Here is a 61,654-nt window from a genome sequence, read left to right as displayed (position 1 = left end):
CGGTTGACGCTCTTCTTTTGCCGCAAGAAAGCTAATTTTATGAGAAAGATCTGGGCGAAAGATTCGCCCCAATCGGAGTTACGGATCTCCGGATATAGAAGAAACGGTGAAGGGGTAGAATCTGAGAACGCAGAAACAGAGAGATAGATCCAATCTCGGAGGGGCTCTCGCCCCTCCCAAGCCATGGGAGCCAAGGACTAGAGGGGAAACCCTTCTTCCATCTAGGGAGGAGGTCAAGGAAGAAGAAGAAGAAGGGGGGCTCTCTCCCCCTTGCTTCCAGTGGCGCCGGAACGCCGCCGAGGGTCATCATCATCATCACAATCTTCACCAACACCACCGTCATCTTCACCAACATCTCCATCACCTTCTCCCATCTATATCCAGCGGTCCACTCTCCCGCAACCCGCTGTGCCCTCTACTTGAACATGGTGCTTTATGCTTCGTATTATTATCCAATGATGTGTTGCCATCCTATGATGTCTGAGTAGATTTTCGTTGTCTTATCGGTGATTGATGAATTGCTATGATTGGTTTGAGTTGCATGTTTATTATTGGTGTTGTCCTATGCTGCCCTCCGTGTCGCGCAAGCATGAGGGATTCCCGTTGTAGGGTGTTGCAATATGTTTATGATTTGCTTATGGTGGGTGGCGTGTGTGACAGAAGCACAGACCCGAGTAAGTAGGTTGTTTGCGTATGGGATAAAGGGGACTTGATACTTTAATGCTATGGTTGGGTTTTACCTTAATGAATCTTCAGTATTTGTAGACGTTTGCTAGAGTTCCAATCATAAGTGCATATGATCCAAGAAGAGAAAGTAAGTTAGCTTATGCCTCTCCCTCAAATAGAATTGCAATAGTGATTACCGGTCTAGTAACCTAGTCAAATGCTTAGGGACAATTTCACAACTCCTACCACCACTTTTCCACACTCGCTATATTTACTTTATTGCATCTTTATCTAAACAACCCCTAGTTTATTTTTACGTGTTTTTTTATTATCTTGCCAACCTATCTTATCACACCTACAAAGTACCTCTAGTTTCATACTTGTTCTAGGTAAAGCGAACGTCAAGAGTGCGTAGAGTCGTATCAGTGGCCGATAGGACTTGAGAGAGTATTTGTTCTACCTTTAGCTCCTCGTTGGGTTCGACACTCATACTTATCGAAAGAGGCTACAACTATCCCATATACTTGTGGGTTATCACTGCACAAGAGAGGGGGAGAACATTGTATTGAGATCCGAAAAGAGAGAAGAAGCCATCTAGCTAATAACTATGGATCCGTAGGTCTGTGGTAAACTACTCACAACTCATTGGAGGGGCAAGGATGTTGATGTAGAAGCCCTCCGTGGTCGATTCCCCCTCCGGCGGAGCGCCAACGAAGGCTCCAAGATGGGATCTCGCGGATATAGAAGGTTACGGCGGTGGAAATTGTGTTTCGTCTACTCCCTGAATGTTTTCGGGGTATGTAGGCTTATATAGGAGGAAGAAGTACATCGGTGGACGTCCGAGGGGCCCACGAGACAGGGGGCGCGCCCTATAGGGGTGGGGCACCCTCCTATCTCGTGGGAGCCTCAGCTGCTTCTTTACTTGCACTCCAAGCCCACTGGATCAAGTTCGTTCCAAAAATAACGCTCCCAAAGGTTTTATTCCATTTGGACTCCGTTTGATATTCCTTTTCTTCGAAATACTGAAATAGGCAAAAAAACAGCAATACGGGCTGGGCCTCCGGTTAGTAGGTTAGTCCCAAAAATGATATAAATGTGTAAAATAAAGCCCATAAACATCCAAAAGGGGTAATATAATATCATGGAACAATCAAAAATTATAGATACGTCGGAGACGTATCAACGTGCCACCGTGGGTTGGTGCCCACGAGGAAGCCCGCGATGAACACCACAACGAGGGATCCACCAGCGGATGCCATAGGCCACAGTGTGGACTGTGGAGAGAGGGTGTAGGGCGGCTGCTGGTCTGCACGCAACTGCGAGGAGGAGCATAATTAATGAGAAACATGGCAAAATTGATGAAGAATAGAAAGCTTCAGGCTAAAGACAACATTTACAAAGGCACTGAATATGAAATCTTCTTCAATAGGACATAGCACAGATAGCTTAGTGGACGAGGATATAAAAAAACAGACTGATATATTTTAGGACAAACAACCACAACCTGAAATAAGCCTGCAAAAGGCAGCACGTACACTTGGATTTAGGTGTACACATGTATGTACAAATGCAGAACCAGTTAAAACAGTGTACAAGAGTTGATGATCCTAAGATCCTACCTACCCAACACTCAAATGCAAAACTTTTAGTAGTAACCGCTAAATATACATGTTACGAGGGGTGATAAACAATTGCACAGCAAAAGCATCATCCTCCATGTTTCCATAAAAAATTCTTCCCCGAGATTAACTACTGACAACAGGAAATAGGGGAGTTGACGATCCTATTATCCTACAGACCCAACACTCATATGCATAACTAACAGTCACACGACATTCAGAGGGAGTGATGCTACCAGCCGCGAAGGGAACATAACTTGACCCCGGGGTAATCAATTATAATTCTAGTAATAAAACATTGCTAAATAACAAAGCAACATCAGCTGATGGTACCTTGCAATGCTCTCTAAGCATATGTTCCTTGTTCCAGCACTCAAAAAAATAATACAAAGCAGGTCAAGCAAGCTGAAAATTTGATTAGGTGCTATAGCAGTGTTCCCAGCATGAATTCAACATTTTATTGATGTGTATCCCTTGGATAACTTATCGTACAATGGATAGAAATGTCTCTTGGCAAGCAAGATCTTCGTACAATGGATAGAAATGATAGTAATCATCCTCTTCTATCAGAGGAAACCTTGTATAGCAAACAAGTAAACTCATTCTCAAATCTTTGCACAACATTTACCTTGTGGTGAGCAAATTCTATATGCGACGGATCAGAGACGTTCTCCATCAACGTGTCATACCCATAGAAGAGGTCCCTCTGGATCGTCACGATGGAGAAGGCCGGGTCATCGAACTCCTTTGGCATCCTGAAACCAAGCGAAACAAAATGATGATGTTTCCTGTTTACTGAATTTTCCAGTGAAGAAGTCCCGCAGCATAGCTGCAGAGTTGACGCACATACATTGGAGGCTTGGTAGCCTTGGCTTTGTCCCAGCCCTTCCCGTCAGGCTAGACGAACAGCAGCCTATGGGAGAGGAGCGTGGGGAACTTGGTGGCGCAGGCCCTGGACGAGCGCAGCGCCCAGGCCTCGGGACCCTCGGGCACGGCCTGCGGGATCCTGGTGCAGGCGCCGGATCCGTCGAAGGACCAGCCGTGGTAGGAGCACTGCAGGTCACCCGTCTCGTCGATCCGCCCTTCCTACGTGCGCGCACGCACGCAGCATCCACTCATCAGTACTACAGGATTTGGCTCTTGAAACAAACAGAGGCGAGGGAGAGGAGATGAGATGAGAGGTACCGAGAGCGGGGCGAGGCGGTGCGGGCAGCGGTCATTGAGCGCGACCCACTTGCCGGAGTTGGGGTCGTTCCAGATGACGAGGTCGCGGTTGAGGAGCTGGAACGGGGTGGGCACGCGTGGGTCCAGGTCCTCCACGAGCGAGACCGGGTACCATCGTCCTGCTCTGCGCCTTGGTGTGAGGCGTCTGCCCCTCCGTTGCCGGCGTCGGGGCTCTGAGGCGCTCCGCCTCCATGTCGTACCGAAGCACCGCGAAGCACTCGACCCACTCCTCGAGGAAGAGCGCGTAAGTGCGCACCCGCGCAGAGTAGTCCTAGGCCAGGTGGCCAGAGTCGTCCTTGAAGTTGGACATCTGCAGCGCGTGGCCTCGGCACCGCCCGTGGCTCAGCAGCTCCTCCCTAAACGCGCTGCCGTCGCCCGCTCGTGGCTCAGTCCGAAGATGAGGTTGGGGCAGAGTCAAAGTCGACCGCGGAGGGCGACCTGTGGCGCGGGGGAGTGGAAGGCGAGGATGGGGCTTGAGGTGGAGGCCGCGCGGAGGCGGGCGAGGAGGATGGGGTGCGTGCTGAGGTGGACGATGGCGGATCCAGATCTGAGGGAGGGAGAGCGTGGCTTGGAGATGGGGATCGAGGGGAGGGTCGGGCATCGTCGGTGGCATTGGAGAGGAGATGGGGGGAGGAGGAGTGCGATGGGAGTTAGGGTTTGGGTCGGTGGCTGTGGGTGGGGTTTGGGTAGGTGGCTGCGGGTGGGGTTTTCTTTTTCATTTTTTCTTTTTTGTAGATGGATGCATGGATGGATGGATGTGGGATGAGGAGATGGATGGATGGATGGGCGCCATGTCATCGATCCGTGTGACAACGAATTCCACCAATGAGAATAGAGCACATATAATAGTGTTTTTGTTTTTGTTTTTCTTCTACTTTTTCACATGAATTTTTTTTAAAAATGATCTCATATTATGCACAAGGGTGCATATTGGAATGACAAACAATGTTGCCTAAGGAAGTTTTCATTTTCTTTGGACGAAAATTTATTTTTCCATTTTTCGAGTGCCCAAAATGTGTTTTTTTGTGAAGGACCTACCATATATTTGTTGCAAAATTGTACCAAATCAGTTTTCAAAAATACTAGGACATATTTAATACACAATTGACCAAATGGTTGGGTGTCAAAAGTTTTGATTCACCTCTCGTGAAAAAGACAAATTTGCGCCGATTTAGTTGTAAGCGGGTCAAATTTGAACTGTAGCTGCCTCGTAGTTTTCTCTTAATTTTTTTCAAAAATCATTTATAGGTACATAAGTATCTATTTAATCAGAGAAACACAAAAAAAATTCCAAGATTCAACCACTAGCTAGGAACGGTCATTCCCGCCGTTTTGACCGCGTCTTGAAACGGGCATAAAAAATTCAAAAAAAATCAAAAAATTGGAAAAGCTTCGCATTGTGTCGTTATATGTGACCAAGTTACCAGCAAAAATTATAAACTTGTAATACAACAATTATTTTAAAAAAGTGTTCTCAGAAATGAGCTATCAAGTGTGAAGATGAATGGCTTTCAACCCAAATGCTCAATCTTATGGCCACATTCATGGCATAGTTTGTTCAATTGATCTCATATTATGCACAAGGGTTCATATTGGAATGACAAACAATGTTTCCGAAGGAAGTTTTCATTTTTTTTGGACGAAAATTTCATTTTCCATTTTCCGAGTTCCCGAAATGAGTTTTTGTTGTGAAGGACCTACCATATATTTGTTGCAAAATTGGACCAAATCAATTTTCTAAAATACTAGGCCATATTTAATGCACAATTAACAAAATGGTTGGGTGTCAAAAGTTTTGATCCACCTCTGGTGAAAAAGACAAATTCCCACTGATTCAGTAGGAAGCGGGTCAAATTTGAAGTGCAGCTGCCTCATAGTTTGATCTTTATTTTTTCCAAAAATCATTTCCAGGTACATAAGTATATATTTAATCAGGGAAACATCAAAAGTTTTCCAAGATTCAACCACTAGCTAGGAACAGTCAAGCCCGCTGTTTTGACCGCATTTTGAAACGGGCATAAAAAATTCAAAAAAAAATCAAAAAATTGGAAAACCTTCACATTGTGTCATTATATGTGACCAAATTTCCAGGAAAAATAATGAACTTGTAATACGGCAATTATTTTTAAAAAGTGTTCTCAGAAATGACCTATCACGCGTGAAGATTCAGGGCTTTCAAGCCAAATGATCAATCTTATGGCCACATTCATGGCATAGTTTGTTCAAATGATCTCATATTGTGCACAAGGGTGCATCTTGGAATTCCAAACAATGTTGCCTAAGGGAGTTTTCATTTTCTTTGCACGGAAAATTCATTTTCCATTTTCCGAGTGCCTGAAATGAGTTTGTTTTGTGAAGGACCTACCATTTACTTGTTGCAAAATTGGACCAAATGAATTTTCTAAAATACTAGGCCATATTTAATGCATAATTGACAAAATGGTTGGGTGTCAAAAGTTTTGATCCACCTCTAGTGAAAAAGACAAATTCCCGCAGATTCAGCAGGAAGCGGGTCAAATTTGAACTGCAGCTACCTCATAGTTTGCTATTTTTTTTTCAAAAATCATTTCTAGTTACATAAGTACATATTTAACCACAAATACATGGTTCGGTGGCGATACGTCGAGGTTTGGACAGTGGCCGAGGGCCCCAACTCTAGAGCGCGCAAACTCGCATGCCCGCCGCGTGGTCACCACATGACCGTGGCGTTGCCAGGTATTCTGGGCGGCCTAGGCATGTCTAGTGGGTTGGGCACTCCCCCGGTAGGTGCTAGGAAGAAAATCACAACATAAGATTCTCACGAGGAGACCGATCGATGCTCAAACATGAATAAGAAGCCAAGTGTTTGATTAGCGGTACAGGAAATGCACATGGCTAATGGGCGTGAGTTTTGGCGGAGGATGATCAGTTACTAAGAAAACTGTCTTCACAAATTTTCAGCTCAAAAGGAGGAGCCTAGGTGGTACTCTCTTTGCAAAGTACCACATTGGACATAAATACGAATGTTGAAGCTGGTCTCAAAATAATGAATGGATTGAGCTGACATTTGGTGGAGGATGGTTATTTGGGCATAGGAAAGCACTGCAGAAAATGGATACCATTTGGACATGCCAAAGTGGTACTTCCTTCACAAAGTGTTTTTCTGAACAGAATAGGAAAATGAATAATTTTGAATTATTTTTGAACTAGGCAAGGAAGGTTTTTTACATATATGACGAACATATGACCCAAAGAATTTATGCATTTTTTTTTGGGAATTTTGGGAATGACAGAAATATAGGTTGCTTCACAACCTAGGGCAAAAACTGCCACATGGACATGACACATAGGCAAAACTGATGAGGTGGCGCCTAGTCATAGCAACCCACCACAAGTTACAAGGTTATGACCATCTATATTGGTCATGATTAGCTAGAAATAAGGCAGCGGACTAGTGCTATCTGCTTTTTGACCATTTCGTGTAAGGAAATTACGACCTTTCTGACCAAAATGGTCGTTATAGTTTAGGGTTTGGAGCACCCCGAACAATTTTTGACCAATTGGTATGAAATGGTCATAGATCTATGACCAATTCTTCCAGGATCACTGACATAAGGTCACTAGTTGACATATTTTTTGTAGTGGTCGTGCCGAGACACCACGTGATGATCGAGTGTGATAAGCTCTACATTCACATACAACAAGTGCAAGCCAGTTTTGCACACGCATAATACTCGGGTTAAACTTGACGAGCCTAGCATATGCAGATATGGCCTCGGAACACTGAGACCGAAAGGTCGAACGTGAATCATATAGTAGATATGATCAACATAGTGATGTTCACCATTGAAACTACTCCATCTCACGTGATGATCGGACATGGTTTGGTTGATTTGGATCACGTGATCACTTAGATGACTAGAGAGATGTCTGTCTAAGTGGGAGTTCTTAAGTAATATGATTAATTGAACTTAATTTATCATGAACTTAGTCCTGATAGTTATTTTCCATGTCTATGTTACTGTAGATCAATGGCCCGTGCTACCGCTCCTTTGAATTTTAATGCGTTCCTTGAGAAAGCTAAGTTGAAAGATGATGGCAGCAACTACACGGACTGGGTCCGTAACTTGAGGATTATCCTCATTGCTGCATAGAATAATTACGTCCTCGAAGCACCGCTGGGTGCCAGGCCTGCTGCAGATGCAACTGACGACGTTAAGAACGTCTGGCAGAGCAAAGCTGATGACTACTCGATAGTTCAGTGTGCCATGCTTTAAGGCTTAGAATCGGGACTTCAAAGATGTTTTGAACGTCATGGAGCATATGAGATGTTCCAAGAGTTGAAGTTAATATTTCAAGCAAATGCCCAAGTTGAGAGATATGAAGTCTCCAACAAGTTCTACAGCTGCAAAATGGAGGAGAATAGTTCTGTCAGTGTTGGGGATATAACTATTAGGTATGACCCGCCCAGGAGGGGCGGAGTTACACCTATGAAGACTCTTGAGGCCCAGGACAAGCTTGAAGATGGCGGTTCAGTTAAAGGCCCAAAGCCCAAAGGCGACTTAAGGCCCGTAGAGATAAACCGCCATATATACGTGACTTGTATTGTAAGGCAAGAATAGTTAGAGACTGAGCCGGACACTGTTTATGAGCCAGCCGGGACTCTATGAGCTGCTGGGTGTCGACCTCTGTATATAAAGGGACGACCCGGCGGCGGTTCAGGGCAAGTAAGATCAGATCGAGAGCTAGGTCAAGCGATTCTGCTCCCTAGTAATCGAGACATACGCAATCCCACTCAAACTGGATCGTAGGCTTTTACCTTCACCGTAAGGGGCCGAACCAGTATAAACCCTATGTCCTTTGTCCCAATTAACCCCTTTAAGCTTCCTAGTTGCGATGGCTCCACGACTATGTCCTTTCACTAGGACATCTGACGTGACAAATCCATGACAGTAGGCGCCCACCATGGTGCTAGCGCACGGTGGATTTGAATTCTTGAAGGGCAGCTTCAAAGGGCTCAAGGGATACGCTGTGGGTCGGATGACCAATAGTCGTCGCGGCAAGCTCTACATCGACGATGCAGGCTGGGGCCCCGACGCCGGCTCAATTGAGTATGGGTACCGGGTCCCCTTCGGCCAAATCCACGTCTTCATCCGCAAGATCGGTGAGTTGGACCCTGAGCCGGACATCTGCACCGACCTCGTCGAGACGGCTTAGCGTGCGAGACCCGCCCGGGCTTAGCCTGCTATGAAGCGTGCCTTTGTGGGATGCATCCATGGAGGAGAACTTCCTGAAGGATCTGTGATGGCCGGTGAGACAGCCATCTACTCTGATGTCGAGTCGTCCAAGGGTGAGATGGATTCGTTGTATCAATTACAAGACGGTGGGCTTGGGGGCTGTTCCGATGGCAGTAGTATTCCAGATCTCCTTGAACCACCGAGCAGAGTTGGGATCTTCATGGCTGGCACGCAACCCATTCAAAACTCCACAACTGCGGCAGCGGTAACCTCCGGGTCAGCGGCAGCCGGGGCAGGAAGCCCTGTGCGCCCGCCGGCTTAGGTGCTGATGGATCTCATGGATTAGATGGCAGCTCTGTTAACCGCCGCAGTCAACCCGGCGGATCAAGCTCAACATGATGCGGAAGTGGCACAGTTAAAACAAGATATAGTGCATGCTAGGGAAGACCTGGCGGCGGAAGATGTCAGGATGACCGCAGAGCGGGCGGCTTTGGACGCTCAGGCTCAACAGATTCAGTCGCAGGCTTTCCAACTCACGAAGGATCAGAACGCATCAAACGAGGTCATGATGAGAAGGTATCAGAAGAGTCAGTCCCGTCTGCCTCCGGTTTATGATCCTCGAAAGCTCTTCCGAACTCCCGGGGCAGGGCCCAGTAACCCACGGAAGTAAACCGGGTCGCAACACCCGGGGCTGGGACGCCGGTTCAGCCATGTACGATGGAGCCACCCCAGATAAATACTGCTTCGCCTCAGTATATATCAACGCCACAGGGTCATTATTCTAACCCTTTGGAGAACATGGTTGATGTGGCGGCATGGTTGGCGGCTCTCCCGGTAGAGGGCGACTCTCCGACGGCGGTTGAAACTCGTAGGATCAAAGAGCTTCTTCAGACGGCTTTTGCACAGCAGGAGGCATACCCATATAGCCGGGACAAGATTCATTCAACCCCTCGTCCAAGCCGGAGCACGAGTTATAGCTGGCACATGGACTTAGCAGCCATTTCAAGCAACGCCCGGCGCCATGACCAGCCGTGCGGGCATGACCCGGCGCATGATGAAGCTCTTAACTTTATTGATCAGGACAGACTATGTCAAGAGGCTGAGTGGGTGGCTCAGCAGGCGGCTCAGCGGGCGGCTTACCAGCCTTTTCCGGTTTATCCGACGACATCTACTGAGGCAGGTGTGACCACTAGGACCGGAGGTATCCCGTGTTTGGTGCCGGCTCTGCGTAACGAGCGTTTGCCCAAGGATTTCAAGGGGCCTTGAAAGGTTCCTAATTACACGGCTGATTTACAGCCTGGGGCGTGGATTGAAATCTATGAGATGGCTATGGAATTACTAGAAGTCAGTGATGCTGTGATGGCCAAGTATTTCACAATGATGTTGGATGGGACTGCCCGCACTTGGTTGAAGGGGCTGCTGCCTAATTCCACTGTTCATGGGCGTAGCTAAAAGTCCGGTTCATTCAGAACTTCAAAGATACATGCAAGTAGCCCATGTCAATTGTGGATTTGACTAATTGCAAGCAAGAGGAGGGCGAGTCCATGACCCATTGGGTGCGCTAGGTCAAGGCCATAATACATTCGTCTGATAAGATGGATGCCATGTCTGCAGTCTTAATGTTGGAGAAAAATTGCCGTTTTACGCCTCTAAAGATGAAGCTGGGGTGGCTCAAGCACGATTGTAATGACATGGGCCAGCTGATGGCGGCTCTAGTCAAATACGCCGATTCTGATAGTACCAAGGATCTCGAGTCTGATGATGAGAAGACAGGGAAGGAAAAGAAGAACGGCAACGCCAAGGATCCTTAGCATAACCCGGCAAATCAAGGAGGTAATAATAAACATAAGGCTGATGGTAGCTTGGAGTTTGAGGCTAACACCAATGCGCAGGGCAACGGTAAACGACGTAAGGGGAGGCCACCTCCTCGGTCTGGTGGGTCAAGCCCCATGCTTGAGTAGTTGCTGAATGAGCCCTGTCCGAGACACGACACCCCACAGAAGTCGGCCACTCACCTATAGAAGGACTGCACGATCATGAAGGCTTTCAAGAATTCCAACATGTTCGACAGTAATTGTCGGCGTTCTGGGAACAGGGGTCCCCAGACTTGCCTGCCTGTGGCCTGCGGCATGGGTCAAGCAGTGGCCCAGTATGGCCCGTCTCCATCAACCCAAGCTCAAGACCCTCGCGAGGGGCCAAGCCTCGCGGGGCGGACGATGCAAGGCTTCCTCAGGGGCGGCCTCATCAGGCGGGCTCACGAGGAGGCGGAGAGATCAAGGCAAGGAGTACCTCACGAGGTGCTTGTGATGCAAGCCATACGATCGAGACCAGGCGGGCGCCAGCCACAGCAGTGTCCTCTTTTCCTCTTTGGTGCAAAGGGGGCAAGCGCAGGCGCGGAGTACAGAGGCATCAAGCAAAGGTTTCCCTATCGGTGCAACGAGACCAACACCAGCAGGACGGCAGGACGGAGATCATCGTGGAGCCCAAGACGGCGTCATCACCAGTGCCTTTGGCAGTCGAAGACTAACTTTAGTCAGGTAACTTGTACTAGCTGTCCCCCTTCAAAATGGCCGTGTTTGGCTCCCTTCCCGCTCAATATTTGGGAAGAGGACCAGGGCCCCTATAAATAGAGATAGCCACCACCATAGAAAGAGGAGATTTCATCGAGAGCTGATCGAATCCATCCCAAGTAGATCGCCGCACCAGCTCAAGAACACCCCTCACGAGGTTGTTCTTCATCTGTACTGTTCATCATCAGCCCCGGAGACAATCCACCACACCACACACTGGATTAGGGTATTACACCACAACGGTGGCCCGAACCAGTATAAACCTTGTGTCCCTTGTGTTGTTCATCGTGTAGCTTAGATTCGCGATGAGGTTTCGGGGCATGGATCTATAGGAAGATCTTCGTGCGCACCCCAGAGTTTGAACCTTAAGGGTTTTGCCGGAACCCGATATCCGACATCTGGCGCGCCAGGTAGGGGTGTGCTGGAATCTTCTTTCCGCGGTTCTGCGTTCCATCAATTTGTCGCATCCATGGCAGACGCTCGCCGAGCTCGCGCCAAGCGTCGGGCTGCTCTCGCCGCCCGCGTCGCCCAGACGGCTCCCGTCGGTGGGCCTCCTCGTTTTTCTCCACCGCCTGCCGCCAACGCCGCCACCGGCCCAGCGGGGAACGAGCAGCAAGCGTCGTCATTGCATCCCTCGGTGCGGCGGGAAGGCCGCACCGCCACTCCGTTGCTAACTCTAGCTGGTTCATCGTCTCACGTTGGTCACGCTCCCACGAACACGTAGGCCACGTTGCTCCTAGCACGTGAGCTCCTGCACTACCGCCCCATCGACGACCTCTACGAGGAATGGCTCGCTCACATCACCGAGCTCATTAGTGCCGTAAGGGCTCTCCTGCGCCGTCCCTCTCGCTGCCTCGCCCTCCGTACTGCATGGGTGATGCAGCTCAGGAGGCGCCTCCGCCACCTCCTCCCCAAGAAGGTGCCCTGGCCCCAAGGCGCGCGGCCCCTGGACAAGACCCTCCGCGTCCAGCGCCCGCGCGACAAGAAAGGAGCTGCCAGGAAATCCCTCGGCCTCAAGTAGGTGCTCGCGTGCTCCCTGCTCCAGCATGACAAGACCGCATCCCTGCACCAGCACGTTAAAACCCCGCGCTGCCCCTGGCGGCGGCACGCGGGAATCTCCAAGAGCAAGCTCGCGTCTGAAAAGAGCTCCGGTGGCCACCGCAGGTTGTCGCGCCTTCACCATCGAGCTACGCAGTGTTGCCTGGCCGGGCAAGTTCAAGCCAGATGTGCCTCCTCGCTACGACGGCACTGCCGACCCCGCGGAGTTCCAGCAGCTCTATGAGCTGGGCATCGAGGCGGCCAACGGAGACGAAAAGGTCATGGCGAACTGGTTTCCCATGGTGCTCAAGGATGGTGCCCACACCTAGCTCCTGAACCTGCCTCCCGGCTCGATCTCCTCTTGGGACGAGATGTGAAGCCGCTTCATCGCCAACTTCCAGGGCACTCGCGACTGTCCTCCAGTCATGGGTGACTTGCGCCGCATCAAGTAGCAGCCAGGAGAGACCTTGCAGAAGTACATCCAGCGTTTCAACAGTGCTCGCCTCAAGATTCCCTAGGTGACCGAGGAGGCCATCATCTCAGCGTTCTCTGACGGCGTCCGCAACGTCAAGATGAAGGAGGAGCTCGCCATCCACGAGGATCTGTGCACATCCCTGGAGCTGTTCAACCTGGCGACCAAGTGCGCAAGAGCTGAGGAGGGGCGCCTCTCTCTCCTCGAGCTTCCAGTTGCTGACCCAGAAGAGATGATAGCCAAGGCCAAGGACATGAAGCGCAAAGGAGCAGCCATGCTCGCAGCAGAACCAGACACAAAGCACGGCAGGGACCAACCGGAGTCGTCCAAGGGCAACCGATTCTGCGCCTACCACAATCTCTACACCCACAACACCAACGAATGCCAGGAGCTCAGAGCCGTTCGAGAAGGACGCATCGGTCGATGCCCTGTGCGCAACAACCGGGGCTACGGTCGAGGAGGAGGAAGAGGTAGAGGACGATGGGACGATCGAGGCCCTTGCTAGGAGTGGCGTGACCGACCTCGCGAGGATCGCTGGCAAGACCAGCCTCGCGAGGGGGCTTGGTGGGGTTAGCCTTGTGAGGATCGCCCGCAGGGCAACACAGGCCTTCCTCCTCTGCCACCACCGCCAAGAAGGAATGACGGCCACCACCAAGACGAGGGGGCTGGGGGCTTCCAGGAGCCATGTGCTATCACTTGCATCTTGGGCGGCACCCAGGCCCCAGCCTCTCAGCGCATCTTCAAGCAGTTTGCTCGCGGGGTGAACGTAGTCCTCCCCATGCTCGAGGCCACGCGCCCTCTCAGGTGGTCCACGTGCGCCATCACGTTCAACTCAGCGGATCAGCTCAAGTGTGCGTCTACAGCTGGCATCCTCCCAATGCTTTGTTCCCCAGTCATCAGAAATGTGCAAGTTACCAGGACCCTCATCGATGGCGGCGCAGGACTCAACGTTCTGTCCATCAAGGCGTTCAACAACCTACAAGTGCCTTATGATCAACTCCAGCCAACCAGCCGAGTCGCGCTCAGGAGCGCTTCTGGCCTTCGCGCGTGGGACGCTGCGAGGGTCCGCTGCACAGCTACATTCGCATACCTTTTGGTCTGTTGAACGCGGCTGCCACTCACCAGCGTCTTCTGCGGAGCATTTTGGCAGCTCAGGAGGCCAGACACCACGCGGTCCTGGCGGAGGTGGAGATGGTCCTCGAGGAGCCGCCCGGACCCCCAGAGCCTCCCGAGGCTCAGGGCTCCGGTGGCTCGTGAGGATCGGCCCCTTCACCGCGCATCGTCAGCTACTTCAGCACCCGCTCTACAATGGTATCAGGTGACATCTTTCGAGTTCATTTCAGCTGGGAGCGCCCTCGGGGCTGCATTATTCCCAGGTCGCGTGGGTCTGTCCCTGAGGCATGTATCCCTTTTGCTTATGTCTTTACTTTACCTTGCTTTGGGCGCCTCTCGGGCTGCATCATCCCCAAGCCGGTCGGGCCTGACGCAGTGGCATGTATCCTTCCTGCATCTATCTAAGCTGATTTGCCTTTCATGCTTAACCTGCTTGTGATAATCGCCTGCTCGATTGACACCTACCTCTGGAGCCGCTCGTGCTGGCACGATGCTTGTGCATGGGTCCGTCCCTGCAACATCGAGAAATCTGAGCAGTCGAGGTCTGGCCCGCGGCAGCCCCGCAAGGGTCACCTCACCAGGACCTCGGTGCCCTCACCACTCTCTCGGAGCAACCAACTGTCGGCTGGCAATCGTAATGGCAACACTTGCTTTTCTCGTGTTGGTTTACAGGGACTACCTAAGGCCTAAAACGGGAGGCATCACGAGCTCTGTCCTTCTCTTACCCGTGCGATCCGCTTGCGCGTTAAAAGGGGGCGCCTGAGCATCACGACTCAGGAGCTCTTACTGGCTCTCCAGCCCTCACCCCCTGGCCTTGTCCACGGCATCGCGACCTCGCATAACAGCGGCAGCTGAGCTCGCTCGAGGGCCGGGACCTAAGGACGTAGAGCACGAAGGAGAGTACGGGGAAGAGAGGGGAAGCTCACGAAGGCCTAGCCCAGCTATATCCCAGCTGCAGGCATGCAAGTCCGACGCCTCGCGAAGGATCTACCGCTGCTTTCGAGATAAGTCTCGCCCCTGGAATAGCTAATTGACGCGACACGAAACCTCCACCCAGTACGGCTCTGTGATAGCGACATTGCCTTCCTTTCTCACCCGTCGACGGCTACTTGCGCGCTAAAGGGGACCTCCTGAGCATCGCGCCTCAGGGGCTCTTACTGGACCTCGGGCCGCTCACCTCCTGGCCTTGACCACGGCATCGCGACCTGGCATACCAGCGACGGCTGAAGCCTGCCTGGGGACCGGGACCTGTCAGCGTAGAGCGCCAAGTCGTTGTGAGGTTAGAAAGGGGGAGCCAAGCCGGAACAAGACAAGCATTTGCACCACTTCATAATCAGGATAATATCAAAAAAAGACATTGCAGATACTTTACATGCCCCCACGGGGTACTTTCTCAATTCCTCGCAGGGAACAAAAGGTGTGAATCCTAAGGAGCCCTAACTAGACGCGCCCTCATAGCCGACACCATCATCAACACTGGGCCACGAGGGGCTGACGCCAACCCTGAAGGAAATATGCCCTAGAGTCAATAATAAGTTATTATTTATTTCCTCATATCATGATAAATGTTTATTATTCATGCTAGAATTGTATTAACCGGAAACACAATACATGTGTGAATACATAGACAAACTTAACGTCACTAGTATGCCTCTACTTGACTAGCTCATTAATCAAAGATGGTTGTGTTTCCTAACCATAGACATGTGTTGTCATTTGATTAACGGGATCACATGATTAGAAGAATGATGTGATTGACTTGACCCATTCCGTTAGCTTAGCACTTGATCGTTTAGTATGTTGCTATTGCTTTCTTCATGACTTATACAAAGTTCCTATAACTATGAGATTATGCAACTCCCGTTTACCGGAGGAACACTTTGTGTGCTACCAAACGTCACAACGTAACTGGGTGATTATAAAGGAGCTCTATAGGTGTCTCCAAAGGTACATGTTGAGTTGGCGTATTTCGAGATTAGGTTTTTCACTCCGATTGTCGGAGAGGTATCTCTGGGCCCTCTCGGTAATGCACATCACTATAAGCCTTGCAAGCAATGTAGCTAATGAGTTAGTTACGGAATGATGCATTACGTAACGAGTAAAGAGACTTGCCGGTAACGAGATTGAACTAGGTATTGGATACCGACGATCGAATCTCGGGCAAGTAACATACCGATGACAAAGGGAACAACGTATGTTGTTATGCGGTTTGACCGATAAAGATCTTCGTAGAATATGTAGGAGCCAATATGAGCATCCAGGTTCCGCTATTGGTTATTGACCGGAAACAGTTCTAGGTCATGTCTACATAGTTCTCGTACCCGTAGGGTCCGCATGCTTAACGTTACGATGACAATTATATTATGAGTTTGTAAGTTTTGATGTACCGAAGGTTGTTCGGAGTCCCGGATGTGATCACGGACATGACGAGGAGTCTCGAAATGGTCGAGACATAAAGATTGATATATTGGAAGCCTATATTTGGATATCGGAATCATTCCGGGTGAAATCGGGATTTTACCGGAGTACCGGGGGGTTACCGGAACCCCCCCGGGGCTTAATGGGCCTACATGGGCCCTAGTGGAGAGGAAGAGAGGAGGCAAGGGGCTGGCCGCACCCCCTCCCCCCTAGTCCGAATAGGAAAAGGAGAGGGGGACGGCGCCCCCCTTTCCTTCCCCTCTTCCTCCTCCTTCCCCCCTTCTCCTTCTCCAACTAGGAAAGAAGGGAGTCCTACTCCCAGTGGGAGTAGGACTCCCCCTTGGCGCGCCCTCCTTGGCCGGCCGCCCCCTCCCCCTTCACTCCTTTATATACGGGGGCAGGGGGCACCCCATGACACACAAGTTGATCTTCGTGATCGTTCCTTAGCCGTGTGCGGTGCCTCCCTCCACCATATTCCACCTCGGTCATATCATTGCGGTGCTTAGGCGAAGCCCTGCGTCGGTAGAACATCATCACCGTCACCACGCCGTCGTGCTGACGGAACTCATCCCCGACACCCTGCTGGATCGGAGTCCGGGGATCGTCATCGAGTTGAACGTGTGCTGAACTCGGAGGTGCCATACGTTCGGTACTTGGATCGGTCGGATCGTGAAGACGTACGACTACATCAACCGCGTTGTTCTAACGCTTCCGCTTTCGGTCTACGAGGGTACGTGGACAATACTCTCCCCTCTCGTTGCTATGCATCTCCATGATCTTGTGTGTGCGTAGGAATTTTTTTGAAATTACTACGTTCCCCAACAGTGGCATCCGAGCCAGGTTTTATGCGTAGATGTCATATGCACGAGTAGAACACAAGTGAGTTGTGGGCGATAGAAGTCATACTGCTTACCAGCATGCCATACTTTGGTTCAGCGGTATTGTGAGATGAAGCGGCCCGGACCGACATTACGCATACGCTTACGCGAGACTGGTTTCACCATTACGAGCACTCGTGCTTAAAGGTGACTGGCGGGTGTCTGTCTCTCTCACTTTAGTTGAACCGAGTGTGGCTACGCCCAGTCCTTGCGAAGGTTAAAACAACACTAACTTGACGAACTATCGTTGTGGTTTTGATGCGTAGGTAAGAACGGTTCTTGCTCAGCCCGTAGCAGCCACGTAAAATTTGGAACAACAAAGTAGAGGACGTCTAACTTCTTTTTGGAGGGCATGTTGTGATGTGATATGGTCAAGACGTGATGCTATATTTTATTGTATGAGATGATCATGTTTTGTAATCAAAGTTATCGGCAACTGGCAGGAGCCATATGGTTGTCGCTTTATTGTATGAAATGCAAATGCCCCGTAATTGCTTTACTTTATCACTAAGCGGTACCGATAGTCGTAGAAGCAATAGATGGCGTAAACGACAACGATGCTACGATGGAGATCAAGGTGTCGCGCCAGTGACGATGGTGATCACGATGGTGCTTCGGAGATGGAGATCACAAGCACAAGATGATGATGGCCATATTGTGACGCCCCTGATTCAATCGTACACTAATCATACACGCAAATGTGTACGATCAAGATCAGGGACTCATGGGAAGATATCACAACACAACTCTAGACACAAATAAAATAATACAAGCTTTATATTACAAGCTAGGGGCCTCGAGGGCTCGAATACATAGCTCGATACACAAGAGTCAGCGGAAGCAACAATATCTGAGTACAAACATATGTTAAACAAGGATGCCTTAAGAAGGCTAGCACAAAAACAACGCGATCGAAGAGGCAAGGCCTCCTGCCTGGGACCTCCTAACTACTCCTGGTCGTCGATGGTCTCCACGTAGCAGTATTCGTCGGCGATGGCGTCTGGCTCCAGGGATCCACCATCTGGTTGCATCAACCACAAAGAAGAAAGAAGGGGGAAAAGGGGTAGCAAAGCAACTGTGAGTACTCATCCAAAGTACTCGCAAGCATCAGATCTATACTAAGTATGCATTTGTATCAAATGGAAGGGTTGTATCTGTGGACTGAACTGCAGAATGCCAGAATAGAGGGGGAAAGCCTAGCCTATCGAAGACTAGCATCTTCACGCAGCTCCGAGCATCTTACAGCATGTAGAAGAGTAAAGAATAGCAGTTTAATATTTAACAAGCATGTTGTAACATTAATGCCCAGAGATCCTTCCTCGACTCCCTGCGAGAAAGCAATCCCGGAGCCACATATCTCAAGTATCCGTTTGTAGTTGTATAAGATCAGGATATAAGTCTGATCCATATCATATCACTTATATTGATTACATGTGATGTTTATCCTTTATGCATCTTATCTTGCTTTGATTGACGGTAGCATTTTAAGATGATCTCTCACTAAATTATCAAGAAGTGTTCTCCCTGAGTATGCACCGTTGCGAAAGTTCTTCGTGCTGAGACACCACATGATGATCGGGTGTGATAGGCTCTACGTTCAAATACAACGGGTGCAAAACAGTTGCACACGTGGAATACTCAGGTTAAACTTGACGAGCCTAGCATATACAGATATAGCCTCAGAACACGGAGACCGAAAGGTTGAACGTGAATCACATAGTAGACATGATCAACATAGTGATGTTCACCATTGAAACTACTCCATCTCACGTGATGATCGGACATGGTTTGGTTGATTTGGATCACGTGATCACTTAGATGACTAGAGAGATGTCTGTCTAAGTGGGAGTTCTTAAGTAATATGATTAATTGAACTTAAATTTATCATGAACTTAGTACCTGATAGTATTTTGCTTGTCTATGTTTGTTGTAGATAGATGGCTCGTGCTGTTGTTCCGTTGAATTTTAATCCGTTCCTTGAGAAAGCTAAGTTGAAAGATGATGGTAGCAATTACACGGACTGGGTCCGTAACTTGAGGATTATCCTCATTGCTGCACAGAAGAATTACGTCCTAGAAGCACCGCTGGGTGCCAGGCCTGCTGCAGATGCAACTGACGATGTTAAGAATGTCTGGCAGAGCAAAGCTAATGACTACTTGATAGTTTAGTGCGGCATGCTTTACGGCTTAGAACTGGGTCTTCAACGACGTTTTGAACATCATGGAGCATATGAGATGTTCCAGGAGTTGAAGTTAGTATTTCAAGCAAATGCCCGGATTGAGAGATATGAAGTCTCCAATAAGTTCTATAGCTGTAAGATGGAGGAGAATAGTTCTATCAGTGAACAAATACTCAAAATGTCTGGGTATAATAATCACTTGATTCAACTGGGAGTTAATCTTCCTGATGATAGTGTCATTGACAGAATTCTTCAATCACTGCCACCAAGCTACAAGAGCTTCATGATGAACTATAGTATGCAAGGGATGGACAAGACTATTCCTGAGCTCTTCGCGATGCTAAAGGCTGCGAAGGTAGGAATCAAGAGGGAGCATCATGTGTTGATGGTCAATAAGACCACCAGTTTCAAGAAAAAGGGCAAAGGGAAGAAGAAGGGGAACTTCAAGAAGAACAGCAAACAAGTTGCTGCTCAAGAGAAGAAACCCAAGTATGGACCTAAGCCTGAGACCGAGTGCTTCTACTGCAAGCAGACTAGACACTGGAAGCGGAACTGCCCCAAGTATTTGGCAGATAAGAAGGATGGCAAAGTGAACAAAGGTATATGTGATATACATGTTATTGATGTGTACCTTACTAATGCTCGCAGTAGCACCTGGGTATTTGATACTGGTTCTGTTGCTAATATTTTCAACTCGAAACAGGGACTACGGATTAAGCGAAGATTGGCTAAGGACGAGGTGACGATGCGCATGGGAAATGGTTCCAAAGTCGATGTGATCGCGGTCGGCATGCTACCTCTACATCTACCATCGGGATTAGTTTTGGATCTAAATAATTGTTATTTGGTGCCAGTGTTAAGCATGAACATTATATCTGGATCTTGTTTGATGCGAGACACTTATTCATTTAAATCAGAGAATAATGGTTGTTCTATTTATATGAGTAATATCTTTTATGGTCATGCACCCTTGAAGAGTGGTATATTTTTATTGAATCTCGATAGTAGTGATACACATATTAGTAATGTTGAAGCCAAAAGATGCAGAGTTGATAATGATAGTGCAACTTATTTGTGGCACTGCCGTTTAGGTCATATCGGTGTAAAGCACATGAAGAAACTCCATACTGATGGACTGGTGGAATCACTTGATTATGAATCACTTGGTACTTGCGAACCGTGCCTCATGGGCAAGATGACTAAAACGCCGTTCTCCGGAACTATGGAGCGAGCAACTAATTTATTGGAAATCATACATACTGATGTATGTGGTCCAATGAATATTGAATCTCGCGGCGGGTATTGTTATTTTCTCACCTTCACAGATGATTTGAGCAGATATGGGTATATCTACTTGATGAAACACAAGTGTGAAACATTTGAAAAGTTCAAAGAATTTCAGAGTGAAGTGGAAAATCATCGTAACAAGAAAATAAAATATCTACGATCTGATCGTGGAGGAGAATATTTGAGTTACGAGTTTGGTTTACATTTGAAACAATGTGGAATAGTTTCACAACTCACGCCACCCGGAACACCACAATGAAGTGGTGTGTCCGAACATCATAATCGTACTTTACTAGATATGGTGCAATCTATGATGTCTTTTACTGATTTACCATTGTTGTTTTGGGGTTATGCTTTAGAGACGGCTGCATTCACGTTAAATAGGGCACCATCGAAATCCGTTGAGACGACACCTTATGAACTGTGGTTTGGCAAGACCCCAAAGTTGTCGTTTCTTAAAGTTTGGGGCTGTGATTCTTATGTGAAGAAACTTCAACCTGATAAGCACGAACCCAAATCGGAGAAAATTGTCTTCATAGGATACCCAAAAGAGACTATTGGGTACACCTTCTATCATAGATCTGAAGGCAAGATTTTCGTTGCTAAATTCGGATCCTTTCTAGAGAAGGAGTTTCTCTCGAAAGAAGTGAGTGGGAGGAAAGTAGAACTTGACGAGGTAACTGTACATGCTCCCTTGTTGGAAAGTAGTTCATCACAAGAACTGGTTCCTGTGACAACTACACCAATCAGTGAGGAAGCTAATGATATTGATGATGAAACTTCAGATCAAGTTGCTACTGAACCTCGTAGGTCTACCAGAGTAAGATCCGCACCAGAGTGGTACGGTAATCCTATTCTGGAAGTCATGTTACTTGACCATGGCGAACCTACGAACTATGAGGAAGCGATGATGAGCCCAGATTCCGCAAAATGGCTTGAAGCCATGAAATCTGAGATGGGATCCATGTATGAGAACAAAGTATGGACTTTGGGTGACTTGCCCGATGATCGGCAAGCCATCGAGAATAAATGGATCTTCAAGAAGAAGACTGACGCTGATGGTAATGTAACTATCTACAAAGCTCGACTTGTTGCGAAAGGTTTTCGACAAGTTCAAGGGGTTGACTACGATGAGACTTTCTCACCAGTAGCGATGCTTAAGTCTGTCCGAATCATGTTAGCAATTGCCACATTTTATGATTATGAAATTTGGCAAATGGATGTCAAAACTGCATTCCTGAATGGATTTCTGGAAGAAGAGTTGTATATGATGCAACCGGAAGGTTTTGTCAATCCAAAAGGTGCTAACAAAGTGTGCAAGCTCCAGCGTTCCATTTATGGACTGGTGCCAGCATCTCGGAGTTGGAATAAACACTTTGATAGTGTGATCAAAGCATATGGTTTTATACAGACTTTTGGAGAAGCCTGTATTTACAAGAAAGTGAGTGGGAGCTCTGTATCATTTCTGATATTATATGTAGATGACATATTGTTAATTGGAAATGATATAGAATTTCTGGATAGCATAAAGGGATACTTGAATAAAAGTTTTTCAATGAAAGACCTCGGTGAAGCTGCTTACATATTGGGCATCAAGATCTATAGAGATAGCTCAAGACGCTTAATTGGACTTTCAAAAAGCACATACCTTGATAAAGTTTTGAAAAAGTTCAAAATGGATCAGGCAAAGAAAGGGTTCTTGCCTGTATTACAAGGTGTGAAGTTGAGTCAGACTCAATGCCCGACCACAGTAGAAGATAGAGAGAAAATGAAAGATGTTCCCTATGCTTCAGCCATAGGCTCTATCATGTATGCAATGCTGTGTACCAGACCTGACGTATGCTTAGCAATAAGCTTGGCAGGTAGGTACCATAGTAATCCAGGAGTGGATCACTGGACAGCGGTCAAGAATATCCTGAAATACCTGAAAAGGACTAAGGATATGTTTCTCGTTTATGGAGGTGACAAAGAGCTAGTCATAAATGGTTACGTCGAGCTTTAACACTGATCCAGATGATTCTAAATCGCAAACCGGATACGTGTTTTTATTAAACGGTGGAGCTGTAAGTTGGTGTAGTTCTAAACAAAGCGTCGTGGCGGGATCTACATGCGAAGCAGAGTACATAGCTGCTTCGGAAGCAGCAAATGAAGGAGTCTAGATGAAGGAGTTCATTTCCGATATAGGTGTCATACCTAGTGCATCGGGACCAATGAAGATCTTCTATGACAATACTGGTGCAATTTCCTTGGCAAAGGAATCCAGATTTCACAAGAGGACCAAGCACATCAAGAGACGCTTCAATTCCATCCGGGACCAAGTCCAGGTGGGAGACATAGAGATTTGCAAGATACATACGGATCTGAATGTTGCAGACCCGTTGACTAAGCCTCTTCCATGAGCAAAACATGATCAACACAAAGACTCCATGGGTCTTAGAATCATTACTGTGTAATCTAGATTATTGACTCTAGTGCAAGTGGGAGACTGAAGGAAATATGCCCTAGAGGCAATAATAAAGTTATTATTTAGTTCCTCATATCATGATAAATGTTCATTATTCATGCTAGAATTGTATTAACCTGAACATAATACATGTGTGAATACATAACTTAACGTCACTAGTATGCCTCTACTTGACTAGCTCATTAATCAAAGATGGTTGTGTTTCCTAACCATAGACATGTGTTGTTATTTGATTAACGGGATCACATCATTAGAAGAATGATGTAATTGACTTGACCCATTCTGTTAGCTTAGCACTTGATCGTTTAGTATGTTGCTATTGCTTTCTTCATGACTTATACAAAGTTCCTATAACTATGAGATTATGCAACTCCCGTTTACCGGAGGAACACTTTGTGTGCTACCAAACGTCACAACATAACTGGGTGATTATAAAGGAGCTCTATAGGTGTCTCCAAAGGTACATGTTGAGTTGGCGTATTTCGAGATTAGGTTTTGTCACTCCGATTGTCGGAGAGGTATCTCTGGGCCCTCTCGGTAATGCACATCACTATAAGCCTTGCAAGCAATGTAGCTAATGAGTTAGTTACAGAATGATGCATTACGTAACGAGTAAAGAGACTTGCCGGTAACGAGATTGAACTAGGTATTGGATACCGACGATCGAATCTCAGGCAAGTAACATACCGATGACAAAGGGAACAACGTATGTTGTTATGCGGTTTGACCGATAAAGATCTTCGTAGAATATGTAGGATCCAATATGAGCATCTAGGTTCCGCTATTGGTTATTGACCGGAAATAGTTCTAGGTCATGTCTACATAGTTCTCGAACCCGTAGGGTCCGCACGCTTAACGTTATGATGACAATTATATTATGAGTTTATAAGTTTTGATGTACCGAAGGTTGTTCGGAGTCCTGGATGTGATCACGGACATGACGAGGAGTCTCGAAATGTTCGAGATATAAAGATTGATATATTGGAAGCCTATATTTGGATATCAGAATCGTTCCGGGTGAAATCGGGATTTTACCGGAGTACCGGGGGGTTACTGGAACCCCCCCGGGGCTTAATGGGCCTACATGGGCCCTAGTGGAGAGGAAGAGAAGAGGCAAGGGGCTGGCCGCGCCCCCTCCCCCCTAGTCCGAATAGGACAAGGAGAGGGGGGCGGCGCCCCCCCTTTCCTTCCCCTCTTCCTCTTCCTCCTCCTTCCCCCCTTCTCCTTCTCTAACTAGGAAAGAAGGGAGTCCTACTCCCGGTGGGAGTAAGACTCCCCCTTGGCGCGCCCTCCTTGCCCGGCCACCCCCTCCCCCTTGGCTCCTTTATATACGGGGGCAGGGGGGCACCCCATGACACACAAGTTGATCTTGGTGATCGTTCCTTAGCCGTGTGCGGTGCCCCCCTCCACCATATTCCACCTCGGTCATATCGTTGCGGTGCTTAGGCGAAGCCCTGCGTCGGTAGAAGATCATCACCGTCACCACGCCATCGCGCTGACGGAACTCATCCCCGACACCCTGCTGGATCGGACTCCGGGGATCGTCATCGAGCTGAACGTGTGCTGAACTCGGAGGTGCCGTACATTCGGTACTTGGATTGGTCGGATCGTGAAGACGTACGACTACATCAACCGCGTTATTCTAACGCTTCCGCTTTCGGTCTACGAGGGTACATGGACAATACTCTCCCCTCTCGTTGCTATGCATCTCCATGATCTTGTGTGTGCATAGGAATTTTTTTGAAATTACTACGTTCCCCAACAACCCCATCCAGGTCAGCCGCACCGGCGGCCTGACGCAGCCGCCTTGCTCCGAGCACGATGCGAGCTCGGGGGCACGTAGCTATTATCGCTCGTCTCCAGAGTCACGAAGAGCTCGAGAGTCGCTGGACTCCCAAGCATCACCACTGCTGCCAGAGGAGCCGTTGGGGAAGCGGGTGGCTGGCCTAGCCCTTGCCACATCGATGTCCTGGCTGCCTCCTCTGGGGCAGCACTCCAGCCGGCGGCCTTCTGCATCGAAGACCTTGAAGAGCATCAAGGAGGCGCCATCGTATTCGAAATGAATCTTGAGGGAACCCGCTGTTCGGCAGACCTGGGCGATCTCGCCCCAGCCCCGGGTCATGTAGACCTTGCCCGGAGCGACGACTTCAACCTCTGCTCCGGTCGCCGGGGTACCGCAGTCGGCGTGCTGTAACCAAAGCTCGAGAGGCCCCCTCGGGGGCATCTCGAAGGCAAAGAAGGGAGGAAAGCAGATCCAGGAGCTCGGAGGCATCGCAGCGTGGAGTACGAGCTCGCGAGAGGAGTCCATAGTGTGGACTCCAGGAGCTACGGCGCGCACCACCATGGCTCGTCGGCGTTGCCGACGGCGTGGACGGTGTCGCTCGGCGTCTTATTCTCTAGGGCCCTCAATCCGGGCGTATAGGGGTAGCGGAAACAGAGGAGGCGGCCGCTCGTACCAAGACCTCGACCTCTCCGGCCTTGCAACCTCATCGTGGCGGCCGGGGACCGGCCGTTTCTTCAGCGGGAGCGGGTCGGGCCCCTCTTGGGGGGCCTGTCCTTTCTCCTCAGTTGAGAACCGGCGGATTGGTGCCATTGGCGGCAAGATGGAGGAAGAGCAAGGAAGAAGAAGTGAAGCAGAGCAAGAAGAGATGGACAACGGGGGCTTGCGCCTCTCCGTACTTATAGTCCAGGGGAGGCCAACCGTCAGCCTCCATGATCGCAGGTAATCATGACTCTTTTTTGCATGCAGCGGGGACTCGTCAAATCGGGCAGTCGCCGAGGAAGCGTGGGGAAGCAGAGACACCCACATCCAATCAACCGCCACGCGGCGACCAAGGCTGCATGCTGTTGGGGCCCGCGGCGCTCCGCACTTGCCCTTTGGCTTTGCTGCTAAGCCAAGTCCGAGCGCGCCTTGGGCCCAGGGGCTACTATCGCTGTTCTGGCAATGGGGGTCCCCAGACTTGCCTGCCTGCGGCCTGTGGCGTGGCTCAAGCAGTGGTCCAATACGGCCCGTCTCCATCATCCCAAGCTCAAGACTCTCGCGAGGGGCCAAGCCTAGTGGGACGGACGATGCAAGGCTTCCTCAGGGGCGGTCTCATCAGGCGGGCTCGCGAGGAGGCTGAGAGATCAAGGCAAGGAGTACCTCGCGAGGTGCTCGTGACGCAAGCCATGACGATCGAGGTCAGGTGGGAGCCAACCAGCACAGTGTCCTCGTTTCCTCTTTGGTGCAAAGTGGGCAAGCGCAGGCGCGGAGTATCGAGGCATCAAGCAAAGGTTTCCCTATCGGTGCAACGAGACCAAGACCAGCAGGACGACAGGACGAAGATCATCATGGAGCCCAAGACGGCATCATCACCAGTGCCTTTGGCAGTAGAAGACCAACTTTAGTCAGGATAACTTGTACTAGTTGTCCTTCTTCAAAATGGCTATTGTTGGCTCCCTTCCCGCTCAATATTTGGGAAGAGGACCAGGGCCCCTATAAATAGAGATAGCCACCATCGTAGAGAGGAGATCTCATCAAGAGCTGATGGAATCCATCCCAAGTAGAACACCACACCAGCTCAAGAACACTCCTCGCGAGGCTGTTCTTCCTCTGTACTGTTCATCATCAGCCCTAGAGGCAATCCACCACACCACACACTGGATTAGGGTATTACACCACAACGGTGGCCCGAACTAGTATAAACCTTGTGTCCCTTGTGTTGTTCATCGTGTAGCTTAGATTCTTGACAAGGCTTTGGGCGTGGATCTGTAGGGAGAAGATCTTCATGTGCACCCCAGAGTTCGAACCTTAAGGGTTTTGTCGAACCCGATATCCGAGCTTAATAATGGGCTGGGTGGCGACTCAGGTGGCGGCGGCTTTCATGGCCCGGGCAGCGGTTCAAATTCCAATTTTCATAACTCTCATGGTAATCAAGGTGGTTATAACCAACAATCTGGTCAGGGAGGTCAGCAGCAGCAGCAGGGTGGATATCAGAGTAATCCAAAGCAGCTGAATAGTGGACAATATCATGTGTTTACCACCAGTTTGTGCAAACAGGACCAGAAGCTTCATAAGAGGGTTGTGAATGCTGTTGAGCCGGCAGTTCCTCGTTATTTAAGATAGTCCGAGCAGCCTATTCTGTGGAGTAGGGAAGATCACCCTCCCCGGGTTGACAATCCGGGTCACTTGACCTTGGTGGTGGCACCTCAGGTTGGTGGAATTCACTAAGGTGCTCATGGATGGAGGCAGTAGCATCAACATCCTCTATTATGAGACTTTTCGTCGCATGGGTTTGACTGATAAAAATCTCAAGACTTCCAACACTGTTTTTCATGGAGTGGTCCCTGGTAAGTCGGCATACCGAGTGGGTAAGATTGAGCTGAGGTAGCTTTCGGAGATGAGCATGATTCTAGGGCTGAGAAGTTAACCTTTGAGGTGGTCAAAATCATGAGCCCGTATCACACCCTGTTTGGACGGCCGGCTTATGCCAAGTTCATGGCACGGTCGTCTTATGTTTATTTGTAGCTCAAGATGTCGGGTCATAAGGGCACCATCACAGTGCATGGGAGCCGGAAGATAGCCTTGGAATGCGAGGAAGGCAATGCTGCTTACGCTGAATCTGTTTGTGCAACAGAGGAGTTGAAGTTCTACAAGGACAATGTTGACCCAGCGGATATGACGTCTTTGAAGAAGCCAACCACAGAGCATGAGCCGGTCATGAAGTTTAAGTTGGCTGATGATACCAAGCTTATTGATTTTGTTCCAGGCGACTCATCTAAGCAGTTCAGTATCAGTGCCAATGGATCCCAAATAGGAAAGCGCGCTCATCGAGTTCATCCGTGAGAACCGGGACATCTTTGCATGGAAGCCTTCTGACATGCCGTGTGTACTGAGAGAACTCGCTGAGCACACTCTCAATATTGGCGAAATTTTGTTCCAGCGAAATTTAAGCCAGTCAAGCCGTTTTTTCGGCGGTTCAATGAAGAGAGGCGTAAGGCCATAGGTGAGGAAGTGGCCCGGCTCTTGGCGACCGGGTTCATTATTGAAGTTTTTCATCCAGAGTGGTTGGCTAACCCGGTGCTGGTGCTTAAGAAGAACGGCACCTGGGATATGTGTGTGGACTACACGGACTTAAACAAGGCTTGTCCGGCTGATCCCTTTGCTCCCCCTCGTATTGATCAAATCATTGATGCTACGGCGGGTTGTGAACGTTTGAGTTTTTTGGATGCTTATTCTGGCTATCATCAGATCAAGATGGCAGTTAAAGACCAGGAGAAGACGGCTTTCATTACTCCCTTTGGAGCCTTCTGCTATGTATCTATGCCTTTTGGTCTTAAGAGTGCCTAGGCGACTTATCAGCGATCTGTACAGAACTGTCTTAACAATCAGATTGGGCGCAATGTTCATGCTTATGTGGACGACATTGTGGTGAAATCCGGAGACAAGGACACTTTGATAGATGATCTAAAGGAGACCTTTGATAATCTCCGGGTCTACAAGATGATGCTTAACCCGGCTAAGTGCGTTTTTGGTGTACCTGCAGGCAAGCTTTTGGGTTTTCTGGTTTCTAATAGAGGCATTGAGGCTAACTTGGAGAAGATCAAGGCAATCACCTCTTTGGCTAAACCGGCGTGTGTCAATGATGTTCAGCATCTAGCGGGTCATATTGCTGCTTTAAGCCGGTTTATAAGCCGGTTAGGTGAGAAGGCCATACCGCTATATCAGATGATGAAGAAGACAGACGACTTCATCCGGAGTGATGCTGCTAACGCTGCCTTTGAAGATTTGAAGAGACAGCTAGCTGAGCCACCGGTTCTTGCTGCTCCCATTGATAAGGAGCCATTATTGTTATATGTGGCTGCTAACACACGTGCTGTCAGCGTGGCCATTGTGGTGGAGCGCAAGTAGGCTAGCAAGGAACATCCGGTTCAACGGCCCGTTTACTACATTAGTGAGGTACTTATTGAGTCCAAGCAACGGTATCCACATTGGCAGAAGCTCATTTATGGGGTGTTCATGGCAAGCCAGAATCTTAAGCAATATTTCCTGGGCCATCCTATCACTGTGGTTAGTTCTGCTCCGTTAGGAGATATCATTCAAAACAGAGAAGCCATAGGATGAGTCGCCAAGTGGGCCATTGAACTTGGGCCTCATGGTTTGAAGTATGTGCCATGAACTACTATCAAGTCTCAAGCACTGGTGGACTTCATCAACGATTGGATAGAGCTGCAGATGCCCGAAGAGAAGCCGGATAACACATATTAGACTATTCACTTTGATGGGTCCAGGCAATTGGAGGGCTCGGGGGCTGGAGTTGTCTTAGCTTCCCCTCGAGGTGACAAATTTTGTTATGTGCTATGGTTGATGTTTCCCTGTACTAACAATGCAGCTGAGTATGAGGCCTTGCTCCATGGTCTTTGGATGGCTAAGGAGATGAGATTAAGCCGGGTAAGGTGCTTTGGCGACTTAGATTTGGTGGCTCAACAAGTATCAGGCAAGTGGGATTCCAAGGATCCTCTCATGGCGGCTTATCGCCGTGAAGTTGATGCCATTGCTGGGCATTTCAAGGGTTACCAAGTGGAGCACATTGATCATAGAAAGAACGAGGCGGCTGATGCCTTAAGCCAGCTGGGGTCTCAGCGTAAGATGGTGCTGCCTAATACTTCCTTGGATATTCTGCATAACCCTTCTGTCAAGTTGCCTACAGAGGAAGACTTGGTTGTTCCTGACCCGGAAGCACAATTGGTGGCGGCTCTTCACATTATCCCATATTGGACAGTGCCATACTTGGCTTACATGACCCGGGGCAAGTTGCCTGAGGATTAAACCTTGGCCAGGCTGATAACCCAGCGGTCTAAGTCAATGACAATTGCCAATGGTGAGTTGCATCATCGCAGTGTTACTGGGGCATTTCAGCGTTGTGTTCCTCCTGAGGAAGGTAAAGAAATTCTTCATGAGATTCATGATGGAGATTGTGGCCATCATGCCGGGTCAAAATCCCTTGTGGCCAAGGCTTTCCGTCATGGATTTTTATTGGCTGACGGTTCATGCTGATGCGGAAGATCTGGTCAGTAAATGTGACGGGTGTTAGAAGTTCTCGAGACGTGCTCACGTGCCGGCTCAAGAGTTGAGGATGATTCCAATTACTTGGTCATTTGCAGTCTGCGGGCTTGACATGGTTGGGCCTTTCAAAAGGTCCAAAGATAAAAAGACCCACCTCTTGATGGTGGTTGACAAGTTCACAAAGTGGGTTGAGGCAAAGCCAGTTAGTAAGTGTGACGCAGCCACGGTGGTTCAATTCATGAAGAAGGTGGTATTTCGCTTTGGCTTTCCACACAACATTATAACTAACAATGGTACTAATCTGTCTAAAGGCGCCATGGAAGAGTTTTGTCACTGTGAGCATATTCGGCTTGATGTTTCATCAGTAGCTCACCCTCAATCCAATGGTCAAGCTGAAAGAGCCAAACAGGAAATCTTGAAAGGCATCAAGCCCCGACTTTTGATTCCTCTGCAACGGACCCCAGGCTGTTGGGTTGAAGAGTTACCTTCTGTGATATGGAGCATTAATACTACCCCCAACCAGTCTATGGGTTACACGCCTTTTTTCATGGTCTATGGAGCAGAGGCGGTTTTGCCTAGTGACATCCGACATGACTCACCCCGTGTGGCGGCTTACGTTGAAGCTAATAACGAACAAGCTCGTCAGGATGCACTGGACCTGCTAGATGAAAAGTCTGACTTGGTAGCAGCCCGCTCGGTGATTTACCAACAGGATCTGCGTCACTATCACAGTCGCCGGGTTAAGTCCAGAACCTTTCAGGAAGGTGATTTGGTACTCCGGCTCATCCAGGATCAAACTAATGCACACAAGTTATCCCCACCTTGGGAAGGGCCCTTTGTGGTCAGCAAGAACTTGAACAACGGGTCATACTACCTTATCGATGTTCGAGAGCACAAAGACTCACGTAAGTCGGAGGAGGAGACCCGCTGGCCATGGAATATCGCTCATCTGCGGCCTTACTACACTTGAGCCGCCAGCTCTCATGATGTACATATTTTGAAGATGTATATATTATGATAAGTAATAAAGTAGGAGCTCTGTCCTTTTCATCCTCAATGGTCATATGTCTTCATTGTTGTCATTTCAAATGACCAATTGGGGGCTGATCGTATTCGAATCTAGCTTAACCCTCTTGGTCCGGCTCATGATCGTATTCGAATCTAGCCGTTGAAACTTATGATCACTAGGGGGCTTCCTGTTCAAACATAGGTCGTATTCGAACCAAAGAGAACATAGCTGTCGGTACCCTCTTGATCGGCACACTGCCAAACTCACTAGGGGGCTTCTTGATCATATTCGAATCATAGCTTAACCCCTTTTGGGTCCGACTTTGATCGTATTCGAATCAGAGTCATTAGAAAACTCTCAAGGTCACTACGGGGCTTCCTGTTCAAACATGGGCCGTATTCGAACCAAAGAGAACATAGCTGTCGGTACCCTCTTGATCGGTGCAATGTCAAAGCCACTGGGGGCTACATGATCGTATTCGAATCCTAGATTAACCCCTTTGGGACGGTTTACTGATCGTATTCGAATCAAGAGCATTGATTGTTTCTTTTTATTTGGTTTAAGTTTTATTTGAAAGCAGCCTTTGTTTTGACTTGAGACTTTTTTGTTCAAAGATCTAAATATAAGTGTGGTTTAAATTTAACTCGGCTTAATTTTGGATGATAAGCCGCCAACACATGAGAATCATCATATCTTTGGAACTGTTGGTTTCCAAGATTGGGTTATTACCCTTACTGTTCGGGTCACATAAAACCGGCGGTACAAATCTAAAGATCACAGGTATGATGTTATAGTTGTGCTTCAAAACTATATTTCGCAATAGGCTTATCTGTGACTCTTTTTCCATATTAATGGATATATGTAAAGTTATTATGACCCGCCCTGCGGTAAGCCACCAAGGGATCTTGTGATCTATTTTCTGTGTGCAGGACAGTTCAGAGACTTGCTCAAGCATAAGGAAAACAGATGATAAGTATAATACGGGTGAACATAAGATGGCGGCTTAATAGTATTGAGCACCAAAAACGTGCACGATGGCACGACAAAGCAAAGTTATTTCTACTCTATTACATGACTCCCCGAGTCCAAATGATTAATATTGTTTTTCAGCACATCATAGGTCTGAGCTGCTTGGCGGATTAATTCTCGTGTTGACCTAAAGCGTACGGGTCAGCCCTCTCCGCTTCTTCGCCATGTTCCCTTTCCTGGAAGGTTGATGATGACCAGTCAATGCCATTCAAAGCTTCAAATTCAGCTTCATCATCAATTAGTCCGGCCAGGTCAACTCCAGGGGCGAAGGTATGCTTACGGAGTGGGGGATCATGCTGGTCACTTTATAATGTGGCGTTGAAATTCTCCGGTTCTCCACATCATAACCTGGCTGTTACTTGGTGAGATCCGCTTCATCAGCTATCAAGGTGGCCACGGGGCGTATCTCCTTCACACAAGTGGCGAAGTCTTCCTGTTCAAAGGGAGTGCCATCCTCCTTAAGGCTTGGATAACCAATGGCGATGTCGGACGGGTCTAATTCCGGCAGACAAGCTTTCGCCCGGCTTAAGGCAGCCACGTCTTTGGCTCTTGCAGACGATCGCCTTAGTTCAGTGAATCGCTGGGGCAGCACAGAGAGTTTCCTTAGCACATCCACCAGGAGTGTGGGCACTTCATTTGATAGGGCCACTGTGGCTAAGGTGCACTGAGACCCGGTGTAGAGTTGTTCCACCAGCGTATAAACCGCCTTCAGCTTTATCAGCATGTCTTGATTAAGATTTAAACTCCTGGGGCCTGCATAGCAATGTCAGTTGAGTTAAGGACAATTTATATGATCACTAGAAAGACTCAAATATTTGACATTTGTAGGGCGACTTACCAAAGATTGTTGAGACCATCTGAGAGACATGGCGCTTTATTCGACTTACCCTAGAACACACAAGTTGATCTTTTAGCCATGTGTGGTGCCTCCCTCCACAGTTACACACCTCGGGCATATCGTCATAGTGCTTAGGGAAGCCCTGCGCCGGTAACTTCATCATCATCGTCGCCACGTCGTCGTGCTGACGAAAGTCTCCCTCAGCCTCAACTGGATCAAGAGTACAAGGGACATCATTGAGCTGAACGTGTGCTGAACGCGGAGGTGCCGTACGTTCGGTACTTGATCGGTTGGATCACGAAGACGTTCGACTACATGAACCACGTTAACTAACGCTTCCGCTTTCGGTCTACAAGGGTACATGGACACACTCTCCCCTCTTGTTGCTATGCATCACCTTGATAGATCTTGCATGATGGTAGGATTTTTTTTGAAATTACCGCGTTCCCCAACAATGGCATCTGAGTCAGGTCTATGCGTAGATGTTATATGCACGAGTAGAACACAAAGAGTTTTGGCCGATAATAGTCATACTGCTTACCACCACCATCTTACTTTGATTCGGCGGTATTGTTGGATGAAGCGGCCGGACCGACATTACATGACCGCGTTCATGAGACTGGTTCTACAGACGTAGTTTTGCACAAAGGTGGCTGGCGGGTGTCTGTTTCTCCAACTTTAGTTGAATCGAGTTTGACTACAGTCGGTTCTTGTTGAAGGTTAAAACAGCACAATAGACGAAAAATCGTTGTGGTTTTGATGCGTAGATAAGAACGGTTCTTGCTAGAAGCCCGTAGCAGCCACGTAAAACTTGCAACAACAAAGTAGAGTACGTCTAACTTGTTTTTGCAGGGCTTGCTGTGATTGGATCTGGTCAAGGCATGATGTGATATAAATTGTTGTATGGGATGATCATGTTTTGTAACAAAGTTATCGGCAACTGGCAGGAGCCATATGGTTGTCGCTTTATTGTATGCAATGCAATCGCCATGTAATTGTTTTACTTTATCACTAAGCAGTAGCAATAGTCGTAGTAACAATAGTTGGCGAGACAACAACGATGCTACGATGGAGATCAAGGTGTCGCGCCGGTGACGATGGAGATCATGACGATGCTTCGGTGATGGAGATCATGAGCACAAGATGATGATGGCCATATCATGTCACATATTTTGATTGCATGTGATGTTTATCTTTATGCATCTTATTTTGCTTAGTACGACGGTAGCATTATAAGATGACCCCTTACTAAATTTCAAGGTACAAGTGTTCTCCCTGAGTATGCACTATTGCTACAGTTCGTCCACTACAAGAAATATGTCAACTTGTGACCTCGACTATTGGTCACTGAAAGGTCATTGTTTTTCATTTGCGGCCTTTTTATGACCAAAAACAGAAGGTCAAAAGCTGGCGGTCGTAAACTGAAATTAACGACCTTCTCTGTGAGAAGGTCGTAGACGTTTACGACCAAAACAGAAGGTTGTTGAACCCATGACCTTTTGTTTTGGTCACTGGCTGTCTGCCCAGGCCACGTCAGATCCGACATGGCAAAATTACGACCAATTGAAAAGGTCGTTACTTAGAATCAGCCCGGTCCATTTCGGTGCTTTAGTTGGGCCGAGCCCATTAATTTAGCCCATTTGTTGTTGTTTTTTTCTTTCAATTCGGGTAAGCTACACGGGCCAGGCCCTATAATTCGGCCTTTTATGTTTGGCTTGTGTCCCTTTTTTTTTCAAATGGGTCCCAATTGTCAGGTTCTGATAAGTGGGTCCCAAATGTCCGATTCTGGTTTGTGGGTCCTTGTTGTCATGGTCATGTTCCTCAGATTTCAATATGCCAATAATTAAATAGCCAATATTTAAATCAAAATAGACAGAAAACAAGTGTAATACTTCAAATAACAAGAAGCAACAATCTGTTACATCAACACACATACAAATGCGATCACAGTATAACAAGCTCTACATGTGTACAATATGTCACTTGAGCCAAGTTCGTGCTTCAGTTTGTTCCAATACGATCAACATCAAGGGCTTCATTACTCCTTGAACTAGCTCCAATGAGCTTGAACTATGCTTCTTCCAACTTCTTCGTCTTGATGATCGCGATGAAACATGAAACGCCAGCATCTGCATGTTATAGAACAAAATGGTTAGGTACAAAATAAAAGCAAATCTAATAGCATATATCTAATAGCATATACAAAATAATGAAGGCCAATCCGTGTGCATATATACTAGCAGAACACATAAACCCATCCATCAAAATCTTGTTTCTGAACATTGGCATCAAATCAACACAAACACTGAATTAACATGCACAAAAGGAAAGAGCTAATACAGGGCAGGTATATGGGTATCAAAACAAACAAGAAAGAAACTACAATATATTCTAAGTACTTCAGGTTTGAGCCAGTTTCGATACTACAATCAATACATAAGAACCAACATTTCAATCCATGGACACCACATGACAGAAAAGGTACTAAGGTACTTGCTACTTAAAACCACAGCAAGGTACAGAGCACATGCAGGCCAACAATAAATTGGTACCAAATCCAAAAATCACAGTATGAAATGAAGTTAATGAGAAATTCTAGAATCAATTGAACAACTGATAGTAATGTTTGCATTGGACACATCTAGAACTAAAATTATATATACACGCCCAAATTCCGATGGCCAATGCCTCAGTACAGTAAACACTAAGCATGGTACATAGTAAAGGTTTGTAAAAACCAAAACTGAAAGCATTCACTCCATCAAGCATATCTACAATGATGCATCACACAAGAAAAGAGAGATACACAACAGGGTAGCAACGACATAAACATAATCGCTTAACAAACAGCACGAACATGAATAAATCACAAAACTAAGTACAACCAAGTATCTTTCCTCGAAAGTATCCCATCTGAGAGTGAACATGTATTCGACATTTCTGCCATTTTGATACATGCACGACAAAGAGTGGCGCTCTGTTCTTACCACGGCACCAGCAACAGATGACCCTAGATGATGCACTGCTTCTCCAGGTTGCACTCAAGGCTCAACCAACTCCGTGGTATGGACGATGCCCCCTCCTTGCTCCGTCCAGGTGGCAGGGTGCAGACTCGGAAGCCCTGCACATTGCAACTTGCGTCAATGCAGCAGCAATACAAGGAACTGATATCAAGCAGAGCACAAATTGAGAGAAAGTTGCGGTCCAGGAGCTGACCTTCCAAGGGAGCACCATGGTGTGTCGTGGTGCCTTCATCTGGAATCACAGGTCGGGTTCTGGGCTGCTGCTTTGCTTCCCCATATAGCACACCAGGTTCTCCTAAGATAGCAAACTGAAAACACAAAACGTTGATTAGGGAGTTGGTACATAAGAAAAGGAATTCATGCAAGTATGGCATATACAACCAAAAAAAGCAGGCATCACATATTATTAGAATTGCATATTCGATGGCTGAAAGGTAAGTGTTTCTTCATATAAAGTAACTATAATTAGCACCCAACAGCTAGATAGCATATGGTGGAGCAACTAGTTTCAGCTTATCCAGCAATATCAGCGTTGTGCACACCAGGGTAAAATCAAAGAACCCAAAACAAGACACTTGGAGCAAGCAACTGATGTAGTAATAAGCTTTGATGGTGATAAATGCAACAAGTTTGCATAACCTGATTCACAAGGCTAGGAACAGAAGGGGGGGAGTCGATCGTATCTCACAACAAGGTTGGAAGGTTGTCCTTTAAGAGGTGAACGGCGGCGAGCTCATCGACCTACAGCTTTTGTGGCATGGCGGCGACATAGACGTCTGCTACATCTTGAGCTTGCGTTGGTTTTCCTCGAAGAGGAAAGGGTGATGCAGCAATAGTAGCGTAAGTATTTCCCTCAGTTTTTGAGAACCAAGGTATCAATCCAGTAGGAGGCTCCTCAAAAGTCCCACACACCTACCGACACGAACAAAGAACTCACAACCAACGCAATAAAGGGGTTGTCAATCCCTTCACTGCCACTTGCGAAAGTGAGATCTAATAAAGATAGTATGATAAGATAAATATATTTTTGGTATTTTATAATATAGATGCAAAAAGTAAAGATGCAAATAAAAGTAGATTGAAAGCAAATATGATAAGAGATAGACCCGGGGGCCATAGGTTTCACCAGTGGCTTCTCTCAAGATAGCATAAGTATTACGGTGGGTGAACAAATTACTGTCGAGCAATTGCTAGAAAAGCGAATAATTATGAGATTATCTAGGCATGATCATGTATATAGGCATCACGTCCGCAACAAGTAGACCGACTCCTGCCTGCATCTATTACTATTACTCCACACATCGACCGACTCCTGCCTGCATCTAGAGTATTAAGTTCATAAGAACAGAGTAACACATTAAGCAAGATGACATGATGTAGAGGGATAAACTCAAGCAATATGATATATAGCCCATCTTGTTATCCTCGATGGCAACAATACAATACGTGCCTTGCAACCCTTTCTGTCACTGGTAAGGACACCGCAAGATTGAACCCAAAGCTAAGCACTTCTCCCATGGCAAGAAAGATCAATCTAGTAGGCCAAACCAAACTGATAATTCGAAGAGACTTGCAAAGATAACTCAATCGTACATAAAAGAATCCAGAGAAGATTAAATATTATTCATAGATAAACTTGATCATAAACCCACAATTCATCGGATCTCGACAAACACACCGAAAAAAGAGTTTACATCGAATAGATCTCCACAAGAGAGGGGGAGAACATTGTATTGAGATCCAAAAAGAGAGAAGGAGCCATCTAGCTAATAACTATGGACCCGTAGGTCTGTGGCAAACTACTCACAACTCATAGGAGGGGCAAGGATGTTGATGTAGAAGCCCTCCGTGGTCGATTTCCCCTCCGGCGGAGCGCCGACGAAGCCTCCAAGATGGGATCTCGCGGATATAGAAGGTTATAGCGGTGGAAATTGTGTTTCGTCTGCTCCCTGGATGTTTTCGGGGTACGGAGGCTTATATAGGAGGAAGAAGTACGTCGGCGGATGCCCAAGGGGCCCATGAGACAGGGGGCGCGCCCTAAGGGGGGGCCCCTCCTATCTCGTGGGAGCCTCGGCTGCTTCTTGACTTGCACTCCAAGTCCTCTGGATCACGTTCGTTCCAAAAATCACGCTCCCGATGGTTTCATTCCGTTTGGACTCCGTTTGATATTCCTTTTCTTCGAAATACTGAAATAGGCAAAAAAACAGCAATACGGGCTAGGCCTCCGGTTAGTAGGTTAGTCCCAAAAATGATATAAATGTGTAAAATAAAGCCCATAAACATCCAAAAGGGGTAATATAATAGCATGGAACAATCAAAAATTATAGATACATTGGAGACGTATCAAGCATCCCCAAGCTTAATTCCTGCTCGTCCTCGAGTAGGTAAATGATAAAAAAGAAATTTTTGATGTGGAATGCTACCTAGCATAATTCTCAATGTAATTTTCTTTATTGTGGCATGAATGTTCAGATCCAAATGATTCAAAATAAAAGCTTATAAAACATAAAAATAATAACGCTTCAAAGCATACTAACAAATAATCATGTCCTATCAAAATAACATAGCCAAAGAAAGCTTATCCCTACAAAATCATATAGTTAGGCCATGCTTCATTTTCATTACACAAAACACTCCCATCATGCACAATCCCGATGACGAGCCGAGCAATTGTTTCATACTTTTTAACGCGCTTCAGCTTTTTCAACTCTTACGCAATACATGAGCGCAAGCCATGGACATACCACTATGGTGGTATATGGTGGTGGTTGTGAGGACAAAAAGGGAGAAGATAGTCTCACATCAACTAGGCATATTAACGGGCTATGGAGATGCCCATTAATATATATCAATGTGAGTGAGTAGGGATTGCCATGCAACGGATGCACTAGAGCTATAAATATATGAAAGCTCAACAAAAGAAACTAAGTGGGTGTGCATCCAACTCGCTTGCTCACAAAGACCTAGGGCATTTTGAGGAAGCCCATCATTGGAATATACAAGCCAAGTTCTATAATGAAAAATTCCCACTAGTATATGAAAGTGACAACATAGGAGACTCTCTATCATGAAAATCATGGTGCTACTTTGAAGCACAAGTGTGGAAAAAGAGATAGTAGCATTGTCTCTTCTCTCTTTTTCTCTCATTTTATTTTTTTATTTTTCTTTTTTATTTTTTTTCTTTTTTTCTTTTTTTTCTTTTTTTCTTTTTCTTTTTTTCTTCTTTTTGGCCTTTCTCTTTTTTTCTTTTTTCTTTTTTTTCTTTTGTAAAGTCTGAAGTCTCATCCCGACTTGTGGGGGAATCATAGTCTTCATCATCCTTTCCTCACTAAGACAATGCTCTAATAACTAAGATCATCACACTTCTATTGATTTACAACTCAAAAATTACAACTCAAAGCTAGAACAAGATATGACTTTATATGAATGCCTCCGGCGGTGTACCGGGATATGCAATGAATCAAGAGCGACATGTATGAAAATTATGAAGGTGACCTTGCCACAAATACGATGTCAACTACATGATTATGCAAAGAGCAATATGGCAATGATGGAACGTGTCATAAGAAACGGAACGGTGGAAAGTTGCATGGCAATATATCTCGGAATGGCTATGGAAATGCCACAATAGGTAGGTATGGTGGCTGTTTTGAGGAAGGTAAATAAAGGGTACATGATACCAGCGAAAGTTGCGCGGTAATAATAAAGGCTAGCAAAGTGGAAGGATGAGTGTGTGTGTATTCATGGACTCACATTAGTCAAAAAGAACTCATATACTTATTACAAAAGTCTACTTAGCCCTCGAAGCAAAGTACTACTACGCATGCCCCAAGAGGGATAGATTGGTAGGAAAAGACCATCGCTCGTCCCCGACTGCCACTCATAAGGAAGACAATCAAAAGAGCACCTCATGCAACAAATTTATCACACAACTTTTACCATACGTGCATGCTACGGGACTTTCCAACTTTAACAAAAGTATTTCTCAATTTCATAATTACCCACTAGCATGACCCTAACATTACTACATTTATATCTCAAAACAATTATCAAGCATCAAATTGATTATAGCATCCAATTCTCTTCCTATGATAGTTTTTATTATACCCAACTTGGATGTTCATCATTCTAGGACCAACTTTAAAACCATAGCAAATACCATGCTGTTCTAAAAGACTCTCAAAAATATATAAGTGAAGCATGAGAGACTAGCAATTGCTTCAAAATTAAGACACCACCGTGCTCTAAAAGATATAAGTGAAGCACTAGAGCAAAAACTATCAAGCTCAAAAGATATAAGTGAAGCACATAGAGTATTCTAGCAAATTCTAATCAAATAGGCTTCTCCCAAAAGGTGTGTACAGCAAGGATGATTGTGGTAAACTAAAAAGCAAAGACTAATATAATACACGACGCTCCAAGCAAAACACATATCATCTGGCGAATAAAAATATAGCTCCAAGTAAAGTTACCAATGAACGAAGACGAAAGAGGGGATGCCTTCCCAGGGCATCCCCAAGCTTAGGCTTTTGGCTATCCTTGAATATCTTGGGGTGCCTTGGGCATCCCCAAGCTTAGGCTCTTGCCACTCCTTATTCCATAGTCCATAAAAGCTTTACCCAAAACTTGAAAACTTCACAACACAAAACTCAACAGGAAATCTTATAAGCTCCGTTAGTGAAAGAAAACAAAACCACCACATAAGGTACTGTAATGAACTCATTATTTATTTATTTTGGTGTTAAACCTACTGTGTTCCAACTTCTCTATGGTTTATAAAATAATTTACTAGCCATAGATGCATCAAAGTAAGCAAACAACACACGAAAAACAGAATCTGTCGAAAACAGAACAGTCTGTAGCAATATGTAACTAACGCAAACTTCTGGAACTCTAAAAATCCTACCAAAATAGGAATTCCTGGAAAATTTGTTTACTGATCAGCATCAAAAAGAATCAACGCAAAAGCACGTGTCTGTGATTTAAAAAAACTAAATTCGTGCGCGCAAAGTTTCTGTTTTTCAGCAGAATCAAATCAACTATGATCGTAGGTTATCCTACATGTTCTACTTGGCACAAACACTAATTAAAAGATAAAAGCACATATAAACAGAAGTTAGATGCAAGATTTATTACTAAACAGAAGCAAAAACAAAAAACATAAAGAAAATTGGGTTGCCTCCCAACTAGCGCTATCGTTTAACGCCCCTAGCTAGGCATAAAAGCGAAGATAGATCTAACGAGTGCCATCTTTGGCACTAAATTCATAAGTAGCCCGCATGATAGATTCATAAGGTAATTTGACTTTCTTTCTTGGAAAGTGCTCCATGCCTTTCTTTAATGGAAATTGGAATCTAATATTCCCTTCCTTCATATCAATAATCGCGCCAATCGTTCTAAGGAAAGGTCTACCAATAATAATAGGGCAAGAAAGATTGCAATCTATATTAAGAACGATAAAATCTACGGGCACGGAATTTCTATTTGCAACAATAAGAACATCATTTATCCTTCCCATAGGCTTTTTAATGGTGGAATCCGCAAGGTGCAAATTTAAAGAGCAATCATCAAGATCATGGAAACCTAGAATATCACATAAAGTTTTCGGAATCGTGGAAACACTAGCACCCAAATCACACAAAGCAAAACACTCATGATCTTTAATTATAATCTTTATAGTAGGTTCCCACTCATCATTAAGTTTTCTAGGTATAGAAACTTCCAAATTAAGGTTTTCATCATAAGATTGCATCAAGGCATGAACAATATGTTTGGTAAAAGCTTTATTTTGACTATAAGCATGAGGAGAATTAACAACGGATTGCAACAAGGAAATACAACCTTCTAAAAAACAATTATCATAATCAAATTCCTTGAAATATGAGATAGTGGGTTCAACGCTATTTAAAGTTGTGACCTCTCCAATCCCACTTTTACCAAATTTAGCATCAAGATCTAAAAACTCCGAATTCTTGGGACGCCTTCTAGGCAAAGTTGATTCATCATCAGTCCCATAATCATAAAAATTCATATTGCAAAACATAGATCTAATAGGAGACGCATCAATAACTTTAAGATCCTCATCATTATTTTCATGGAAACTAGAAGAACACACTTTTATAAAGCTATCTTTTTTAGCACGCAATCTAGCGGTTCTTTCCTTGCACTCATCAATGGAAATTCTCATTGCTTTGAGAGACTCGTTGATATCATGGTTAGGAGGAGAAGATCTAAGTTTAAGAGAATCAACATCAAGCGAAAGTCTATCAACTTTCCTAGCCAAATCATCAACTTTGAGCAATTTTTCTTCAAGCAAAGCATTAAAATTCTTTTGAGAAATCATAAATTCTTTCACACTATTCTCAAAATCAGAGGGCATATTATTAAAATTACCATAAGAATTATTGTAGGAATTTCCATAGTTATTAGAGGAATTACTAGGGAACGGTGTAGCATTAAAGTTTCCTCTATAAGCATTGTTTCCAAAACTATTCCTACCAACAAAATTCACATCCATAGATTCATTATTATTCTCAATCAAGGAAGACAAAGGCATATCATTGGGATCAAGAGGAGTATTTTTAGTAGCAAACAATTTCATAAGTTCATTCATCTTTCCACTCAAAACATTGATTTCTTCTATAGCATCCACTTTTTTACTAGAAGATCTTTCGGTGTGCCATTGAGAATGATTAGCCATAATATTCTCAAGAAGTTTTGTAGCATATCCTAACGTTATTTCCATAAACGTGCCTCCCGCGGCCGAATCTAAGAGATTTCTAGAAGCAAAGTTCAAACTGGCATAAAAGTTTTGTATGATCATCCATAAATTCAAACCATGAGTAGGGCAATTGCGAAGCATCAATTTCATTCTTTCCCAAGATTGGGCAACATGCTCATGATCAAGTTGTTTAAAATTCATAATATCATTCCTAAGAGTGATGATCTTAGTGGGAGGAAAATACTTAGAGATAAAAGCATCTTTGCACTTGTTCCAAGAATTAATACTATTTTTAGGCAAAGACGAAAACCAAACTTTAGCACGATCTGTAAGTGAAAACGGAAATAACTTCAATTTGACAATATTGTTATCCGTATCTTTCTTCTTTTGCACATCACACAAATCAACAAAGTTGTTTAGATGAGTAGCGGCATCTTCGCTAGGAAGGCCGGTGAATTGATCTTTCATAACAAGATTCGGCAAAGCAGTATTGATTTCACAAGACTCAACATCATTAAGAGGAGCAATCGAAGTACTAAGGAAATCATTATTATTGGTATTTGAGAAATCACACAATTTGGTATTATCTTGCGCCATGGCAACAAGTAATCCAACACACAAGCAAACAGAAAAAGGCAAGCGGAAAAGAGAGTAGGAGATTGGGAAAGAGAGGGCGAATAAAACGGCAAGGTTAAGTGGGGGAGAGGAAAACGAGAAGCAAATGGCAAATAATGTAAATGCGAGGGAGATGGGTTTGTGATGGGTACTTGGTATGTCTTGACTTGAGCGAAGACCTCCCCGGCAACGGCGCCAGAAATCCTTCTTGCTACGTATTGAGCTTGCGTTGGTTTTCCTCGAAGAGGAGAGGGTGATGCAGCAATATTAGCGTAAGTATTTCCCTCAGTTTTTGAGAACCAAGGTATCAATCTAGTAGGCGGCTCCTCAAAAGTCCCACGCACCTACACAAATAAACAAGGAACTCGCAACCAATGCAATAAAGGGGTTGTCAATCCCTTCATGGCCACTTGCGAAAGTGAGATCTAATAAAGATAGTATGATAAGATAAATATATTTTTGGTATTTTATAATATAGATGCAAAAAGTAAAGATGCAAATGAAAGTAGATTGAAAGCAAATATGATAAGAGATAGACCCAGGGGCCATAGGTTTCACCAGTGGCTTCTCTCAAGATAGCATAAGTATTACGGTGGGTGAACAAATTACTGTCGAGTAATTGATAGAAAAGCGAATAATTATGAGATTATCTAGGCATGATCATGTATATAGGCATCACGTCTGCAAAAAGTAGACCGACTCCTGCCTGCATCTACTACTATTACTCCACACATCGACCGACTCCTGCCTGCATCTAGAGTATTAAGTTCATAAGAACAGAGTAACACATTAAGCAAGATGGCATGATGTAGAGGGATAAACTCAAGCAATATGATATAAACCCCATCTTGTTATCCTCGATGGCAACAATACAATACGTGCCTTGCAACCCTTTTTGTCACTGGGTAAGGACACCGCAAGATTGAACCCAAAGCTTAGCACTTCTCCCATGGCAAGAAAGATCAATCTAGTAGGCCAAACCAAACTGATAATTCGAAGAGACTTGCAAAGATAACTCAATCATACATAAAAGAATTCAGAGAAGATTCAAATATTATTCATAGATAAACTTGATCATAAACCCACAATTCATCGGATCTCGACAAACACACCGAAAAAAGAGTTTACATCGAATAGATCTCCATGATACGTCTCCGTCATATATATAATTTTTGATTGTTCCATGTCAATATTATTCAACTTTTTTATACTTTTGGCAACTTTTTATACTATTTTTTGGGACTATAATATTGATCCAGTGCCCAATGCCAGTTCCTGCCTGTTGCATGTTTTTTGTCTCGCAGAAACCCAATATCAAACGGAGTCCAAACGGGATAAAAACGGACGGAGAATTATTTTGGAATATTTGTGATTTTTGGGAAGTAAAATCAACGCGAGACGGTGCTCGAGGGGGCCAGGAGATAGGGGGCGCGCCCCAGGGAGGCAAGCGCGCCCTAGACTCTCCTGGGCCCCCCTAAGGCGGTTGACGCTCTTCTTTTGCCGCAAGAAAGCTAATTTTATGAGAAAGATCTGGGTGAAAGATTTGCCCCAATCGGAGTTACGGATCTCCAGATATAAAAGAAACGGTGAAGGGGTAGAATCTGAGAGCGCAGAAACAGAGAGATAGATCCAATCTCGGAGGGGCTCTCGCCCCTCCCAAGCCATGGGAGCCAAGGACTAGAGGGGAAAACCTTCTCCCATCTAGGGAGGAGGTCAAGGAAGAAGAAGAAGAAGGGGGGCTCTCTCCCCCTTGCTTCCAGTGGCGCCTGAATGCCGCCGAGGGTCATCATCATCATCGCGATCTTCACCAACACCGCTGTCATCTTCACCAACATCTCCATCACCTTCTCCCATCTATATCCAACTGTCCACTCTCCCGCAACCCGCTGTGCCCTCTACTTGAACATGGTGCTTTATGCTTCGTATTATTATCCAATGATGTGTTGCCATCCTATGATGTCTGAGTAGATTTCCGTTGTCCTATCGGTGATTGATGAATTGCTCTGATTGGTTTGAGTTGCATGTTTTATTATTGGTGTTGTCCTATGCTGCCCTCCGTGTCGCGCAAGCGGGAGGGATTCCCGCTGTAGGGTGTTGCAATATGTTTATGATTTGCTTATGGTGGGTGGCGTGAGTGACAGAAGCACAGACCCGAGTAAGTAGGTTGTTTGCGTATGGGATAAAGGGGACTTGATACTTTAATGCTATGGTTGGGTTTTACCTTAATGAATCTTTAGTATTTGCGGATGCTTCCTAGAGTTCCAATCATAAGTGCATATGATCCAAGAAGAGAAAGTATGTTAGCTTATGCCTCTCCCTCAAATAGAATTGCAATAGTGATTACCGGTCTAGTAACATAGTCAAATGCTTAGGGACAATTTCACAACTCCTACCACCACTTTTCCACACTCGCTATATTTACTTTATTGCATCTTTATCTAAACAGCCCCTAGTTTATTTTTACGTGTTCTTTATTATCTTGCAAACCTATCTTATCACACCTACAAAGTACCTCTAGTTTCATACTTGTTCTAGGTAAAGCGAACGTCAAGCGTGCGTAGAGTCGTATCAGTGGCCGATAGGACTTGAGAGAGTATTTGTTCTACCTTTAGCTCCTCGTTGGGTTTGACACTCTTACTTATCAAAAGAGGCTACAACTATCCCGTATACTTGCGGGTTATCACTCCACAAGAGAGGGGGAGAACATTGTATTGAGATCCAAAAAGAGAGAAGAAGCCATATAGCTAATAACTATGGACCCGTAGGTCTATGGTAAACTACTCACAACTCATCGGAGGGGCAAGGATGTTGATGTAGAAGCCCTCCGTGGTCGATTCCCCCTCCGGCGGAGCGCCGACGAAGGCTCCAAGATGGGATCTCGTGGATACAGAAGGTTACGGCTGTGGAAATTGTGTTTCGTCTGCTCCCTGAATGTTTTCGGGGTACGTAGGCTTATATAGGAGGAAGAAGTACGTCGGTGGACGCCCGAGGGGCCCACGAGACAGGGGCGCGCCCTATAGGGGGGCGCCCTCCTATCTCGTGGGAGCCTTGGGTGCTTCTTTACTTGCACTCCAAGTCCGCTCGATCACGTTCGTTCCAAAAATCACGCTCCCGAAGGTTTCATTCCGTTTGGACTCCGTTTGATATTCCTTTTCTTCCAAATACTGAAATAGGCAAAAAAACAGCAATACGGGCTGGGCCTCCGGTTAGTAGGTTGGTCCCAAAAATGATATAAATGTGTAAAATAAAGCCCATAAACATCCAAAAGGGGTAATATAATAGCATGGAACAATAAAAAATTATAGATACGTTGGAGACGTATCAACGTGCCACCGTGGGTTGGTGCCCACGAGGAAGCCCGCGATGAACGCCACAACGAGGGATCCACCGGCGGATGCCATAGGCCACAGTGTGGACTATGGAGAGAGGGTGTAGGGAGGCTGCTGGTCTGCACGCAACTGCGAGGAGGAGCATAATGAATGAGAAACATGGCAAAATTGATGAAGAATGGAAAGCTTCAGGCTAAAGACAACATTTACAAAGGCACTGAATATGAAATCTTCTTCAATAGGACATAGCACAGATAGCTTAGTGGACGAGGATATAAAAAACAGACTGATATATTTTAGGACAAACAACCACAACCTGAAATAAGCCTGCAAAAGGCAGCACGTACACTTGGATTTAGGTGTACACATGTATGTACAAATGCAGAACTAGTTAAAACAGTGTACAAGAGTTGATGATCCTAAGATCCTACCTACCCAACACTCAAATGCAAAACTTTTAGTAGTAACCGCTAAATATACATGTTACGAGGGGTGATAAACAATTGCACAGCAAATGCATCATCCTCCATGTTTCCATAAAAAATTCTTCCCCGAGATTAACTACTGACAACAGGAAATAGGGGAGTTGACGATCCTATTATCCTACAGACCCAACACTCAGATGCATAACTAACAGTCACACAACATTCAGAGGGGGTGATGCTACCAGCCGCGAAGGGAACATAACTTGACCCATGGGTAATCAATTATAATTCTAGTAATAAAACATTGCTAAATAACAAAGCAACATCAGCTGATGGTACCTTGCAATGCTCTCTAAGCATATGTTCCTTGTTCCAGCACTCAAAACAATAATACTAAGCAGGTCAAGCAAGCTGAAAATTTGATTAGGTGTTGTAGCAATGTTCCCAGCATGAATTTAGCATTTTATTGATGTGTATCCCTTGGATAACTTATCGTACAATGGATAGAAATGTCTCTTGGCAAGCAATATCTTCATACAATGGATAGAAATGATAGTAATCATCCTCTTCTATCAGAGGAAACCTTGTATAGCAAACAAGTAAACTCATTCTCAAATCTTGCACAGCATTTACCTTGTGGTGAGAAAATTCTATATGCGAGGGATCAGAGACGTTCTCCATCAACGTGTCATACCCATAGAAGAGGTCCCTCTGGATCATCACGGTGGAGAAGGCCGGGTCATCGAACTCTTTTGGCATCCTGAAACCAAGCGAAAAAAATGATGATGTTTCCTGTTTACTAAATTTTCAAGTGAAGAAGTCCCGCAGCATAGCTGCAGAGTTGACGCACATACATTGGAGGCTTGGTGGCCTTGGCCTTGTCCCAGCCCTTGCCATCAGGCCAGACGAAGAGCAGCCTCTGGGATAGGAGCATGGGCAACTTGGTGGTGCAGGCCCTGGGCGAGCGCAGCGCCCAGGCCTCGGGGCCCTCGGGCACGGCCTGCGGGATCCTGGTGCAGGCGCCGGAGCCGTCGAAGGACCAGCCGTGGTAGGAGCACTGCAGGTCAACCGTCTCGCCGATCAGCCCCTCCTACGTGTGCGCACGCACGCAGCACCCACTCATCAATACTATAGGATTTGGCTCTTGAAACAAACAGAGGTGAGGGAGAGGAGATGAGATGAGAGGTACCGAGAGCGGGGCGAGGAGGTGCGGGCAGCGGTCGTCGAGCGTGACCCACTCGCCGGAGTTGGGGTCGTTCCAGATGACGAGGTCGCGGTTGAGGAGCTGGAACGGGGTGGGCACGCGCGGGTCCAGGTCCTCCATGAGCGAGACCGGGTACCATCGTCCTGCTCTGCGCCTTGGTGTGAGGCGTCTGCCCCTCCGTTGCCAGCGTCGGGGCTCGGAGGCGCTCCGCCTCCACGTCGTACCGTAGCACCGCGAAGCACTCGAGCCGCTCCTCGAGGAAGAGCGCGTAAGTGCGCACCCGCGCGGAGTAGTCCTAGGCCAGGTGGCCAGAGTCGTCCTTGAAGTTGGACATCTGCAGCGCATGGCCCCGGCACCGCCCGTGGCTCAGCAGCTCCTCCCTAAACGCGCCGCCGTCGCCCGCCCGTGGCTCAGTCCGGAGATGAGGTTGGGGCAGAGTCAAAGTCGACCGCGGAGGGCGACCTGCGGCGCGGGGGAGTGGAAGGCGAGGGTGGGGCTTGAGGTGGAGGCCGCGTGGAGGTGGGCGAGGAGGACGGGGTGCGTGCTGAGGCGGATGATGGCGGATCGAGATCTGAGGGAGGGAGAGCATGGCTTGGAGACGGGGATCGAGGGGAGGGTTGGGCGTCGTCGGTGGCGTCGGAGAGGAGATGGGGGGAGGAGGAGTGCGATGGGAGTTTGGGTTTGGGTCGGTGGCTGTGGGTGGGGTTTGGGTAGGTGGCTGCGGGTGGGGTTTTCTTTTTCATTTTTTTTCTTTTTTGTAGATGGATGAATGGATGGATGGATGTGGGATGAGGAGATGGATGGATGGATGGGCACCATGTCATCGATCCGTGTGACAACGAATTCCACCAATGAGAATAGAGCACATATAATAGTGTTTTTGTTTTTGTTTTTCTTCTACTTTTTCACATGATTTTTTTTAAAATGATCTCATATTATGCACAAGGGTGCATATTGGAATGACAAACAATGTTGCCTAAGGAAGTTTTCATTTTCTTTGGACAAAAATTTCATTTTCCATTTTTCGAGTGCCCAAAATGTGTTTTTTGTGAAGGACCTACCATATATTTGTTGCAAAATTGTACCAAATCAATTTTCAAAAATACTAGGACATATTTAATACACAATTGACCAAATGGTTGGGTGTCAAAAGTTTTGATTCACCTCTCGTGAAAAAGACAAATTTCCGCTGATTCAGCTGGAAGCGGGTCAAATTTGATCTGTAGCTACCTCGTAGTTTTCTCTTAATTTTTTTCAAAAATCATTTATACGTACATAAGTATCTATTTAATCAGAGAAACACAAAAAAAATTCCATGATTTAACCACTAGCTAGGAACGGTCATTCCCGCCGTTTTGACCGCATCTTGAAACGGGCATAAAAAAATCAAAAAAATTCAAAAAATTGGAAAACCTTCGCATTGTGTCGTTATATGTGACCAAGTTACCAACAAAAATTATAAACTTGTAATACAACAATTATTTTAAAAAAGTGTTCTCAGAAATGAGCTATCAAGTGTGAAGATGAATGGCTTTCAACCCAAATGCTCAATCTTATGGCCACATTCATGGCATTGTTTGTTCAAATGATCTCATATTATGCACAAGGGTTCATATTGGAATGACAAACAATGTTTCCTAAGGAAGTTTTCATTTTTTTGGACGAAAATTTCATTTTCCATTTTCCGAGTGCCCGGAATGAGTTTTTGTTGTGAAGGACCTACCATATATTTGTTGCAAAATTGGACCAAATCAATTTTATAAAATACTAGGCCATATTTAATGCACAATTAACAAAATGGTTGGGTGTCAAAAGTTTTGATCCACCTCTGGTGAAAAAGACAAATTCCCACTGATTCAGTAGGAAGCAGGTCAAATTTGAACTGCAGCTGCCTCATAGTTTGATCTTTATTTTTTCCAAAAATCATTTCTAGGTACATAAGTATATATTTAATCAGGGAAACATCAAAATTTTTCCAAGATTCAACCACTAGCTAGGAACGGTCAAGCCCGCCGTTTTGACCGCATTTTGAAACAAGCATAAAAAATTCAAAAATAAATCAAAAATTGGAAAACCTTCGCATTGTGTCATTATATGTGACCAAATTTCCAGGAAAAATAATAAACTTGTAATACGACAATTATTTTTAAAAAGTGTTCTCAGAAATGAGCTATCACGCATGAAGATTCAGGGTTTTCAAGCCAAATGATCAATCTTATGGCCACATTCATGGCATAGTTTGTTCAAATGATCTCATATTGTGCACAAGGGTGCATCTTGGAATTCCAAACAATGTTGCCTAAGGGAGTTTTCATTTTCTTTGCACGGAAAATTCATTTTCCATTTTCCGAGTGCCTGAAATGAGTTTGTTTTGTGAAGGACCTACCATATACTTGTTGCAAAATTGGACCAAATGAATTTTCTAAAATACTAGGCCATATTTAATGCACAATTGACAAAATGGTTGGATGTCAAAAGTTTTGATCCACCTCTGGTGAAAAAGACAAATTCCCGCCGATTCAGTAGGAAGCGGGTCAAATTTGAACTACAGCTGCCTCATAGTTTGCTATTTATTTTTCCAAAAATCATTTCTAGTTACATAAGTACATATTTAATCACAAATACATGGTTCGGTGGCGATACATCGAGGTTTGGACAGTGGCCGTGGGCCCCAACTGTAGAGCGCGCAAACTCGCATGCCCGTCGCGTGGTCACCGCATGACCGTGGTGTTGCCATGTGTTCTGGGTGGCCTAGGCATGTCTAGTTGGTTGGGCACTCCCCCGGTAGGTGCTAGGAAGAAAATCACAACATAAGATTCTCACGAGGAGACCGATCGATGCTCAAACATGAATATGCAGCCAAGTGTTCGATTAGCGGTACAGGAAATGCACATGGCTAAATGGGCGTGACTTTTGGCTGAGGATGATCAATTACTAAGAAAACCGTCTTCACAAATTTTCTGCTCAAAAGGAGGAGCCTAGGTGGTACTTTCTTTGCAAAGTACCACACTGGACATAAATACGAATATTGAAGCTGGTCTCAAAATAATGAATGGATTGAGCTGGCATTTGGTGGAGGATGGTTATTTGGGCATAGGAAAGCACTGCAGAAAATGGATACCATTTGGACATGCCAAAGTGGTACTTCCTTCACAAAGTGTTTTTCTGAACACAATAGGAAAATAAATAATTTTGAATTATTTTTGAATTAGGCAAGGAAGGTTTTTTACATATTTGACGAAGATATGACCCAAAGAATTTATGCGTTTTTTTGGGAATTTTGGGAATGATAGAAATATAGGTTGCTTCACAACCTAGGGCAAAAACTGCCACATGGACATGACACATAGGCAAAACTGATGAGGTGGCGCCTAGTCATAGCAACCCACCTCAATTTATAAGGTTATGACCATCTATATTGGTCATGATCAGCTAGAAATAAGGCAGCGGACTAGTGCTATCTGCTTTTTGACCATTTCGTGTAAGGAAATTACGACCTTTCTGACCAAAATGGTCGTTATAGTTTAGGGTTTGGAGCCCCCCGAACAGCTTTTGACCAATTAGTCTGAAATGGTCATAGATCTATGACCAATTCTTCCAGGGCCACTGACATAAGGTCACTAGTTGACATATTTTTTGTAGTGGTCGTGCCGAGACACCACGTGATGATCGAGTGTGATAAGCTCTACATTCACATACAACAAGTGCAAGCCAGTTTTGCACACGCATAATACTCGGGTTAAACTTGACGAGCCTAGCATATGCAGATATGGCCTCAGAACACTGAGACCGAAAGGTCGAACGTGAATCATATACTAGATATGATCAACATAGTGATGTTCACCATTGAAACTACTCCATCTCACGTGATGATCGGACATGGTTTGGTTGATTTGGATCACGTGATCACTTAGATGACTAGAGAGATGTCTGTCTAAGTGGGAGTTCTTAAGTAATATGATTAATTGAACTTAAATTTGTCATGAACTTAGTACCTGATAGTATTTTGCTTGTCTATGTTTGTTGTAGATAGATGGCTCGTGTTGTTGTTCCATTGAATTTTAATGCGTTCCTTGAGAAAGCTAAGTTGAAAGATGGTGGTAGCAATTACACGGACTGGGTCCGTAACTTGAGGATTATCCTCATTGCTGGACAGAAGAATTACGTCCTAGAAGCACCGCTGGGTGCCAGGCCTGCTGCAGATGCAACTGACGACGTTAAGAATGTCTGGCAGAGCAAAGCTGATGACTACTCGATAGTTCAGTGTGCCATGCTTTAAGGCTTAGAATCGGGACTTCAAAGATGTATTGAACGTCATGGAGCATATGAGATGTTCCAAGAGTTGAAGTTAATATTTCAAGCAAATGCCCAAGTTGAGAGATATGAAGTCTCCAACAAGTTCTACAGCTGCAAAATGGAGGAGAATAGTTCTGTCAGTGTTGGGGATATAACTATTAGGTATGACCCGCCCAGGAGGGGCGGAGTTACACCTATGAAGACTCTTGAAGCCTAGGACAAGCTTGAAGATGGCGGTTCAGTTAAAGGCCCAAAGCCCAAAGGCGACTTAAGGCCCGTAGAGATAAACCGCCATATATACGTGACTTGTATTGTAAGGCAAGAATAGTTAGAGACCGAGCTGGACACTGTTTATGAGCTGTCCGGGACTCTATGTGCCGCTGGGTGTCGACCTCTGTATATAAAGGGACGACCCGATGGCGGTTCAGGGCAAGTAAGATCAGATCGAGAGCTAGGTCAAGCGATTCCGCTCCCTAGTAATCGAGACATAAGCAATCCCACTCAAACTGGATCTTAGGCTTTTACCTTCACCGTAAGGGGCCGAACCAGTATAAACCCCGTGTCCTTTGTCCCGATTAACCCCTTTAAGCTTCCTAGTTGCGATGGCTCCACGACTATGTCCTTTCACTAGGACATCTGACGTGACAATTCCATGACAGTAGGCACCCACCATGGGGCCAGCGCACGGTGGATTTGAATCTTGAAGGGCAGCTTCAAAGGGCTCAAGGGATACACTGTGGGTCGGGTGACCAATAGTCGTCGCGGCAAGCTCTACATCAACGACGCAGGCTGGGGCCCCGACGCCGGCTCAATTGAGTATGGGTACCGGGTCCCCTTAGGCGGAATCCACGTCTTCATCGGCAAGATCGGCGAATTGGGCCCTGAGCTAGACATCTGCACCGACCTCATTGAGATGGCTTAGCGTGCGAGACCCGCCCGGGCTTAGCCTGCTATGAAGCATGCCTTTGTGGGATGCATCCACGGAGGAGAACTTCCTGAAGGATTTGTGACGGCCGGTGAGACAACCATCTACTCTGATGTTGAGTCGTCCAAGGGTGAGACGGATTCGTTGTATCAATTACAAGACGGCGGGCTTGGGGGCTGTTCTGATGGCATTAGTATTCCAGATCTCCTTGAACCACCGAGCAGAGTTGGGATCTTCATGGCTGGCACGCAACCCATTCAAAACTCCACAACTGTAGCAGCGGTAACCTCCGGGTCAGCGGCAACCGGGGCAGGAAGCCCTGTGCGCCCGCCGGCTCAGGTGCTGATGGATCTCATGGATAAGATGACAGCTCTGTTAACCGCTGCAGTCAACCCGGCGGATCAAGCTCAACATGATGCAGAAGTGGCGCAGTTAAAACAATATATAGTGCATGCTAAGGAAGACCTGGCAGCGGAAGATGTCAGGATGACCGCAGAGCGGGCGGCTTTGGACGCTCAGGCTCAACAGATTCAGTCGCAGGCTTTCCAACTCACGATGGATCAGAACGCATTAAACGAGGTCATGAGGAGAAGGTATCATAAGAGTCAATCCCGTCTGCCTCCGGTTTATGATACTCGAAACCTCTTCCGAACGCCCGGGGCAGGGCCCAGTAACCCACCGGAAGTAAACCGGTTCGCAACACCCGGGGCTGGGACGCCGGTTCAACCACGTACGATGGAGCCATTCCAGATGAATACTGCTTCGCCTCAGTATATATCAACACCACCGGGACATTATTCTAACCCTTTGGAGAACATGGTTGATGCGGCGGCATGGTTGTCGACTCTCTCAGTAGAGGGCGACTCTCCGATGGTGGTTGAAACTCGTAGGATCAGGGAGCTTCTTCAGACGGCTTTTGCACAGCAGGAGGCATACCCATATAGGCGGGACAAGATTCATTCAACCCCTCGTCCAAGCCGAGCCCGAGTTATAGCTGGCACATGGACTCAGCAGCCGTTTCAAGCAACGCCCGGCGCCGTGACCAGCCGTGCGAGCATGACCCGGCGTGTGATGAAGCTCTTAACTTTGTTGATCAGGACAGACTACGTCAAGAGGCTGAGTGGGTGGCTCAGCAGGTGGCTGAGCAGGCGGCTCAGCGGGCGGCTGAACGGGCTCCGGTTTATCCGACGACATCTACCGAGGTAGGTGTGACCACTAGGACCAGAGGTATCCCGTGTCTGGTGCCGGCTCTGCGTAACGAGCGTTTGCCCAAGGATTTCAAGGGGCCTTGAAAGGTTCCTAATTACATGGCTGATTTACAGCCTGGGTGTGGATTGAAATCTATGAGATGGCTATGGAATTACTGGAAGTCAGTGATGCTGTGATGGCCAAGTATTTCACCATGATGTTGGATGGGACTGTCCGCACTTGGTTGAAGGGCCTGCTGCCTAATTCCACTTTTCATGGGCGTAGCTAAAAGTCCGGTTCATTCAGAACTTCAAAGATACGTGCAAGCAGCCCATGTCAATTGTGGATATGACTAATTGCAAGGAAGAGGAGGGAGAGTCCATGACCCATTGGGTGCGCTAGGTCAAGGCCATAATACATTCGTCTGATAAGATGGATGCCGTGTCTGCAGTCTTAATGTTGGAGAAAATTGCCGTTTTACGCCTCTAAAGATGAAGCTGGGGTGGCTCAAGCACGATTGTAATGACATGGGCTAGCTGATGGCGGCTCTAGTCAAATACGCCGATTCTGATAGTACCAAGGATCTCGAGTCTGATGATGAGAAGACAGGGAAGGGAAAGAAGAACGGCAACGCCAAGGGTCCTTAGCATAACCCGGCAAATCAAGGAGGTAATAATAAACACTAGATCATCGATGGCGCGCCTTGCCGTGCCCGTCTATTTTTTAGTATAATGGTGGGAAATTTGATAAATATGTGATGGCATGGAATATTGATGTTAAATATGAAATAAGTTACATAGAATTTAAGGACAATGAACTTAAAATTTTGGAATAGGAGAACGGAGCACGATAGTGTAATCTGTGTACTGTAGTTGTAAGATCAGTCTCTAAAATCTGATTCCAACCTGCTAGGTATGGTAAAAATACAATTATAAAGACGTTGTCAATCAGTGTTAAATAATCTCCCTTAGCACTGAAATCAGAAACACACACATCAACTTGTCTTGTTCTTGATTTTACTGCATTGACAGTTTATCAATTGATTGATTGATAGATAAGATGTAATCAAAGGGATCATCACATTACTTCACAATATCTGGGAAGGTCATTCTTAACCATCTTGAGAAATGTTAGATTAACCTTCACTATTTTATGATAAAAACTTCAGGGCATAATCTCAATTAGATCAGCATGGGTCTTTTTTATTATCATGTACTTTGCATAATCTGTCCAACTAAATACTGAATTTATGTGACCTTGTAAAATTAGAAGGGATTTTGATGATGTTATTTAAGAAAATAAGAGACATAATTAGGCTAATAACATGAATAGTAAAAAAAAGGCAATCCACCGAAAGGTATTGATTTTACTTTATAACTTGAACACCACATAGGAAACTTCTGACAGAAGTTTCTAAACCACCTAAAAATGCTCGCTTTTGTAGTACTTTCATAATAATACGTCATGTCTGCATTCATGTTTAGCTTTAGGGGACCGGTGTAAAAGGCATATTATGAAATCATAATGCACTATGCATCATTGCAGGAGAAGGAGGATGCCTGCAGCCCAATAACATTTATGTTATTTGCCTGGTCATTAAGGACAGTAAAATATATGTTATAAGTGAACTGTGCACAACTTTATAGTCGAATCTGATACTTCTATAACCTATATGACCAAGCAAAAATGCAGGGTAATAATACACTTACCACTCTAAGCTCTGAATCTAGCACCATTTACACAAATTGAATACTTAAATGTCTAGAAATTATAAGCTCGAGAAATTTCTGGCTAACAATACACTGATATGATGGCATCTATTTTATTGTCAAAAGTAGCCGTTTCCCCTACCGGAGCACCTTTTGCAAGGTATAATCAGATTCTCCATCTCTTAAATCAAATGCATGTCTCATATATTCCCGAATTCAACTGTCCAGATTTTAAGAAGCGAACAACTCCGGCAGCTCTTGAGCCAACACGTTGTACCTGAAACATAAATGGTCTGGTAAGTTGATATGAACATCCGTTACATCAATGATGGAGGTTAATGGCATATGCTGTACTCCTCGGCTCTTTGCACATAGAGAATAAAGACCGTTGAGCACAATGGTTCCTCTTGTGCATTGCATCAAACACATGACATGTATACTGTCAAAGAAATCAAATTCTGGATAGCTTCAAGAACACAGGGCACAAAAGGTTAATTGGGAAGATGGTTTGCTTGAGCAAAGCCAGCCACCGCGCGCCGTGGCTGCCGTTGCCCCGCTTGTCGGATGATCAGTGCACGGAGCACCAGTGAAAGCTTCACCATCAAAATATTTATGTTACAGACCTTTTTTTGCAGGAAAAATATTCCAGACCTTATTTCTGTGAAATGAATAACTAAGCATACTTTGTATCGTTTGAACATTATTTAAAGAAGTAGAGAGGGGATCGGACCATATAAGTTGATTTCAGTAGGCTTCCCACTGCTGGCCACCACTGTCGATACAAGATGTAAGATCGAGCATGACAGTACAACCTTCCCGTCCTCCTTGGCTCCACCTCCAAGCCGCTAAGAGAAGCTCAAAGCATTGCGCTTCCATAACAATGAACGGCGAGGTGGTGCAGGAGGCCTGCGCCGTGCTGCTAGAGTGCGTGCTAGGGCTTCGACTTCCTGGCCATCAAGAAACATAGAAATTAGTCATGAAAAAAGCAAGATGGAGAATTAGGCAACTAGGTAGAGGTTGCCGTGCATCACGAAGAGGTACTTCCCTGCCCTGGCGACTGACGACTGCCCTGCCACCAGCCCACCACCAGCGACGGCCAAGACCCTGGCGCAGGGACCCATCACGAGGACCCGGTTGATCCTTCATCATTGCACCGTGGTCTGCATACAGCCGCCACAACCTCCATCCGTCCCCCGTCCGCGATCGATCTTAGCCGCGAGGCGCGGTCAGCGTCCTCCATTATCGCCCTCGTCCCGCGCCCACCGGTTGAATGGATCGCCCCCAAGTGCTAGGTTCTATAGATCGACTCGCGACCCACATCCCACATTGGATACCCTCGATCGATTGCTGCTGGATCCTCTCGATCCAGTGGTACTGGATACCCTCGCGCCCGGTGCTTATAGCCTGGATCCACTGGTGCCTCGCCTGGATCCATACGCTAGCCACCCACATCGAAGCCACGCCGGCCACATCGAGCGCCGCCATCCCCTCTCTGTAGAACGATCCTTTGAGACGGAGCGGTACTTGTTTTTTTGAGAAAAGGAGACGGAGCGGCACTCGCTGTGAGGTTCGTTTGTTGCGTTGGGCCCAAGCAGGGAAAACAGGCCGAATGCAGCACAATTAACCAGAGTGGTCAGAAAAAGCTACGGGAGCAGTTGCCCTTGCGACAGTTAGCCCACTTCGCGATTAAGGTACAGCTAACTGAAGATCCAGCGGTGAAGAATGCTAAGTCAATGAAATCCAACGGCCAGAAACGTCTAATTAGTGAGAGGGCAGGGATTAGGTGCAGTTTTAATGTTCTTAATTAGGCTGATGGTAGCTTGGAGTTTGCGGCTAACACCAATGCGCAGGGCAACAATCAACGACGTAAGGGGAGGCCACCTCCTCGGTCCAGCGGGTCAAGCCCCATGCTTGAGTAGTTGCTGAATGAGCCCTGTCCGAGACACGACACCCCACAGAAGCCGGCCACTCACCTATGGAAGGACTGCACGATCATGAAGGCTTTCAATAATTCCAACACGTTCGACGGTAATAGTCGGTGTTCTGGGAACAGGGGTCCCCAGACTTGCCTGCCTGTGGCCTGCGGCGTGGCTCAAGTAGTGGCCCAGTACGACCCGTCTCCATCAACCCAAGATCAAGACCCTCGCGAGGGGCCAAGCCTCGCGGGGCGGACGACGCAAGGCTTCCTCAGGGGCGACCTCATCAGGCGGGCTCACGAGGAGGCGGAGAGATCAAGGCAAGGAGTGCCTCGCGAGGTGCTCATGATGCAAGCCATGACGATCGATACCAGGTGGGCGCCAGCCACAGCAGTGTCCTCGTTTCCTCTTTGGTGCAAAGGGGGCAAGCGCAGGCGCGGAGTACCGAGGCATCAAGCAAAGGTTTCCCTATCGGTGCAACGAGACCAAGACCAACAGGACGGCAGGATGGAGATCATCATGGAGCCCAAGACGACATCATCACTAGTGCCTTTGGCAGTCGAAGACCAACTTTAGTCAGGTAACTTGTACTAGCTGTCCCCCTTCAAAATGGCCGTGTTTGGCTCCCTTCCCGCTCAATATTTGGGAAGAGGACCAAGGCCCCTATAAATAGAGATAGCCACCACCATAGAGAGAGGAGATTTCATCGAGAGCTGATCAAATCCATCCCAAGTAGAACACCGCACCAGCTCAAGAACACCCCTCACGAGGTTGTTCTTCATCTGTACTGTTCATCATCAGCCCAAGAGGCAATCCACCACACCACACACTGGATTAGGGTATTACACCACAACGGTGGCCCGAACCAGTATAGACCTTGTGTCCCTTGTGTTGTTCATCGTGTATCTTAGATTCGCGATGAGGCTTTGGGGCGTGGATCTGTAGGGAGGAGATCTTCGTGCGCACCCCAGAGTTCGAACCTTAAGGGTTTTGCCGGAACCCGATATCCGACATCTGGCACGCGAGGTAGGGGTGTCCCGGAATTTTCTTTCCGCGGTTCTGCGTTCCATCAATTCGTCGCATCCATGGCGGACGCTCGCCGAGCTCATGCCGAGCGTCGGGCTGCTCTCGCCGCCCGTGTCGCCCAGACGGCACCCGTCGGTGGGCCTCCTTGTTGTTCTCCACGGCCTGCCGCCAATGCCGCCACCAGCCCAGCGGGGAACAAGCAGCAAGCATCGTCGTTGCATCCCTCAGTGCGGCGGGAAGGCCGCACCGCTACTCCGTCGCTAACTCCGGCTGGTTCATCGTCTCATGTTCGTCGCGCTCCCATGGACGCACATGCCATGTTGCTCCTAGCACATGAGCTCCTGCACTACCGCCCCATCGATGACCTCTACGAGGAGTGGCTCGCTAGCATCACCGAGCTCGTCAGTGCCGTAGGGGCTCTCCTGCGTCGTCCCTCTCACTGCCTCGCCCTCCGTCCTGCATGGGTGATGCAGCTCAGGAGGTGCCTCCGCCACCTCCTCCCCAAGAAGGTGCCCTGGCCCCAAGGCGCGCGGCCCCTGGACAAGACCCGCTGCGTCCAGCGCCCGCGCGACAAGAAAGGAGCTGCCAGGAAATCCCTCGTCCTCAAGTAGGCGCTCGCGTGCTCCCTGCTCCAGCATGTCAAGACCGCATCCCTGCACCAGCACGTCAAGACCCCGCGCTGCCCCTCGCGGCGGCGCGCGGGAATCTCCAAGAGCAAGACCGCGTCTGCAAAGAGCTCCGGTGGCCACCGCAGGCTGTTGCGCCTTCACCACCGAGCTACGCAGTGTTGCCTGGCCGGGCAAGTTCAAGCCAGATGTGCCTCCTCGCTACGACGGCACTGCCGACCCCGTGGAGTTCCTGCAGCTCTAAGAGCTGGGCATCGAGGCGGCCAACAGAGACGAAAAGGTCATGGCGAACTGGTTTCCCATGGCGCTCAAGGATGGTGCCCGCACCTAGCTCCTGAACCTGCCTCCCGGCTCGATCTCCTCTTGGGACGAGATGCGAAGCCGCTTCATCGCCAACTTCCAAGGCACTCGCGACCGTCCTCCAGTCGTGGGTGACCTGCGCCGCATCAAGTAGCAGCCGGGAGAGACCTTGCAGAAGTACATCCAGTGTTTCAATTGCGCTCGCCTCAAGATTCCCTAGGTGACCGAGGAGGCCATCATCTCAGCGTTCTCTGACGGCGTCCGCAACGTCAAGATGAAGGAGGAGCTCGCCATCCACGAGGATCTGTGCACATCCCTGGAGTTGTTCAACCGGGTGACCCAGTGCGCAAGAGCTGAGGAGGGGCGCCTCTCTCTCCTCGAGCTTCCAGCTGCTGACCCAGAAGAGATGAAAGCCAAGGCCAAGGACATGAAGCGCAAAGGAGCAGCCTTGCTCGCAGCAGAACCAGACACAAAGCACGGCAGGGACCAGCCGGAGTCGTCCAAGGGCAACCGATTCTGCGCCTACCACAATCTCTACACCCACAACACCAACGAATGCCAGGAGCTCAGAGCCGTTCGAGAAGGACGCATCGGTCGATGCCCTGTGCGCAACAACCAGGGCTACGGGCGAGGAGGAGGAAGAGGTGGAGGATGATGGGACGACCGAGGCCCTTGCCAGGAGTGGTGTGACCGACCTTGCGAGGATCGCTGGCAGGACCAGCCTCGCGAGGGGGCTTGGAGGGGTCAGCCTCGCGAGGATCGCTCGCAGGGCAACACAGGCCTTCCTCCTCTGCCACCACCACCAAGAAGGAATGACGGCCACCACCAGGACGAGGGGGCTGGGGGCTTCCAGGAGCCACGTGCTATCACTTGCATCTTGGGCGGCGCCCAGGCCCCAGCCTCTTAGCGCATCTTCAAGCAGTTTGCTCATGGGGTGAACACAGTCATTCCCATGCTCGAGCCCACGTGCCCTCTTAGGTGGTCCACGTGCACCATCACATTCAGCTCAGCGGATCAGCTCAAGTGTGCGGCTACAACTGGCGTTCTCCCAATGCTTTGTTCCCCAGTCATCAGCAATGTGCAAGTTACCAGGACCCTCATCGATGGCGGCGCAGGACTCAACATTCTGTCCATCGAGGCGTTCTACAACCTACAAGTGCCTTATGATAAACTCCAGCCAACCAGCCGAGTCGCGTCTCAGGAGCGCTTCTGGCCTTCGTGCGTGGGACGCTGTGAGGGTCCGCTGCACAGCTATGTTCGCATGCCTTTTGGTCTGTCGAACGTGG

General features: G+C 46.9%; 1 pseudogene; it reads right to left on the bottom strand.

The window, feature by feature from the left end:
- Window positions 1-2,838: 2,838 nt before the first annotated feature.
- LOC119321229 lies at window positions 2,839-25,737 on the bottom strand (annotated as a pseudogene).
- Window positions 25,738-61,654: the final 35,917 nt, after the last annotated feature.

This window comes from Triticum dicoccoides, chromosome 6B (genome assembly GCF_002162155.2).
Source record: "Triticum dicoccoides isolate Atlit2015 ecotype Zavitan chromosome 6B, WEW_v2.0, whole genome shotgun sequence".
Classification (NCBI taxonomy): Eukaryota; Viridiplantae; Streptophyta; class Magnoliopsida; order Poales; family Poaceae; genus Triticum; species Triticum dicoccoides.
The sequence above is the reverse complement of the archived record's forward strand: the minus strand, read 5'-3'. Positions and strand labels throughout refer to the sequence as shown.